Raw genomic sequence first — 72089 nt, 5'->3', positions numbered from 1 at the left:
GCTGCAAGAAAGAGGAGGACGAAGTGGGTTTTTCCGTTGGATGCTGGTCTGGCGCCATCTTACTCGTCGAGCTCTGTGCGCTGTAAATAGATTATTAAAGAAGTTACTCGTAACATTATTGGTGGAGGTGGACGACCCCTGTACCTCGATGGAGACGCGCAGCGGTCGCACCATCGGTGAGCTTTCGACTGCTTCGACTGCTGGTACTTCCTCTACGCCGCCCTCGTCAGTCCAAGCCACCACCTACGTCACACTCCCGCACCTCCGGGATCCCGGCACTTTCTCCAGTGATGGTACGATCGACCTCGACACTTGGCTGAAGCGGTACGAGCGCGTCAGTGCAACTCACCGCTGGGATCCCACGCTCATGCTCGCCAACGTGCTTTTCTACCTGGACGGCACTCCCCGAACATGGTTTGAAAGCCACGAAGCCGACATAACGAGCTGGGATCTCTTCAAAGAAAAGATACGTGACCTGTTTGGCGATTCATCTGGTCGTCAGCTCGCTGCGAAGAAGACTCTTGCCACACGGGCCCAGTCTTCTACCGAATCGTACGTCTCCTACATTCTTGACGTTTTGGCCCTTTGTTCCAAGGCCGACCAGTCCATGTCCGAAGACGAAAAGGTTAACCACGTCTTGAAAGGCATAGCCGATGATGCTTTCAACCTGCTGGTTTTTAACAACATCTCGAGCATCGACAACATCCTTAAAGAATGCCGACGTCTCGAACAAGCTAAAGCCCGCCGTGTAGCCCAAAACATCGTGCGCCTTCCGAACACAGCGGCCACCTCTTCGTGTGACGACGTCTTCCACCAGGCCCCTCCATGTGACAACCTCACACGCATCATTCGTCGAGAGGTCGAGGCAGCACAACCGGTAGCCACGCCACTACCGACGCCTACGCCTTCCCCGACCACGATTTCTTTGATACAAGCCGTCGTTCGTCAAGAGCTATCGAATGTCGGCCTACATCCTGTACCTGCCGTATACTCTGCTGCACCTTCTTTTCGTCCCCCTTCTGCTCCTCGCATACAACGCAATCCGTCCCAATGGCGTACCCTTGATGATAGGCCCATATGTTTCAACTGTCGACGCGTTGGTCATATCGCACGTCACTGCCGCAGCCGCTGGGCTCCACCGTCCCATTATGCACCTCAGTATCCCACCACTTCTGCTCGCCAACCGTCCCCATCACTTTCTTCATCAACGCCGACCACATTTTCCGCTCCTACAGCACCTCTCAGCAGACCTCGCTACGACCGGTCACCGTCTCCTGCTCGTCGTCAGTCCCGGTCGCCCCCACAACGCCGTGCTGCCTCCCCGACCTATTCGCAGCATCTCCGACCGGAAAACTAGGCCGTGCAGCTTCTGGAGGTGGAGCTGCGTTGACGACCTTCGTAAGAAATCCTCGATTAACGTTAACAACGAACCGGAACCTTTTGGACGTTACTGTCGACAATGTTCGTGTCAGTGCGTTGATAGATACTGGCGCGCATGTGTCCATTATGAGTGCTAACCTTCGCCGCCGACTTAGAAAAGTTGTCACGCCCGCCCTCAACCGAGCTGTACGAGTCGCCGATGGAGGAACTGCCGCAATTCTTGGCATGTGCTCTGCGCGAGTGTCTATTGGGGAGAGAAGCACTGTCGTTCTTTTCGCCGTTATCGAACATTGCCCTCATGAACTCATTCTCGGTATGGATTTTCTAGCCACGCACTCTGCCCTCATAGACTGTTCAGCTGGCTCTCTCCATCTCGATTTACCCCTCTTTTCCGACCCGCCTAGCCCACCGCAAACCAGCCTCTGCTGCATTGATTTCACGCGTCTCCCTCCTAACTCCGTCACACATGTCGACTTATCCTCCACGCCGCCAGTACCTGATGGTGATTACATGGTGGCCCCGATTCCTGCAGTGATGCTTACGCATGGGGTTGCTGTGCCGCATATGATTCTGACGATTAAGAAAAACCGCACCTTCCTTCCACTGGTCAACTTTTCAGTCACCACCCAAGTTCTGCCACAGGGTATCTCCCTGGCCAAAATTACTGCTCTCCAAGATGACCATGTCGAGCCCTTCAGAGTTGACGATTGCTGCAGCTCAGTCAGTGGTTCCACTCCATCACGTTCTTGGGGTGCCGACATTGAGCGAATGGTGTCATCGGACCTCACGTCTGAGCAAGCTTCAGCGCTTTGCCACGTTCTTGAGGGCTATCGTAGCATTTTCGACTTTGCCAGCAACTCTTTAGGCCAAACGACCATTGTCACCCATCGCATAAATACTGGCCATGCAACCCCCATTCACCGACGCCCCTACCGTGTGTCGGCGTCGGAGCGTGCAATATTACAACATGAAGTTGGCAAAATGCTTGCGAAAAACATTATCGAGCCTTCATGCAGCCCCTGGGCGTCTCCAGTCGTCCTTGTTAAAAAGAAAGATGGAACATGGCGCTTTTGTGTCGATTACCGTCACCTTAACAAAATTACCAAAAAAGACGTTTACCCTTTACCTCGCATCGACGACGCCCTCGACTGCCTGTACGGTGCCACCTATTTTTCAACTATTGACCTTCGGTCAGGGTACTGGCAGATAGCCGTCGACGAGATGGATCGCGAGAAGACCGCATTCATCACTCCTGATGGTCTTTATCAGTTTAAGGTGATGCCCTTTGGACTCTGCAATGCACCAGCCACATTTGAAAGAATGATGGACTCATTGCTTCAAGGGTTGAAATGGTCCACCTGCTTGTGTTATCTTGACGATGTTATTGTCTTTTCGCCCACATTCGACTCGCATCTCGATCGTTTGTCAGCTATTTTGGACGTTTTTCGCCGAGCCGGACTCCAGCTTAACGCCTCCAAGTGCCACTTCGCTCGTCGCCAAATTTCCGTGCTTGGTCACCTTGTCGATGCCCAAGGCGTGCGTCCAGACCCAGAGAAAATTCGTGCAGTCACGAACTTTCCCGTTCCGAGGACCACAAAGGATGTCCGCAGTTTTGTGGGGTTGTGCTCGTATTTCAGACGCTTTGTTAAGGACTTTGCGACCATTGCACGCCCACTCACAGACCTCTTGAAGAAAGACGCGTCGTTTACCTGGGGCCATGATCAAGCGTCATCGTTTTCGCAACTTACGACACTGCTTACAACGCCACCAATCTTGGCTCACTTTGATCCATTAGCCCCAACCGAGGTTCACACGGACGCCAGTGGACACGGCATAGGAGCTGTGCTATTGCAGCAACAACGCGGACACGACCGTGTTATAGCCTACGCAAGTCGACTACTATCTCCAGCCGAGCGCAACTATTCCATCACGGAGCGCGAGTGCCTCGCCCTTGTATGGGCAGTCGCCAAGTTTCGCCCATACCTGTACGGGCGCTCATTCCGTGTTGTCACGGATCATCACGCGCTCTGCTGGCTAGCCTCCCTGAAAGACCCCACGGGACGTCTCGCTCGTTGGGCTCTACGCCTTCAAGAGTACACGTTCTCTGTAATGTACAAAACAGGGCGATTACATCAGGATGCGGATTGTTTATCCCGCTACCCTGTTGACGAAGCAACCGATACCGACGCTATCACGGACGTTTTTTCCGTGTCGCAGCTGTTAAACATTGGCGAAGAGCAACGTCGGGATGCTTCTTTACGAGCCATCATTGACAAACTGGAGTCAACGCCACGCGACCCGTCCGTACGAATGTTTTTGGTGAAAGACGGGATCCTATATCGCCGAAACCTTGATTCCTTCGGATCAGACTTACTTCCTGTCATCCCAGCGCACCTGCGTTCCTCTGTCCTGCATCAACTCCATGACGCTCCCATAACGGGCCATTTGGGCGTTTCTCGCACGTACGATCGAGTACGACGTCGGGTTTTTTGGCCTGGACTTGCCCGCTCTGTTCGACGCTATGTCGCCGCTTGTGAGCCTTGTCAGCGTCGCAAAACGCCGTCTGCCCTCCCAGCCGGCTACCTTCAGCCGATCGACGTTCCCAACGAGCCTTTCTTCCGAGTTGGTCTCGACCTGTTGGGCCCTTTTCCACTCTCCACAGCCGGAAATAAATGGATTGCTGTTGCCACGGACTACGCTACGCGGTACGCAATCACACGAGCACTCCCGACCAGCTGTGCTACCGACGTTGCGGACTTTTTGCTGTACGACATAATATTAGTGCATGGTGCTCCCCGTCAACTTCTCACCGACCGTGGTCGCACGTTCTTATCAGCTGTCGTTCATGAAATCCTGAGGTCTTGTCATACCAAGCACAAATTTACTACGTCGTACCATCCCCAGTCAAATGGCCTCACGGAGCGCCTTAACAGGACCCTAACCGAAATGCTTGCCAAATACGTTGCGCCAGACCACCACGATTGGGACATTCATTTGCCGTATGTGACGTTCGCCTACAACTCATCTCGTCACAACACTGCCGGATATTCGCCCTTCTACCTACTATATGGCCGGGACCCAACTCTACCTTTAGACACGTTACTACCTGCGGCCACTGAATATGCTGGTGAAGCCATTGCCCGCGCCGACCACGCGCGCCAAGTCGCCCGTAACCGTCTACAGGCTTCACAGGCGCGCCAACAACAGCTCTACAATTCTCACCATAGGGACGTGCACTTTTCTCCGGGTTCTCTCGTGCTCCTCTGGTCACCTACTCGGCGTGTGGGACTGTCGGAAAAACTGTTGTCGCCCTACACTGGACCATTCCGTATCGTTCGCAAAGTGACAGACGTCACGTACGAGATTGTTCCAACTGATCCCACAAAGTCATCGTCAGCTCCGAGCGACACCGTTCACGTGGCTCGGCTAAAGCCCTATTACCCCCCTTCGACATCATCTGCGTAAATTTAGCACCGGGACGGTGCTTCTACCGCCGGGGGTTATGATACGAAAATGCGGCTAAACACGGCTGCAAGAAAGAGGAGGACGAAGTGGGTTTTTCCGTTGGATGCTGGTCTGGCGCCATCTTACTCGTCGAGCTCTGTGCGCTGTAAATAGATTATTAAAGAAGTTACTCGTAACATTATATTCCGTCCAGTAGAGGTTTTTCTTAATCGTTCCATCTGAGACATTTGTTTTGGTTCTATGAGTTCCTTCAGTGTGTTGTAGATTCTTAGCTTTAGAAAAAGGTCTGTGTGCGTACTGATGGGAATCCCTAGCGCTAGTTTTTACACCTTTTTTATGAGATTGTAATTTTCGTCTTTTCAGCTGCAAACTAATTATGTAAGGCTGCTTTGTATGTGATCTGACTGATTATAAAAGCTTGCATCAGCCATATCATACTTTCTTCCTTCATACCCCGGTGCTTGCTAGTAAGTCATTTTATTGTTCTTATGGTGTTTTTTACCTTCGCTTCTAACTTTTTTCAATGGTTTCCCGTTTTTACCATTTGTTCTCTATTACAAGACCCAGTACTATGATGTAGTTGACTATGGGGATATTTTGACCATTCACTGTGGGTATCTTAATTTCTGCATAAGCCTCGTTTCTGTCATATCCAGTAAGAGGCCTAACCCTAAGCGTGGGAGGGTACAGAAGAAGCTCCAATTTCTCTGCGGAGCGCGTGAGACCTGTTTTTATCAGGTGTTCCTCTACTGTCTTTATTGCAGTCTGCAGTCATTCAATAGAGCCGTCGCTCTCACCACAAACCCAGATAGTAATATCATCTGCGTAGGTTGATTGTTGTAGAGATTCAATTTCATTTAGTTTTCTGGGAAGCCCTACTAAGATGAAACTAAAGAGCATTGGAGATAGGACTGAGCCTTATGGCGTGCCTGCGCTGCCGATGTCGATCTCAGGTGATTTGTGTCCTCCGAAGGAGATGACTGCCTTTCTGTCTGACAGGAAGCTCTTAACGTAGTTTTACATCTACTGCCCCAGTCCTATCCGTTCAATGTTTTTTAACATGGCTGTATGGCTAGCATTATCAAAAGCCTCTTTAAGGTCAAGACCCAAGATAGTCTTTGTAGAGCGCGTTTTAGGGTCGATTATATGATGCTTGAGTTGAAGCTTCGCATCTTGTATCGAAAGATTTTTGCAAAACCCCAACATCGTATCTGGCATGAACTCTTTGTTCATCACATCTACATTGTTGTGGAAATGAATGCAGTTTGTAAAACATGATTGCTTTGCCTTTCGTTTCGCTATTTCGTTTCTCGCTGTTTTTGTTTTTTTTTCTGCTAACATGGTTGTGCTTTAGGCACAGTATTCATAACTCCCTATGCTCATGTGACTGGCAATGTGTTCTGAATACTGCAGCTGCAGTATGCGTTGGACATTACAGACAATTTAACGACGCTATATATATATGCATTCAACCTGCAGAGAAGAGCCTGCGCAGCAAAAAAGGAAGACAAAGTTTTTGCCCGGTGAGCTCTCCTGTATCTCACTTTTGTTGTGTCTGCGTCGTGACACTGGTTGAGGAGCTGGGTACATGTCCAGGATACCTTCCAACAGCCCGGGATCTATACAACAAAGACTTCCACTCGTCAAAACACCATTTCACCACGCCAGCTGCCGCCTGTTAGGCCTGATCGCAGAGTTTGGCACTTGGCCGAAAAACATGACAGCGCCTGGAAGCAGTAGCCCCACCATGACCAGCCCAAACACGACACAGTTGACTGTTTTCATTCCTAAAATTCCTGTGGACTTCCATGGCAACCCATATGAGGACGCAGATGACTGACTTGAAGAGTTCGAGCGCACAGCTAACGTTAACGGGTGGAACGCTGCACAGAAGTTGGGGTACGTGTATTTCCCTCTACAGGACGGGGCTCGCATATGTTCACGAATCACGTGTGGTTAACGTGGGACGAGTTCCGGCATAAGTTCCTGGACACCTTCGCAAACACCAAAAGGTTGGAGCAAATATAGAAGTTGGGGTACGTGTATTTTCCTCTATAGGACGGGGCTCATACATGTTCATGAATCACGTGTGGTCAACGTGGGACGAGTTCCGGCATAAGTTCTTGGACACCTTCGCAAACACCAAAAGGCTGGAGCATGCACATCGACTCCTCGAATCACGGATTCAAAAGCCAGACTAGTCTGTTGCTATGTTTGTTGAGCACATGGCTAGTCGCTTCTATCGAGCCGATCCCGATATGTCCGAGAGCAGAAAGATCAGCCACCTTATGCGTGGTGTTAAAGAGTAGCTCTTTGCTGGTCTCACGCGGAACCCACCTTTAAGCGTCGACGAATTTTTGAAAGAGGCTTCCATCATCGAACACGCACTACAGCCACGCTACCGCCAGTACGACTGCCCAAACAACAGCGGACAAATCAGCGCAACAGCTGTGACCACCGTGACACCTTACGAGCGTTTCTTGCATGACCTGATACGCGAAATTGTGCAAGGAAAGGTGAAGAAGCTCGCCACCACACCGAATGACTGCTCAATGGCGTCGGTCACAGAAGTTGTGCACCAAGAAATAAGGCAAGCGCTTTCACTCCCCGTGCCGAGCACTTGCACTGTTAGGCCAGCATATGCAGATATTCTCCGTCGACAGTCATCTGACGTGCCACCACCTCAGCAGTACCAACAGCAACAGCTGCCGACAGTGCCTTGGTATTACAGGGAAACGTCGACACCGATGTGACCTCGACTCCGCAAAACCGACATCTAGCGTACCCCTGACTACAGGCCCTTGTGCTTCCATTGTGGGGAAGCAGGCCACATTGTGCGGTATTGTCCTCATCGCATCGCCGGATACCAAGGATTTCCGTCAACTACCCCTCGGTGCTATTTGGACGGAAGACGCAATGTTAATACGAGCACGACGAACCTGTAGGACGTTTCGCCTGGGTTCCGGTCACGCTCGCCCTCTCCTGGTCATTTTCCCAATTCTAATAGAGGTAGCACCATGGACATAGCGAGATAAAGATCTCCAAGTCCACGTCGGGGAAACTAAAGGCAGCAACCTTAGAGGGAATGGTTGCAAATTGCGGAAGAGTTGAAAATCCCCCAATACCACAGCGCCAAGCACCGCACATTTCGAATGAATCGACGAAAGATGAGATTGTCACCACCGACATTACACTTTAAATTGACGTACACGAAGTAACGGCACTGGTCGACATTGGCGCGGACTTTTCAATAAAGAGTGCAACTCTGGCCGACAAACTCAAGAAAAGGAAAATAGAATGAACGGGACCACAAATTAGATGAGCTGGAGGCCAGCTGCTGCCACCTATCAGAAAGTGCACCGCAATAATCAAGATAGGAGATTCATCATTTGTCGCAACCTTCGTTATTCTTTCCGAGTGTGGTAGACAAGCCGTCTTGTGTATGGATTTCTTGTGGGAGTAAGGTGCCATCATAAATATACTGGACGGTGTACTGAACTTCTCACCGGACTATAGCGCAGCACTGCAGCGCAAGTCTATGCCCGTCATTGACGACGTGACCATACTACCATTGTCATGCCGCCTCGTCTCGGTCACGTGCAACACGCAACATATTGGAGAGGGTGTCGCGGAACAAAGATAGACGATTTTACTCTCTCGAGGAATCGCTATTTCCAGAAGTCTTGTCAGTCTAGTGTCTGGAGAAGCAGAGGTCCTGTTAACGAACTTCAGCAACGAGCGTCGACACATTACAGAGGGTACCACAGTGGCATACTTGGACAAAATTGTAGAATTCCGCGTGTGCTTTGGAGTGCGACAGGCAGAGACGGCAGCCGCTTGAGCACCACCACCTGTCCATGTGAGGACAAATTTATCGCCAGTGCAGAGGCAGAGCCTCTGGATGTTCTGACCTCGAGGGGAAATCAACTGAATAAACACCGAGTTAAAATGGAAGAGATGGCAAGACCAATTCGACAAAACCCACCACGTGGCACCAAAAGAACGAGAAGCAATCTAAGAACAAGTCCAGAAAATGCTTGAGGATGTCATCATCCAGCCTTCAAAAAGTCCTTGGGCATTACAGATAGGGCTGGTTAACAAGAAAGACAGACGCTTCTGTGTGGACTAACGCAAGCTTAACCACGTGGCAAAGAAAGACGTATACTCATTACCACGTGTTCACGATTCGCTTGACAGGCTGGGGCTTGCACGCCTCTTCTCGTCGATGGACCTGAAAATTTAATATTAGCAAATCAAGGGCAATCAGCAAGACAGAAAAAAAGAGTGCTTTTCTAACGCCTGACGTGTTTTAACAGTTTAAACTCTTGCCCTTAGGATTGTGCTCAGCTTCAGCAAACTTCAGAGACTGATGGATACCGTCTTATCAGGCCTTAAGTGGCACGACTTGTCTGGTATACCTCGATGACGTAATTGTTTTCTCAGCAACATTCTAGGAACATGTAAAACGGCTGGTATTAGCATTTCTAGCAATAGGGTCCACCGGCCTGACGCCGAAATCTGAGAAATGTCATTTCAGTTACAAGGAACTACGGTTTTTAGGACATACGGTGGGCCATGAAGGTGTTCGCCCAGACCCCGAAAAGATCGATGACATCCAAAAATTTCTGGTGCCAATGAATAAGAAGACCACTTGACGTTTTCTTGGTCTCTGTGCCTACTACCGCAGATTTATCCCCAATTTCTTGCACATAGCGTCACCCTTAACGCGTATAACCAAAGACCAAGTTCCATTATTATGGGGCGAAGAGGAACAAGCAGTATTTGACGATGTGCGACAGCACCTGCAGACACCACCTGTGCTTGCTCACTTTGACGAGGACGCTCCTACTATGATCCACACGGATGCTAGCAACGTATATTTAGGCGATGTACTCGTCCAGTGACAAGACTCAGCCAAGCGAGTGATTGTATATGCAAGTAGGACGCGTTTTCCAGTGCCGAGTGTCAATTTTCCACAATGGAAAAGGAATGTTTTGCTGTAGTATGGGCAGTTATGAAGTTTCGCCCATACCTCTACGGCCGTCCCTTCCACGTAGTCAGCGACCAACACTCCCTTTGCTGGCTGACCAACTTGAAGGACCGATCCGGTCAGCTAGCGCGCTGGAGCTTACGCCTTCAGGAATTCGATATGATGGTCGTCTATAAGTAGGGACAACAGCACTCCTATGATGATTGCTTAACCTGGTGACTTACAAAGCAAGAAAATGTTTCAGAAGAGAATGGCATGGCGTTTTTAGAAGTGGTTGACACGGTCACCATTTCGTCTAAGCAGAAAAAGACAGCGAGTTGCCTCCCCTTATTAATTTTATTAACGGCAGTCCACAAGCGCTCCCAAGACGTTTGCAGGGAGCCTGCAATGATTCTGCTTGAACAATGGTGTCCTGTATAAAAACTTTTCCTCCAGCGGAAGTGCTCCCTTACTTGTCATCTCAAAATTCATTCGCAATGAGATCCTGAGCGCTTGAAACGATGAGAAAACCTCCGGCCACTTCGGATACACGCGTAAATTGGCCAAAATCCAACATATGTTCTACTGGCCGAAGCTTCCAGGCACTGTGAAGCATTACGTACGCGCGTACCTCGATTGTCAACGACGAAAATTGCTTCCTTTACAATCAGCCGGATTGTTGAAGCCAGTGTAAGTACCAACCGTGCCTTTTGCACAAATCGGAATGGACCTCCTTCGACCATTTCCGACTTCGCATACTGGAAACAAGTAATTGTCGCTACCGACTATCTTACTTGCTACGCAAAAACAAAGACTTTATCAAGCGAAACCATCGTAGAAGCGGCCCGATTTTTATTGAAAATATTGTTCTGAGACACGGTGCTACTAGGACTATAATAACGGATAGAGGTACCACACTTACGGCCATGCTCCTTAAGTCAGTTCTTGAGCTCAGTAGAACAGCGCATCGATAAACTACCTCCTACCACTCACAAACCAACAGCTTAACAAAACGCCTCATCACGACAATTGCCGATATGCTTAGTATGTACATCGAAGATCATAAAAATTGGGACGACGTTCTACCATACATGACGTTTGCCTAAAACACGGCGCAGCAGGAAACTACCCGAAGCACACCATTTAGTCTTCTTCATGGCCGTGCATTGAAGATAAAGTTTGATGACATGTTCGATGACATGTTTGATGACTGCGACGATACAGACACGGATGTTTAGGCCTTTACCCAATGAGCTGAAAAGGCCCGGCAACTTGCACGCGTGCGAATCGCCCGGCAGCAGAGCTACGACGCACAACGTTATAACCTGCGACACCGATACATCACTTATCAACCAAGCGAGAAAGTGTGGATCTGGAGCCCTATTCGCCGACGTGGCCTTTCTGAAAAGTTACTGAAGAATTACTGTGGTCCCTGCAATGCCTAAGTGACGTGAACTATGAGGTCATTCCTGACAGTTCCTCGCCAACTCGCCAGCAGAAATCAGAAATCGTACACGTTGTGCAGATAAAGGCATGTTGAACTGAGTCAGTTGCATAATACGTGAACTAATAAACCGTGTATTTTCTGGCAGAGAATCGAGACGGTGCGCTTCCAGGACGGAGGCAAATGCCACATTCGACCTGTAGAGAAGAACTCGCGCAGCAAGAAAAGAAAATAAAGTTCCTGCCCGGTCTTCTGTACGAGCGCCTTGCATGTATCTAAAGTTAGCTCTCCTATACCCGACTTCTGCTGTGTCTGTGTCGTGACAATATATAACAAAACGTGAAGAAGGAAAGTGGCTTCGCACCCCACTGAAAGAGACATTGCCCCGATGCTTTATTAATTGATAAATGTGTGATAGTAAAGTTCGAACGTGAAGAAGAAGTACAAGCAATAAATACAGCAACAACAACAACAATAAAGTCTTAAGATGACGTGTCAAATGGCTTGAGACGCACGACATGGACGATTTCAGGTCACGCAGAGCGCTGTTGCGAGTTCATAATGCCATGAAGAGCGACCTCATATCCTAGTGGGTCGAGACGTTTAACTACACTGTATGGTTTGAAGTACCGCCACAAAATTTTTTCACTGAGTCTACGCCGGCGTATGGGCGTCCGCACTCATACTCGGTCACTGGGCTGGTATTGCGCAAAGCTTCGTCGAGGATTGTAACGGCGGCTGTCCGTCCTTTGCTGATTTTTATGTGCAGGCAGGCAATTTGACGAACTTCAGCGTGCTGCAGGTACACGGCGACACCGATGTTTTGTTCGTCAGCAACGTTTGGCAGCATGTCGTCAAGCGTCGTTGCAGAATTCTTTCCGCAGACCAACCTGTATGGAGACATCTGCGTTGTCTCTAGCACTGTCGCGTTGTATGCGAAGGTCATGTACGGAAGAATGGCGTCCCACTTTTCTTTTTGTTCGAGGTTGCCGTATAAGGCGAGCATGTCGCCGATAATCATGTCAGCCGCTCGATGAGGCCATTGGTTCGTAGGTAGTAGGCTTGTTTGGCTGTATGCCAAGATTGCCTCAGTTGCGTCAGCAATGAAATCCGTACCACTATCGGTGACCAATGGGGCACCATGGCGCAGGACAATGTTTTCGACAAAGAACTTTGCTACCTTGGTGGCACTGCCTTTGGCCAACGCTCTTGTCTCGGCGTAGCGGGTGAGGTAGTGAGTGGCTACGAATGTTCTTTTGTTTTCGGAAGTCGACGTCGGGAATGGCTCAAGTAGGTCCATGCCGATTTGCTGGAAGGGCCATTGAGGTGGCTCAATGCGCTACAGAAGTCCAGCTGGCCTAGTCGCGGTGTCTTTCAACGCTGAAAGTCTAGGCAGGTTTTACGTAGTCAGGGACGTTGGTGGTGAGAGGGGGGGGGGGAGGTATTTTATTTCCTGTATCACTGCTAACGAACGGGAAAATACAGTGTCCAGCCATTGGGTCATGATTCAGAGCATCCAGAACGTTTGGGCGTAACACAGATATCATGATGAGGTAGTTGGCATGATGTGGCGAGAATTTTTTAAATGCCATTCCGAAAGAAAAACGACGCCAGTACTCTCTTGAATCCCTTTTGAAAGAACAACACCTTTTCACTAGAGGTATTCCACTATTTCATGGTCGGCTCGCTGTCGTTTGGCGAAGTCGTCGACGGTTAAGGTTCCAAAAAAGTAGTCACATTCCTGGGCACCCAAGAGTGCTGTGTCAACGGGGGCTGAGACAGGCAGTTGGTGTCACAGTGCTTTTGTCCCGACTTTTAAACGAGAGTAACATCAAAGTACTGAAGTCTTAGACTTCATCGTGCAAGATGACCTGAAGGGTCCTTCATTTAGCTAGCCAGCACACGGAGTGGTGGTCGCTCGCAACATTGAGGGGCTTTCCATAAAGGTAGGGGCGAAACTATCACGTTGCCCCAAAAATACTTCCAGGGACTCGCTTTCTCTTGCGGAATAGTTGCCTTCTGCCTTCGATAGGTGCCGGCTAGCGTAACTAATAACCCTTTCTTGTTCGTTAGTCCAGTGCCGACACCTACACTGTTTGCGTCAATTCGATGTGATTATCTGTATGGGCAAGTTGTATTGAGAAATGTGCAAGTTTCAGAGGAGTCTTCAAGGGTGTGTGAGTTTCTGAAATACTAAACTTGCTCCTTTCTTCACCTTAATTCAACGTCGATGTTCGCGAGCAGCGTCAGTTGCTCAGCGATTTGTGAAAAATTCTTTACGGAGCACCTGTAATAGGCGCACAAGCTGAGAAACTGGCACTGGACGTTTTTGGCGGTGGTTGCAAGGAGCGCAGCTATGACAGCTGTTTTCTTCGGGTCTGAGTGCGCTGTGGTCTTGCTGATCACGTGGCCCAAAAGCAGAATCTTCTTGTACGCCAATGTGGACTTCTGTGGCTTCAGAGTCAGTCCGGGGCTCCTGTTTGCTTGAAGTACTGATTCAAGGTGCTGGATGTGTTCGTTGAAAATTGATGAAAACACACTGACAAATTACGAACTTCTGATACTCCCCTAGGCTCACTCTTACAAGCTCTTCTCACTTCCAGATGACAGGATGCGGATTATTACATCTAGATGTGCTCGCCTTCTTGGTTGGTCGAAATTGACTGCAACTTCCGTGTGCTGCACGAAACTACTGAAACAGAGTATAGAAGAGCGTTGGAGTTTCTTTTCGGTCACTGTTGCCACATGGCGCTAAATTATGTTGCGGATAAATAAAAACGTGCTTAACATCTTTCCTTGGTGGTTTTGCGGGAAGTCATCATTTGTGATGTAAACACTGTTACACGTCAGCCCAGTCAGTGGTATTTTTTTTCCTCATCGATAAATTTTCTTCTCCTCTCCCCTTCCCCAGCGCAGGGTAGCCTACCAGGGCCCAGCCCTGGTTAACCTTTCCGGCATTCTCCTTATTTTTTCTCTCTCTATCTCCCATGTCGAAAGCTACCAATTTATACGCTATCAAGATTTTACCCATTGACGAGCAAGTCTTTGAGAAATATGAATTTCCGGAATAATTGTGTCGGAATTGTTTTGTGTTCTGAGTAGCACCTTGTCTTCTGAAAACCAGTCGCTACAAGGTTACCGGTGTGATATGGCATGATGGTAGCAGGATAAATACAAAGAGTAGGGGTGTGCGAATAGAGAATATTTGAGCCGAAATGAATACGAATTGAAGAGAGCTGACATCAAATTTAATACGAAAAATATGTCTCAGTCTTTTCTAAGTCTCTTAGAATAGACTTAGGATATCAAGTAGACAACTTTCTGAACAGCCTTACAAAACCAGAACATTATACTTTAAACAAATATTTACAAACCTGCAGGGGATTCGTACTTTATTAGTAAGTTTTCATCGACTCAGAATACCAGAAGTACAGCAACTAAGGCAAGCTTGGATACTGCGGCAACTAGAGGCTTTACAAATGCAGCATTCCCCGGTGTTGTTTACAAGAGGAAATTCGGCTGGATTTTTGTAAAGTTTTGGCATAAAAACAAAACAATTTTTTCTCATACACCATGGATACAGCTCAACTTGTAATTAAGCAGATTAACACAGCATTACCGGCGCATCTGAAGCATGCAGCAATCGGCGTTTATATCTACATCTGCAACAGCAATTAGGCAAAACACAGCACTAAGACCGTTTTATAGTCATGAAACTGCAAGCAGTTATTCTAAAATAATACAGGTACTACCCTATAGTAAAAACAGCGTGATACCAGTATGTCTTTTGAAACTGGTACACACTGGAGACACTGGTACACGCTTGTGATCACTCGCACTTCGTTGGGCGCCCTAGGAAAAAGCTGTGTCGCACTTGTAGGGGAGCTGGCTCAACCGCTGTGATGCTAGTGCGTACTGCGAAGCGCTGGAAGTTTTACTGGCAAGCGCTGTTTCTACCAGCGCAGCTGCAGCGTGCATTTTACTGTAGCGTGTGCCGTGGTATGTTTCGGGGTCGTTGCATATAAAACGCTTGATTCGACGTCAGGGAAAGATGCTACCCTAAAAGATACCGAGCATACGTGATTTTTGCGGCACACGTACATATCGCAACAACTATAATGCACCTTTTTTGCGTATGCCACCGCGTAAACCGGCCATATTCGCATCATCCATGTGTTGCTGTAACGATTCCAAGTTACAGTGTTTGTAAGCCTGGAGCTGCACGCCACTCCTTAGAGAAACAGGAAATTTTTGTTACCACAAAGTTGAGGAAACGTAAATTAGCTCTCTCGATCGCTTCGCAAGGTTTGCCAGTGGAGGCGAGAAAAAAAGCTGTCGTTCGATTCCGCCACACCGCATAAATGAATGTCTCGTCATGCTTATCCTTCTACTTACTTCAGGTAAAAGTTAGAAATGTTCCGAAGACTAAATGCAGGACCTTCAACCATACCAACTCAGCGCGTCGAGAGCGGTCTTACCCTGTGCCCGGCCCAGCGAGCATTAAACCTGGCGTGCCAGCCGCGTTGGTATATATGTTACCTGTGCTTCTTGCTTCGTGTACACCCAACTTTCAAGTGTAACAATAACTGTAAAGTATAATTTGGACATCCAAGAATCCTAAATAAACTATTTTGTTTTGTATCAATGTTAGCACAAGAACCGCTGACGATCGAAATTGGCACTTTCAGCTACGCACGCTATCACCGAAAGCTGCCGGCCGCACTTAGCCGGTACTTTTGCGACTGATATCTAACAACACGCAATTTTCAGTTTGTAATTTGGTACGCCTTCATGAACTGACTCCTTGGGATACGTTTTCAGGGGATCGCAATTGTATTTCTATGGGTGTTTTTTTAATTGTTGGTATTGACATAACTGCATATATCTGTACACTGCACGCCTGTTGTATACTGCCAGTGGAGACCAGAAAAATGGCTGTCACTCACCATCGCCACTGCGTAAATGCATTTCTAGCATTGATTGACCTTACACTCACATCGGGTACAGTTTAAGTAACAGTTCGAAATATTTCGAAGCTCAAATGCAGAAACTTCATGCATCCCAACTCAGCTGCTTCGAGAGCAGCCTTACCCAGTGCCCCGTCCCAGCGAGGCCTATCATGCCCCCCGCGTTGGTGTACCTGCTGCCAGTGCTTTTTACTTTAAGTAGGCACGATTTTAAAGTGTAAGAGTGACTGTAAAGTACAGCTAGACATCGCTGAGCCTAAATCAACCCCTTATCCACGTGTGTAGTGCCCACACAAGGAGCAGCCACGATTGATCTGTCGTGCTTCAGCAACGTAGGCTGTCACCGAAAGCTTCCTTTTGAGCGCAAGAGCCGGTACTTCTCTGACTCGTACGTAAGAACGTGCAATTTTGAGTAGCTAAGTTGGTACGCGTTAGTGAACTAACAAACTGGTGTATTTTTCAGAGGATTGAATTAGTCATTTCTTCGGCGGTTTTTTAGTTGCAGGTATCGATATAACTGCAAATATGTAATCTGGCATGCCGGATGTGTACTGCTACATCGTCGCTTGCGAGAAAAAAAAAGTACTCAATATTCACTCATTTGCGTGGATATCTACCAAACAAGACATGTAAATCATCTGTGCTTGTTGACCAGTAGCAAGTGCTAGAAACGACTATCAAAGGAAAAAAAAGACTATCGGCAGCAACAGCTGACAATCTGTGGCTGCTCCTCCAGTCAATATGAGATTTTTCAGAGTTAAGATGTGGATGCTTCAAAAAACTTTGCGCTCTTGCTAATATCTGCACGTCATTCGGTGCCCGGAAGCCGTTCGTTAGTGCCGAGTCAAGACATAAGTGTTATTTGAAAAGGAATATTGTGTCAGTCTTGACTATGCGACTTGTAAACATGAAGTTGAACGGAGCGTTCTTCGGATAAATAGTCCTTTTACAACCCAGTGAGCGCGTTCTGGCATGGTGTGGTGGGATGGGTACTCGGTTAGAGCTTAGGAGGAAGCAAGTTCGAATCCCGTCACGCAGTGGTCTATTTTTTTATTTTTGTTGTCAATGCGCGTTATTATACGTGTATATTTATTTATTTATGGCGAATGGGCACCTCCGTTTTATTCTGGGAAGCCTTTTTGCGCAGAGTACTGGCACGCTGCCGCCCCAGCGTCCCAGTACCTGCGCTGGGAGGCGCTGGTACCAGCGCCATACTGAGCCTATAATCAGGCATGGCGCTGTACGCTGGTACCCTGTGGCGCTGGTTTTTGCATTAGGGTAATGATTGTGGTACAGCTTGAGTAAGGTTAAATACCGAAAGAAGTGCAGTTTTAGGGAAAAAACACCTTTATCCCACAATCAATATTGCGTCGCTAGTGTCGTAAACTTTTGGGCTCTGTGCCGTAGGGTTCAACGAAGAATGGCCTTCGGAGATTTAAAGAAGAATGCATGGCTTTTAGCTACTGCAAAGTTTTTTCTTTTGAAGTTCTAACGACGGGGCTAGTTATTGGAGAACGATTCATAATATTTGGTATTCTGAATATTTTTATTATATACTGTTCTATTTCAACACCGAGTTAATTACAGCGCTAGTCGAATCATTAGTAAAGCTTTTCGAATATTCACTCACCGATAACATAGATAAGTAAAATCGACAACGAATGATACGAAGTAGTCGTTATTTTTGGTTTTTGTACCATGTACGTAATTTTGTAGTTATTATACAAAATGCAGTTAATTATGATGTATTGGGAATATCTTAAGGGTAGTCGTCTCACTGCCTTATAGACACCGCTACAATTTTACGCAATACGACCACTTACTGAAGTGTGTTTGCAAAGAATAAGAAAAAAAATGCATTGCCAAATTTTTTTGGTGCTCTAAAAATGGTAGTCTCCCTAGATGGGCAGCCGCAATGTTTTGACCAGTGGTTCTCAAGAATGTTGCCTAAGATACTGAATCTCCTAAGTTTCAAAGATATTCTCCATTAATTTTTAATCCTAACTCTTTACAATTTAGGGCCCCAAAAACCTTTTCTAAACACGTGGTGAATAGCATTCCAGAGATCGAGTCTCCCTGCCTTACACCCTTTTTTATTTGGATTCTGCCACTTTCTCTATGGAGAATTATGGTGGCTGTGGATCCACTGTAGATTTCTTCTGGTATGTTTAGGTAAGGTTCTTCGATGCCCTGATTTCGCAGTGCCTGCATTACTGCTGATGTCTTGACTGAGTCAAATGCCTTCTCGTAATTTATGAAGGTAATGTATAGTGGTTGGTTGTATTCAGTGCATTTTTAAATTGCCCATTTGATAGTATCAATATGATATATTCTGGAGTAGCCTGTACGAAATCCTGCTTGGTCCTTTGGTTGATTGAACTATAGCGTCATGTTAATTCTATTAGCTATTATTACATTGAAACATATATATTTAGGTACACTGGTGTTCTGAAAACAGGGGTTTATTGAAATAATTCAAGCTGTATTCAATGCTGAATGTCTCTACACGCATAAAAAAGAAAAGATAAGATACAATGAAACAAAATAGGGCATTCGAGGCTTATGAACGTTGGGTAAGACAGTCACTAAGACTATCGCTGCCTGCTAGCCATTTTGGTTCATGGCCCGGTGTGGTAATACTTTAAGAAGTCTGCACAGAAATGACAATCATGTGTGCACAATGAACGCAGTTTTCCTGAGAAGGGAGTATTTGGGAATGACTCATAAAGGTTTATGTCATAAGTACAGCCTTTATCAAGACTAAAATTTTAATTTAAATAATTTTTGACGTCGGTACATACGTTAGAGAAGCGTTGTAGATTCTATCTAAGGTTTTTACCATTTATCATGAGTGTTGCATATTTTACCGCTATTTCTCAGCAATTTTTCGAAATTCCGGACTTAAATTACCCCAAGATAAGACACAGTTGTGTCTTGGGATGTTTAAGATATTGGCAGCAGGCCAGCCTAGTGGTGACGTCATGACGTCAAGTGCATTAGTTCGAAAAACACCCATGAGCACGTTTCTGTGCTCGAAAGCATTGTTAAAGCAAGCGAAAAGAAGCCGTTTTAGCAATTAAGTAATCTAGGGAACCACGCGTTTCTAGAAAAAGTAACAGCTTTGCGGCAAAGGCGAAGCAATGTAGGTGATGCAGCACTTTTGAAGGTCACACGCAGAATGGAGAGCAGATCAAAACGTGCCCCGAGTTTCTCACGCACAAATGACGCACTTAACGTACTCACAGGTACAGATGCACGCGAAGAAGCGTCTTAGCTGGTACTTCATTATGTCTGAAAACGTGCGTTTTTCGCAAATGGAGATTGCAATGATTTAAGTGACCTGTATGAGCCCAGTAACTACAGCAGAATCGTTCCAGATAAAGCCCAAGGCCAGGCAAGACGTAGTACTCTCCTCTTCTCCCTACCGTGAGATGAAGACGCGCGAAGGAGCGTCGCTCCCCTTCTCTAAGCGGAGCAAAGTACGCGTGGAAGTGCGCGCCGCCATGCGATGTGGCGACGCGTGCTCATTGCGCTATCTTGCTGGTAATGCTGAAAACACGATAGTTCCTATAAGATGTCGTGAGCAGCCGTAAGTAGTAGATATAAATAGTTTGCCGTTTGACCGGTGAAGGACGTGCTCCTCGGTGACTCAGTGGTTAATCCCTCGTACTCACGAATGAGAGGAGCCAACAGTTTGATTCCGTGCGTCAAAGCTTTTTTTTTCTTTTTTTCTTTCTTGCATTTTAATAAATATAGATACGTATACATATACGGTGAGTGACGCCGAAGCCATCGCTGGCGGCAAACTCCAGGCGAGAGTGCCGATATATTTACTACCGCAATAAAAATAGCACTCACTGCAGGTATCAAGATAAATAAATACTAATTCATGCCTATGAGCATTCTAAAGACATTCATGTTTATTTGCTGTATGAGTACTTATCATAGCGCGTAACGTATTGTTTGTAACTTATTATCGTAGAAAGAACGATGACGTAGAAACTGCAGTACTATTCCAAAACAAATATTTTGAAACGGTTTCTATAAGCATCATTTGGCATGAAGTTAAACGAGCAGCGATCGTTCGAACAACGTGCTGGCTATAAGGTAAGTGGACGATATCTTGCACTTGAATAAAGTGTGGCAGTTCGTGCCATCAACAACACTTCTACCATTTGTCGAATGTGTTGCATCATTTGCTGTAGTTCACAATCAACATGATTCATTGAAAAAAATTCCCGAGACAAAAGTCAATTGGGTGCATATATTTTTATTTTTGGCTGTCATTTTCGTCATCACCCTTTACACTTCACGTTTCCTTTGAGTGAAGTGGTCATTCGTTAGTAAACGAGAGCAGTACAGACGCTTTTCAGCAGTGGCGAACGGGCGCAGCCACGTTTTAAGACCTGATCTAACGGCCTTCTCCTTTCCATCTTCATCATCGCCGACGGCTGGCCGATTCACCTCTACCGCTCCTGGGTTGAAGGCCAGCTAAGCGAGCGCAGCGCTTAGTTCAGTGCAGTGGCGCCATCTAGATTTGCCTAGAAAAACTGGCTGCGAAAAACGGCCTATATTGGGATATAGGGGCACGTTTCTAATTATTTTTAACGAATAACATGGTTACTCTAGCAGAGTTTGTCTCACACTTTAACTATATTGATGAGGAGATAAACGCTGGAAATGGGGAAAAAACAATACTGTGGCTAAGTATTTTCCTCGTGAATTGTGGTATGCAAAGTGGCATCATCGCGGCCCACCTTTCAAACAAGTACACGTTGTGAATTCTGTTTCACAATCAGTTAGAACGGCAGCAGTCGTTCGATCAAGGCACATATGTTTCACTAAAGATAAACTTCTTCTTTGTATAGCTATATAAAAATATAGCCTTGACTCATACATTTAACATTCTTGTCACGTCCTGGCTGCGTTCTATCCTTCACTCTCATTTTTGATCACAGCCCAGAGCGATAATGAAAAATATAGAGAGACACTGTAAAGCAGCCACGTTCATTAACTTGCGCAACATTTCCCAGTACATCAAATATTTTCTTATGCATACTTATCAATCGAGAGGAAAACCACGTTGCAACATTTGTATTCATGATAGGCTTAAATGAGCAGCACACGTTCCTTTACTGCGAAAAATTCGATAGATATAAACTTTGCGTGTCTAGCTATGGGAACATGCAATATGAGTCATGCAATCGCAGCTGCTGTAAAATTTTAAATCTATTTTTTCCAAGGCTATCCTATGGGGGAAACGCTATCATTGATCGAATCATCGCACTTGAAATAGCGTGACAGAGAATGGCGAATTACTGAGCTATATTTTAACTTACCAAGAAGAAACTGTGGTAGAGTTACGCATACCAAAATAGCTTTTCTGAAAAATGACGGAGCATATTTTCCACCAAATATATGGCTTGCTTGTGGTGTAGGTTTGCGTTTGTGGCATTGACACTTTCACTTGTGGAAAAACAGGTATTCAAGAACAGCTTTTTAAGGGGGTCGAGCTTATATCATGGTAAAACAGTACCGTAATCTAGGAACACACAATTGGTGGCGCGCTGATTATGTTGCTTCAAAAGTCACATTCTACAGCCGTTATTTCTGCGTAATTCACGCAAATCGGCTTGCCTCTTTATTGTAAATGTACGTATAAAGTACAATACAAACATGGTACAATATAAGGCGTTGTAGGGTGGCCTCGGCACCATACTTTGTACAAGCAAAACTATTCTGGTATTTTCCACCCTGATCTGAAAGTGCGGCTATTGCAAGGTCACCCTAAGTATGAAAAAAGATCTGTGGTAAAACACGCTATTCTTTCTCATCACTCATATTGGCTTGAAGTACACTGTCGTCCTTTATGTAATGGAACGCGCGAGAACGTAGCCTACATGCACTCTGTGGCGGCTACCTACAGCGCCATGAACCGACAGCCATAAAAGCTTGTCGTACTTTGGCGTCATCTATTGGCAAACAAAATAACGAGTAATAGCAATTGGACAAGCGTTGATGGACAACGCTCCCACTCCGATTTACTATGGGCGGTGCTGTCAAAAGCGGAAGTTTTATCTTCGGCTGTCGGTTCATTGTGCAATAAGGTATCTGCATCAGAGCGCAGGGCACGCGCTGGCGTGTTCCCTTTAATTAAGGACAAGAGTGTATATACCCTTCAGCATAAGTACGAAGATTTAGAAGTGTATGGGTTGGTTTCTCGTTATTTCCGCTGGCTGGTTTCATTGTTCTGAGTTTGCTGTTCACAAGGAAAAAGTATTTAGTGCTTTTAAAAGGCAAAGCCGCTCATGATCGAGGCTTGTTCGTTGGTGTTGGCGTTGTGCGCCGCAGCCGCCACTGACGATGTTGATGATGCTCATAACGATGAACAAGCACGTTACTGAGCACAAATTAGCTCTCTTCCATCACGGCAGGGCACATGGAAAGTATTCCCTTTAAGCCATGAGTAAAACGATAAAATTGATGACAATCAAGATGATGACGATGATGATCACGGAAAACGACTGCCCTGGGCAGTAGATGGCGTCTCGATATGCTCTACGATGCATTTCTTATTATTGGAAACAACTAACAACCACCGGGGGAACCACCCCACACATCGTCTTTGCAACTTCAGGCTAGAAGTGATACCAAAAAGCAGTAATATTGAAGGCAAAACTAAATTCACAAATCTACACAACATACCGTTTATGACCAACAAACATGTATAATTGTACACCGATTGGCACTAATTTACATGCGCGAGTGGCAAATGTCACGGGTTATTTGCGTTAACACCAAACGATCCCAGTGTTTCTCCTTTCATCATAATTTAATTTGTGCACATGTCGTGATTTCTTTCGGATTTCATCGAAGTACTGGCGTCAAGGTGTCGCTCACTGTCTCCTACTGCCCGCATTAAAAAAAACATAACTTCAATGATGTAATAGCGCGATGCGTTACCGAAAATATTTCATTGACGCTTCTGTTATGAAATTCCAAGTACACCCCTGAATCTTCACGATACGTTTATGTTGTATGAAGAGCTTCCTATGGCTCCACGTTGGTGTCACTTAGGCTATTGCATGTGAGTGATAATTTCATTTGGTCCAGTCTCCTGTCAGAATATTCACCAGTAGTTATTCAGCCTACAGGGTGATGTGCAGCACAAAATATAGTTGTGGCGGGGTGCAGCTTCGCATGCCATTCGTGGTTTCTTTTAGTAGGAGATGGAGTCTTTTTTTAGTTTTTCCGTTGTATGCCACACTCTTGTGAAGTAAATTTGGGTGGTGTGGCTGCTCTAATTTTTGTAGCACCTACATGTACAACACGTCGCCTACTTATAGACATTCTTTTCACTTCTGCGGGTACAGGTCTTGTGTGATAATATTTTAAAGTAACAATATCAAAGAATATATGATGGCGTACACTGTTCACGCATACAATTTTATAAATTGAGGTATCGAAAACTGCTCGTTAATGCAAACGAAGACACTATCATTTAGCATTTGGTGCTCTTTTTATTTCCGAAATTTAAATAATTTGTGGCAGCAAGAGTTTAGCTGAACAACGGCATCTAATATTTCACGATGCACTTTTGAAAATTTTCTTAACAGCAGAAAAAAACAACATCCGCTTAGCAACAATGACCAAAATAATGGCGACTGCCAGCTCGTTTCTTGTAAATGAATGTTTCAAAGTAATTGCGTGCATATATCTGTCATTAAAAAACAAAGAACAAAATCTTTTACAGTAGAAGATTCAAATCACCCGATAAAGTATATCTTTGAAATGACATAATGTTTCAAGAGTCAGTATACAATACATCATTATGGGAGCTTATATACGGCAACTACGTGACATAATTCCTTTTGTGCTGGTCATATAACTGCCAAGGTCAAACATGACTCATGCAATGTTACATATCTGAAGACTTCAAACTGAACAAATGCATTCCAAAGAATCCTTTCATTAGCAGTTAAAACAAGGGCAAGATGTTAGAGGAGATGTTATAGCAAGATGACAATTACAATTAATATTAGCTTCTTTATAACTTCGTTACTATGCAGTCACGCCCTATATCATTGATATTCAAGTTCTTTATATTATGCACTGTGTTCTTTGTTCTCACTTGTGAAAAAGTTCTTCAATATTTTATCAAAAAACCCTAATAAACTTGAACTGTGTCCGACTTGTAGTGCTCTGTCTTCTACCGACTGATTTAGTTTTATTCGATGAGTAGCGTCCGCACAAAAATAGTCTCGTTGAATTCAGCCGTGGACGTCAAATAGCACTCTTGGTCCGAGCTGCACCAGAAGAATGAAACTCATTCTTTTTTTGCGCCGTGCACCGAACGCACCTCTGGGCACGCAAGCTTAGCATTTCCCCGCAAGGTGAATACAAGACATCGCTCATCAAGCCGCACAAGCCATTCAAGCACAGTGTATCCTCCACCAGCCCAAAGCACCGCACATCTTCGTTCCTTTTGTGTGACAACCGCACGAGACTGGAATCATCTGCCTTGCCCCACCGCGGTGGTCTAGTGGCTAAGGTACTCGGCTGCTGACCCGCAGGGCGCGGGTTCGAATCCCGGCTGCGGCGGCTGCATTTCCGATGGAGGCGGAAATGTTGTTGGCCCGTGTGCTCAGATTTGGGTGCACGTTAAAGAACCCCAGGTGGTCTAAATTTCCGGAGCCCTCCACTACGGCGTCTCTCATATTCATATAGTGGTTTTGGGACGTTAAACCCCACATATCAATCATGGAATCATCTGCCTTCAACTACCATGCACCACTCCAACCCGCATCAATTCAAAATTGCCCTCGAATCACTTTTTTTATTCAGTAATTAATACCCATCCCTCATGTAATACTTCAGCTGGGGCCTTTGAGGTATTCAAAATAAATAAATAAAAATAAAGACCATGCATGGGTTGACAGATGCTCTTTAGTTTGCACTCCTCAATCAGCCATTCAATATCGGATACTTAAGGCAATGCATTCAGGTACAATATCAGGAATGGAAATCTGCCTCTCGTGCACCTCACGATGACGCTTCCCCAAACACAAGAATCCAATAACAGTGGAGAAAACCAGTGGAGTCACGATTACAAGGTGCTCCCTCAGGTCGTCCTAGATTGCAAAATAGTACGCTCTTTCTCTGTAGCCGAAAGCCCTGACCAACTGAAATAACTGCCGGTCAGATCCAAACAAAAAAAATGCACCATCTCCCACTAAAGGGAGCCATGTGTAGGTGCAAAGCAGTGACCGCTAACGTATACATAGACGGCGGCGTTGACGCGGGCACTCATCGCGGCGTTGCGCAGGAAAAAAAAAACCAGGCGAGGCGCAAAGCGCGCAGTGAAAGACCGGTGTTTTTTTTTTTTTTTACTGAAAGATGCCAACCCTTGTTAACGGGCAATCAGTGACAGAATACTCCGAATGGACACCGAGACCTACAAACCACTTTTAGTTAGCGCTTACCCACCGAATTTTTGTTGTCCACAAACGCGACAGATAAATCTCTCTCCAGCACTAGCCCGGGAGTCAAGATCCAGTGCCTATATGCACGGGGTTTGATATTGTTGCTTATTCACTCAATATAAAACACATTTATTCAGCTGGTAGCCGGCGCCTTGAATGTAAAGCAGAAATCATGGAATGCATAGCAGGAATTGCAGGATTCATTTAGGATGGCTTCACTCTTGCTTTAACATTTACAGCATGAAAGGCTGAGCGTGCGGACATGGCGAATTTCCGAACCTAATCAAAGACAAATCTAAGGGTGATGAAATGTTTTCAACCAAAAATAAACATCGAATTCTCCTAAAAAAAGTCGAATAGCAATGTAACAACTTTTCGAGCAGTCTCAGTACCAATTACGAAAACATCCCAAAACTCCACATTTTTAAAAAAATATTCGCTCTTTCAACAATGCACATTACCATTCATTTTAGGATCACTAGAAATATTGCAACGTTGACGAGCTAGTATGCGGATGACATTACGGCGTTCAAAGTATTTCGTAACTGCAGCATGCTACACAGTCATCACTGCATGCCGTATTCAAGGCTCCGCTTTGTCAAAGGCTTTCGGATAAAGCTGATACACCACTATTAGGCAGCTTTCGTCAAATAGCCTCAACGCAAAGGTCATGGTGAAGAGAGTGGATCATTGACACTATGTCACCACCGAAAATACATTTGTGATGAGAACAACTTCTGGTCATACCTATAATTGGTATGCATATCTGTGTTCTCCTGGGAAAAAAATGAAAAAGTGATTTGTCATTGTTCTAACGTCTCGTTTTTTTCGAGCGTTATTTCATTCTTGCTGGTAATCAAAAAAGCATTTGAGAAATATTAAGTATTTTGTCTGTTCACTGTTCTAATGGAGCAGTGAATTGAATAGAACGTCATTTATTTCTTCACGCAAAAATTACCGAAATTAGCACACCCCTGTAAAATGCAAATCATAGTTGTTGCACTCTCGAGGCGCACTTGCACTAGACTAACGCGACACTGCCGCAAAAACGAGGCTGACGCAGATGGTCGGCCGATGAGTCGTCTGCCACCGATGTCGCCGGACCATGTGGTCAAACTAGTTCGACAATGACGCTGGCGCCTCCGAAGACAGCATGTTGTGTTGACGTAAAGTCATTTGTTGGAGGGCTCTCAAAGCCCACTTACACTAGACCAACGCGACACCGATGCAGAAACGAGGCCGACGCAGAGAGTCGGCCGATGAGACGTCTGCCGTCGATGTCACCAGACCATCTGGTTACACTACTTCGACAACGACGCTGGCGCCTCTGAAGACAGCATGTTGTCTTAGCGTGAAGTGCTGGCAGACCGAGAACACCAGCAAAACGTGTGTGTAGATTTGTCGGCAGCCTTTCAGCAGATCCGTGGCAAGGAGAAAATTTGCAGAAGTCATTGCTTTGAACGACGAATGGGGAGTACTTGGTGGCAGATGAGGAGGCTCCACACGATACCCTCGAAATGTCATATTGTGCGCCCCATGGATGTATTTTCTTCACTTCACCTTCATCTGTTCTCACCGCTGACGCCATGGGTGATGGCGGGGGCTGTCTTACTGGTGACTTTTGAAAAAGGAAAAGGAAGAAATAAGCGCAGTTCGGTTACTGCCTCTCCCTCAATAGAGGGCACCTCCACAGTTCTGCGCAGGAGATGGGGTAAGGAGGGCTTAAAAGGGGCAGAGAGGAATTGAAGGTATAAATATAGAGAGAGGAGCAGAAGGAGAGAGAAGCACAGGGACAGCCACATACAGAAGTAAGGAGAAAGGAAATATGGACACGGTCGCAGAAGTGCGAGGACGGGGCACCACTCAGCAACAGCTCTTGTCGGCGTCAGGAGATGGCGTAGGGCGAGCCAATTAGCCAGTGCGGTGCTATCGTCGGAGATCGCGGTGGAACAACCGGTCGGCACGAAATCCAGTGAGCGAGGGGGGGGAGGGGGCTGCCTTGCGTAGCCCGAGATAGGCAATGGCTGAGGAGAGGGGAAGGCCAGAATAAGAAACAGTCGGGGCTCTGTTTCGATTTCATTTTGCAAGTTCAGTTGGTATCGATGCGTGCGCCTCTAGTGTGAGCGAGATTTGGCTGACAAAAAGCTGTGGGCACAACAAGAAGGTCAGAAACTCTACCACATACCCACGGCGGGCTCTTGGTATTGTTGCAATCTAAATAGAACAATGACAAGACAAAAGACACTCCACTAAGAGCCGGCAGACCAAAATTTGTGTTGTCTCGCTCTGCTGTAAACACGTGTAAAATCGCGCTTTACCATAAACGCACGTATGCCCACGCAAATACCTAGATTACTCTGCAGAATCTCATAACGGAGAAAACAGGTTGGCGAATCAGAGAGCGGTAAAAGCAATACATTTATTATTGCTGCAACAATGATTCTTCCTAGGCAAGAAAAATGAGGAATTTCAATTTTTCAATTTACTTCTCTGAGTTTATTGAAGAAATGAGCATATTTTTCACATGGCTCAGTGGTCAAGCCAAAGCCTTCTCATTAGTACATGTAAGCAGGTGACATCATAGGTGGTCTCATACCACTAGTAGCCATGGCTATCTTCGCAGAGCTCATCGCTATATCTGTGAAAGACATCGTTTCATGAGCATTTACCGCAATTTTAAGAGAGCTCGCACACAAATATACAGCGTTAATTCATGTGGATCTTTTTGTATTCTTCAGTGATCTCTTACAGTTATGAATTCGTTTCGCACATGTAAACTACATAGGCTGTTGAAAATCCCTGAAATTGGATACGGGATTAGGACCACCTAAAGTCTTTTTTTAAATGGTAAGGCTACCCTTATATATTTTATATAATATTATCCTATATATAAATACACACACACACATACACACACACACGCACACACACACACACACACACACATATATATATACATATATATATATATATATATATATATATATATATATATATATATATATATATATATATATATATATATATATATATATATATATATATATATATATATGCAGGCATAGTGGTTGAGTGGATTGAGTGGCCGTAGCGTTGCAATTAGTGAAATGAGATCCTCCGTGAGCGGTCGCAACGTGCTTTCCAAATTTACTTTACCTCACTATTCAATCAATTGTGCCAAACATGACAAGCCCAACAGCAAACCTGTGCACAGTCGCGAGGCTCCTACTGCACGCGTAATCCAGAAGCGGGCAAGAATTGTCATTGCACCCACTTGCCAGCCTCTGCGACAAGATGTCGACTGGGCGCTGAGTATTTAAAGGCTTAAACTTCTTAAAAAAGCTCTTTTTCCCCCACACCCAACTGCCAGAGCCAGGAGGCGTCGTCTGGTTGGGAACAATGCGTTAGCGAAAGGAAGGACACACACACCGCAGACATTCTAAAGGTGAAAAGGAGAAAAGGGAGAGAGATGGAGCCCAAAGGGAAGGAAGAGGGAAAGAGGGCGCCCGGGGGAGTCCACGTTATATTCTCCTTTTTTTTTCTTTTTTCTTTTTCTTTTCTTCTTTTCCTCTTTCTGTCTTTCCCCCTCTGATTTAGGATTGTATAAAGCTGAGCACGAACAAACTGTACCCTCAATCCTGCCTGGTGAAGGCCAGACTCTAGGCCGAAACGTCGAAATAAACCACGTTGTGACCGCTCACGGAAAATCTTCCTGACTATATATGTATATATATATATATATATATATATATATATATATATATATATATATATATATATATATATATATATATATATATATATATATAACGCATTCGATGCTATGCGTTATTCGAAGGTCGTAGGTTCGATTCGTGCTCACGGCTGCTTATTTCAGCCACTTTTCTTTCTTCTTTCTTCTTATTTACATTCCATTGGTTCTAATAACTTCCCCTGTACATTTCTTGGCATTACTGTCTGTTAGATCTCAATAATATTGTGTTAAAACACGGAAAAACGAGCCCTTAGGTATACACTTATTTCCCTTATATATATATATATATATATATATATATATATATATATATATATATATATATATATATATATATATGTATATATGTATATATATATATATATGTGTATATATCACTTTTTAATAGGCTGATGTTATGAAAGTTCAAACTATAGCACCTAGAGATAAAAAAAAGAGGGAAAGACAGGGAGGTTAACCAGAAAATGAAGCATCCGGTTTGCTACCCTGCACTAGGGGAAGGGGGAATGGGGAAGAAAGTTTGGAAAGAAAGCGAAGAGGGAAATACACGCACGCAAAAAAAAGGGGCGGAGCAGCGGTGCTACAGTCTATACAATAGGCCGCTGCCACGCAAAAAGTTCAGTAAGGCTTTCACTGATTTTCTGTGAGCACACGAATCATGTCGTCTTTCCAGCACTGATTGTTCAGACAAAGGTCTGTCGTCAAGGCGAGCTAACGCAGCAGCTAGTTGCCGTCTTTGCACGCTGTAACGAGGGCAGTGACAGAGAACGTGCTCTATAGTTTCATCGCTGCCGCAATGACCGCAAGCAGCACAATCTTCCATGCCGATTCGGAAGGCGAAAGCTTTGGTGAAGGCGACACCAAGCCATAGTCGGCAAAGCAGCGTTGTCTCGAGTCGAGAGAGTCCAGACGAAGGCCGGAGTCGACGAGACGTGTCCAGTATATGCAGTCGCTTGTGTCGTAAGCAATCGGCGTTCCACAGGGATTTTAATTCTGCATTAGCGATTTTTCGGATGGTCATTGCAGCATCAGTCCTTGAAAATGGTATAGATTCTTCTTCACCATCTTCGTGTGCTGATCGGGCAGCTGCATCGGCATGTTCGTTGCCCAATATGCCGCAGTGACGTGGAAGCCACTGAAACGTAATTCTGTGTCCTTCGTCGAAGGGGTAGTGAAGCAGCTCTCTAATTTCCAGCACTAGTTGTTCATGAGGTCCCCGGCGTAAGGCGAATATCAAACACTGTAGTGCTGTCTTAGAGTCCGTGAACACGCTCCATTTCTTGGCTTCTTGGTGTTTAATGACTTGAATTGCGCTACGTAGAGCAGCAAGTTCCGCCGCTGTCGATGATGTCTGGTGGGACAAACGAAACTTCACCGTTGTCGATGTTGCACGAAAGATCACCGACCCTGCAAACCCATCCACTTTAGTTGAAGCGTCAGTATATAGATGACTATGCTCACTGTATTTCTCATATAACAAGAGAAGAGAAAGCTGCTTTAGCGCTGGAGACGAGAGCGGGGCTTTTGACCCTATGCCTGGAACCGTGAGTTCAACATGTGCATAGGTCATACTCCAAGGGGAAGTTGAAATCCTCGATGGAGTTGTATATCCCGTAGGAATGCGTATGCGATATGAGAAGACCGTCTGGCAAAATGAGGCACGAGTTCGGGCTTCTGGCAGTGAAGCTAGATGATGGGCAGGGGCACGAGCAAGATGCCTCCCTTGTGCTCTGAGCACTTCCATCCTGATATGCGTCTTTAGCGGGTAGTCATTAGCGATCTCGATTGTCTCAGCTGTTGATGAACATCGCGGTAGCCCCAGAAAAACTCGCAGAGCCGTAGCCTAGATGCTTTCGAGAGTCCGAATGTTGGTTCTACAGGGGTTAGTTAACACAGGCAAACTGTAGCGCAAATAGCCAAGAAAAAGCGTCTTTTACAATTGCATCAGTGCATGTACTGAAGTCCCCCAGGTTTTTCCTCCGAGATACTCTAATAAGTTAGCAATTTTTGTCAGCCTCTTCTTCAAGTGGGCCACATGTGGCCCCAGCAGAGGTCTCTATCAATGAATACGCCTAGAAATCTGTGCGTCCTGACATATGGTATGACTTGGCCATCGATTGATATAGCGTATGGTCTCATTGGCTTTCGACTAAAAGCAATCAATGGGCATTTCGCTGGCGAGATTTTCAGACCTTGGTCCTTGAGGTACACTGATACCAACCACACAGCTTTCTGAAGTCTTGCGCGTACCTGAGGTCTTGTCACGCCAGATGCCCAGACGCAGATGTCGTCAGCGTACATGAATAACTTGACCACACTTGGTAGTCGTTCTACAAGACCAATGAGAACAAGGTTGAAGAGGGTTGGACTCAAGACGCTACCTTGAGGGACTCCACGATGCGTCGGGTGTTGGGAGGTTGGACCATCTGCAGTGTTCACAAATAAGGTCCGCCCTTGTAAATAACTGCGTGTCCAACAATTCAGTTGCACGCCTAGGCCCACTGACTCAATGGCTTCGTGAATGGCGCCATGTAGAACGTTGTCGTATGGTCCTTTTACGTCAAGGAACATGGCAGCAGATAGTCGTTTGGATGCCTTTAGTTGCTGGACATACGTGACGAGATCTATAACATTGTCGATCGAACATTGGTGACGGCGAAAACCAGCCATGGCGTTCGGATATATCTCATAGTATTCCAGGTACCATTCAAGCCTGGCCAAGATCATTCTCTCCATTACCTTTCCTACGCAACTTGAGAGTGCGATCAGTCGGTAAGAGGCAATGTCCAGGGGAGATTTGCCAGGCTTAAGAATTGGTACCAAGCGGCTAATCTTCCAATCTTGCGGAACGACGCCAGCTAGCCAGGAATCGTTGAAGATGTTAAAGAGTGTTTCTCGTGCCCGTTTACCAAGGTTGCACAGCATCTTGTATGAGATGTCATCCGGGCCAGTTGACGAAGACTTATTACATAAGACGAGCGCCGTATCGAGCTCCTGTAATGTAAACGGTTGATCCATGCGCGGGTCCCGTAAGTGAGGAATATGATTCATTGTGTGTAGGCTTGTGTACGCTGTCAGGCCTACGGTCATAGCGCAAAAATCTTCTGCTACCTCCAATTCGTGCCGGCGATGAAAAAGGGAAAACGCTGTTCTGGAACAGAACGCAGGCCTCGCACAATTCTCCATATCTGAGACAGTGGTTTATGAGGATCTAGCGACGCACAAAATTTCCTCCATCGTTGGGTGTCTAATTTGTCAAGGCGCCGTTGTATCTCCTTTTTGATGCGCCGGGCTGTTTGTAGATCGTCTGTGGAATTGGTGCGTCGGTATCGTCTTTCGGCACGACGGCGGATCGCACGAGGTCGCTCCAGCTTGAGGTCAAATTCAGAGTACTTCGAACAGCATATTATTGTGCGCATAGCCGCATGTGCAGTTTCCTTAATAGCCTGCTGAAGACCATTGGACAGGCTTTCTTCACAAGCATCCTCAAGTTGAGTTTTGAACACACTCCTATCTATTCTTTGTGTTGTGGTAGAGGAGTACGTGTTCGAAATACCTTTAATCTTCAGGTAAGTGGGGATGTGGTCGCTTCCATGTGTTTCAATGTCCAAAAAACACTTTACCCGTGTAGCAAATTGGCGTGAAACAATGGACAAATCAAGGCAGCTGCTATATGTAGTGCCTCGCAAAAACGTAGGACTGGCGTCATTCAGAAGGACGAGACCATGGCTGGAAACACATGATGCTAGACGTTAGTCCTGTTGAATTAAGCCTTGAGCTTCCCCAGATGGGATTATGTGCATTGAAATCCCCGGTGATAACCCACGGACTCGGATGTGCCCTTAATATGCCGTCTAGTTTGTTGGCGTCAAATTGACTTGATGGGGATATATACACACCTAGAAGTGCGAATGTCACCTTTCCTTTTTTAACAGACAAGCACACATACTGATTGCCGTCGTGAGGTTGCACTGGCTGGACGACGTAAGTAAGCTCCCGGCGAATAAATACAACAACCTCGCTACTTTCGATGTCTTGAGGAGAAAAATGACTCGTAGCCGGATAATCTGATTAGGTGCGATAATTTTGGTTCACATATAATCATGATAGGAAATCGGTACAGATGGACGAACTGGCGAAAATCAGATATGCGAGATCTCAGACCGCTTGCGTTTCACTGAAAAATCGACGCTTCTCTGACCTCCTGTCGGGACGACTTGTGATTGTCGGCCATGGCTTTACTGGAGGCTTAGAAGGACCGGACTCAACGCGTCCAGCACCTGTAGGACGCTCCTAGCAGTTGGCGTATTGATGCTTGTCAGAAGACTTCTGATGACACTCACAATGGATCGCAGCATAGGAATAATTTGACGATCTGCTGTTGGAGCCTCGTCATCAGCAGCATTGGCTTTCACTGGCAGCAGAGAGCGGGAAGGCTGCTCGGAAGGCCGTGCGTTCGCAAGCACCGGCCAGTCTTCAGGGGAGAGAGGCTTCGCCGGTGGAGGTATTTTTGTACTCTCTGGCTTTCTACTGGATGTTGATGGTGATGTAGACCGAAGTGGTGCATGAATATCACCATGACTGGAGCGCTCCCGTCAGTGGCGACGTCGACGCCGGATTTTTTGTGAAGCTTCTCTATGGGTGGAGTTATCCTTGACCATTTCTTTCAGGATACCCATTTATTTCTTGAGTCTTGGGCATTTCTTAGACGTGGCTTCATGCGTACCTCGACAATTGCCACACCTATAAGTTGTTGCACAACAGGTGTCTACCGTGTGCGCCTCCGCGCACCGGGGGCATAAAGGTAGAGTTCGCACAGACACCCTTGACATGGCCGATCTTGAAACACTTGTGGCACTGAAGTGAGTTTAGGACAAAATGCCGTACCACATGCCGGAAATGTCCCACCTTGACGTGCGTAAGGATTGAATCGCCCTTAAAGACTACCTTAACGCAGCGGCTGTTCCCGAGGCGGCTTATATGCTTAATGATCACTCCTTCGTACGCCGGTTTTATCAGAAAGGGTATATCCGTGTTTGGGATTGCCAAGTCAATGTCGTAAATGACACCTGCAGTGCAGGTCCCACTAATCGGTACGACCGCTCGTACTTTGAGATCTCCAAACTCTGTCATCATTCGAAGCTTCTCCAGCGTGTCTGCATGTGTTGTGTCAACAGCTAAAACGTTCTTACGTGTGTTTAGCCGGACCTCTTTGATTTCATCCTGTGCTGTTCCCTCAAGAACAGTGGAAATAGCTTGCCTGTTCAATTTGCGAAGGCTGACGGAACGATCCACGAGCATAAAGAGAATGGTATGCGGCCAGCGTTCACCCCTTGCCTTCACGGTCGACGTGCTTGCTGGTGATGACGTCTTGATGAGCCTCTTTTGGCCTTGCGGCTCATCACAGACACGATGCTGCCATCTGATGAGTCGTCGTCATCGACTGAGTAGATGTCCGTGTCTTCACTGGAGCTGCACCAAAAGCCTCGTTTCCTTGTGGAGCTTACAAATGTTCAGCTGTAGCCAGACGGGCCAGCAGTTGGTTCTTCGTCCATGGGCACGAGAGCAGGAGCATCTCTTGAGCTGTCGCTGGTGATGGACCATGAGCCTTGAGCCACAGAAGAGCTTGAGGGCGCCGACATTTGACCACGTGGGCCTGTAGAAGTCGCCACTGCCATCGCCACAAGGCACCTAGTTTTCTAATCAGCCTGCCCTGAGGTAGCGCAATTTGCAGTATCGATAGTAGTAGCACAATTTATTTCCAATACAAACCTAACATTTCATGTGGATAAGATCTATGGCTCATGTGGTCTAGGTCCGGTGCTTGGCCATGTCTGAGGCCTGCTTGCATACTGCCTTAAGGGGTCTTTCTATGAACTGTTCACGATGCTTCTGTTTCAATATAACCCAAAGTTCTCCTCCATGCACCTGTATATCAATGTGTGGTAGAGTAGTTCTTTGACATGGATGTTTCGGCAACCCCATGTAAACGGGTATAAATGATGAGACTCCTTGCACAAAAAAAGAAAATGTGAGCGGGCACATATATTACCAAACCATGCATCACGAGGTAGACACTTTTCGTTTTCTCTGGCAAAGAATTGTGAAACTAACTCGAAATCGGTCTGAACTGCTTATCAAAGGTAGCTCTATCTGCAGCCACATCCAAGCCGTTTTTAGCTATGTTGGCTCAAGCTTTGAGATAGCAGGCTATGGTGCATATGTGCACCAAAAACAGGGAACTATCATGAGCTCCTCCTGAGTCAATTATTAGTATGTAGCCAAACATTCCTGAATTCAAAAGCGGGTGCGGTGTTGAGAGAAAATGTGCATACAGAAAGACGTGAACTTTTTACGCGATGCGCTGCTTTTTCACTAGTATGTGTAACGCTGTCACTCAGTATGAATGCACCGCGCGCCGTAGGTGATGGCGCGGTGCCAAGTAGGTCACGCCGCTGCAGTGCGTTCAAGTCACACTCTCCTTGCAGTGCACTTCATGTCACCATCTCCCTCGCATGCCACGCTTGCCGCAGCACCCGCGGCTGCCACCCCGTCCGTTCGCCCACAACACCTCGCTACACCGTCGACTCGTCGGTTCACGCGCAGTAAACCGGACGCGCGCCTAGTGTACGCGTTGAAACATGTCTATACGTGTCACCTACAACACACACGCCAGCCATCGCTTCAAGCGAATCTTCCCGCGCTCACCACAGCACCCGCCTTAGCACCTTCAAACTCGTGGCGCCACCCGTGCGAAACGCTTGCAGGGTTCCCTTCGGGGAAATGGTTCAATTTTTTTACCACTTTTTATTGAAGGTGCGTTTTCCAGACGCCCAAAATTGACTTCGCGGAGCCCACATGTGTTCTAGACTCTCACTTGAGAAGCCCCGCCACAGTGGTCATGTGGCTAAGGTACTCGGCTGTTGACCTGCAGGTCGCGAGATCGAATGCCGGCTGCGGTGGCTGCATTTTGATGGAGGTGAAAATGCTGTAGGCCCGTTCGCTCAGATTTGGGTGCACGTTAAAGAACCCAAGGTGGTTGAAATTTCCGGAGCTCTCCACTCCGGCGTCTCCCATAATCATATGATATATTCGGGACGTTAAACCCTACATATATATCATCAATCTCATTTGAGAATGGTGAGCAAGCTTTTGTCAGGAGCAATCTGTACCAACGACGGAAGCAGCAAAGCCTCCACGTGTAGCAAAAATCTTTATACTTTGATCGCTTAACCAATCGCTACTGAAGAATGACCAAATTAGCCCCGCCGTGGTGTTCTAGGGGCTAAGGTACTATCTATCTATCTATCTATCTATCTATCTATCTATCTATCTATCTATCTATCTATCTATCTATCTATCTATCTATCTATCTATCTATCTATCTATCTATCTATCTATCTATCTATCTATCTATCTATCTAAGCACGTACGTCTTGGTTCTCTTTGGTTACCCGGGCCCTAAACTGGGGTAAAGCAAAGCTAGTATGGGAGGGTAAGATGATTTGGCGAATATGACTCGCTGGTAGAGACATGAATAATGTCACAATCGCGTCGCGTGCGTCGTCAAAGACTTACCGCAAGAAAGTGGCACATACCCATTGGTAGGTATGTACCACTGGTATGCCCGTATGCGACACAGGTGATTAACACTTCCTTTCTACCAAGGAATGGCGAAATCAAACGGAAGTAATTTTAACGTGTGAGTGTTGAGAAAAATTTGACTTTCGTTGCGTTGACTCGACGAATGCAAAAAAAAAATGGCCCGTATCTGCATGTTTCACTGCAAAACTCGAAAGACGATAATCTTGCGTGTGGAGAGAGTGAACGAAACGTTTATTATATAATCTGCAGGAGAAAATTGCGGAATTGTATTCTTGAAGCGCTGCGTTAGAGAGTCTCAATCCATGCAGCAAAGGCAAACGAGCGCATCGAGGCACCTGAGACATGAGCGCCATCTGGCAGTTATTTTCAAAAACGATGGAAGGCGTGAGCGCTTGTGGAGAAAAATGCGCGCCTGTTTTGGAGGTGATAAGGAGTAGAACGCAAAGTGACGGGCAGGTGCCACCAATGTGTTGTCATAGCAAAGCGTTGGAAACACTTGCCTTTTTGAGCATCGCGTTGCACTGTCAGCACAGCGTGATAAAAGCTACGGGTTTTGGAATTACTTGTGTGTGGCTTCTCCAGTATAAAGGCACACATAAAAAACATTAACGTTTAGTTATGGTGCCTAAAATATGCGCAATAATTGTTTTTAATTGACACTCGCGTGACTATGAACAGTGAAACTCGAGCAATATTGGCGGGCGCTGCGGATCGAGTAGACCATTTGAGGTATCGTTCAGGGCATTTAGAGTGGTTGTTACCGCGTACAAACAGGCGATTCCACAGACAGAAAGACAGACAGACCAAATTTTTGGCGTGGAAGGTCCTCAAGAAAGACTATCATCTTTAAAAAAATGTCAGGGTCCCAGCAAGAGCTGAGCCCCAACATTCTGCGTGGCAACTAAGTATTCTACCACATAGCCACGCCAGATCTCACAACTGCGTTTCGAATTAACCTTATTGTTCTTGAAGCATTCATTGGGGATACAGTGATGGCTATCGAATTTGGCAAACATTACCTAAGCACTCCCACGATACAGCCGTCACGTCAAATTATTATCGAACACTTCATACCAACCATAGAATAGCGCGAACAGGCATCGATAATTCAAAGCCGAGGAAATTTAAAAAATCTGTGGATCTTCCCAAAGTGAGTGATGACAAGTGGGCAAAGCTGTAGCTCCTTACTTCCATTATGTATACGTTGGAGTAGCCGTTGATTATGATTATGAGGACAGATGCACGGACGGACAAACGGATGATGAATTAACGCGCGGACAGACGGTCGGACGGAAAGACGGAATGCGCGGGTGTTCATGTATTGTGCTGTCGTGTAGTTAATTGCACCTAAAGTTTCTTGTTTACACATGTTTTTGTTTTTTTTCTTCAGTTTCTGTCGGGGTTCTGTGAGGAGTGGCGGATGCCTTCTATATAGGACAGCCCTGCGGAGCTTCGCAGCTTATATCTGACGTCGGCAGCGTTGGCCCCCAGAATGCATAGCATAAATATCCAGGTCCCAGCAGGACTCTAATCCCAGCACTCTGCTTGGCATTCAAGTATTCTCCCACAGACCTACGCTAGTCTCGGAGCTGCTTTTTAGGGACACCAGAATATTCGGTGGCTATCAACGGAACATACGTTCTCCTACCATAGAGCCATCACGTCGGGTAAACGATAATTGTAGCGAAGCACCATTTTCTGAAGCTCAACTATCTAGCAGTGTCCATGGCCACCATTCTCACCAGCAGAAGCGTGACATATCAGCTTACCCCTAGTGGTGTTGCTAATACCCATATTGCTGTTGGAATCGTTACGCAACAGTATAACCATGCGACTGTTTAACATAAGACCGTACGTACATTGGTGCATATATATAGCGTCATTTAGTAAAGCTTCTCCTAATAAAATACAACAGAGTCACCTTCCTTCCGCATGCGTCGCATCACATCGATTTCAAGAGTACACAAAACCTGCCATTTTTTTCTTACAAATAAAGATTGCTATCATCCTAGCCATCCTATTCGAAGAATCTGAAACGTCAACGTGAAAAAAAAAACATCCATGCTACCGTCGAAGTTGACATTCTTTGGGTCCGCGTGGCATTGCGGCATCTCATCCGTTTACAACCTTCCCGGCACCTTTGAAAAATACAGAAATGCTAGGTTGACTGCATACGTTTTTCTGTCATATCACCTTTCCTTTGCTTACCTAAGCGGCATATTTTTATGCGATGCATTTAAAACCTAAATGAATTCGGTGTACTTTTTGCCACAACGTAGTGAACGAATTCATAGAAAACGACCACAAAGGACGTCACGCGCTTGTAAAATTTACCAGTAAATCCCATTGCATTTTGTACTAATAAGGATATGAAAGCTTTCTAACGAATTGAAAGCTTACATTCTTCATATTTTTTAGAAAATCTAACTATTAACCAGCCCAATGTGGCTGCGAAGTGGCACATCAAAAGGGCTTTGAAACTAAGCCGAAGTTAGCCATCTACAGTCATAAGTCAATGTTCACATTTGTGCACGTTTAGATTCCGTTGTACACTGTCATTTTTGTAATAAAAGGCAACATGCAAGCACGTAGCTTTCGCTCTGCGGCGCACACCTGCAGTACCATTAACCGAGAGCTAAAGAAAGCAAGTGCACTTTTGGCGGCATTTGTGAGCTTACAAAAATACGAGCCATGACCCTTTGGCTAGCGCTCTTAGATTGTGCTCCCACTCTGGTCTCACTACGGGTGATGCCACCACAAGCGGACGTGCTTTCTTTATCTGTCGGTAGATGGTGCTGTAGCAAGCCACGACAGTGCGCATATTCATTCGCTCATGCATTTTCTTTCATCAAAAAGGACAACGTGGATTTTCAGTTGGCTACAAAGGCATGCACGATCGTTGTTTCTAGATAGCACTTGAAGGACGAAAAATGGTTATGCCGTACCTGATAGAGAAGCTAATATTGAAGCTATATTTGGTTTTGGCATCCTCCTTAGTGTGTTGAACTTGGGAAGTTTAGGCCGCTTAAATCGTAACTTAGGTAAACGCAGACGTGCAGGCTCCTCATCTTCACAAAGCGCCATTTCCGGCATCATGGACAGAACAAAGGCAAGTAAGATCAAAACTACAGCAATACGGAGGCTTGAAACGATTGCCATTGTAAATGAAACTTTAAGGTGATATGTTCTCGCTAACAGCCACAACGTCTTATATTAACATTCCAGTAGGCTACAGAAGAACAAATGCAGCGCCATTCTCTTTGTGGTGTTATCAATCTATTTGTCACACCTCTTTTCATTGCACCTTTTTCATCGCGTGCTATTTTTATTGCTTCATTCATGCTAATGGAGCCTTTACACTTCTTTAAGTAACCGTGGAATGAATTTACTGGAAGACCTTATTGCCTGACAAATTCAACGCTGCAAAAATATTAAGAGCCCATCCAATGCGAGTTAAGTTACAAAGATTTGTCGCACGCTACAATCGCATTGTCCCTTCTCTCGTACGGATTAAAGCGCTAGAAGGTAAGCAGGGAGGGATGGCAGGGCCACAGAAAAAACGTCACGCTTGCCTCGTGACCTTGAGCACCTTATCCTTTTTTTTGTATGAATACGGGATTTTTGAATGCGATCGCACGCGCACACGTCGACAAGTAGCAACCTCTCGCAGTGGTCTGTGTAATGAGCGAGCGCGCCATGTTCAAATCAGCCAATGGTTGATAGATGAGCTTGCTACATGTAATTTTTAGGCACATTCCTTGATTTTTCGAGTTAAGAAAAAGCAATTTTTAGCTAATTTTGATCACTTATGGTAAATTTCATGCCACCTGCTGCGCTACAATATTTAGCTCGCGCGTTGTCGGAAGCCTCGACTACCGAACGGCAGAGCTTTCTGACCTTGCTCAAAAAGTGTTGCAGGGCCCCTTTAGGGCAAGAGAAAATTTCTATTCATTGTTAAGCTGCACCGATGTACATGTGTACATCGTGCTCAGTATACTTATGAATCCGCGAAAATATTAAGGAATTTGCTGGAGCATAAGTAGTCTATTAATCTGCCTGTTAGCCTGTAATGAGAACAATTCACCTGTGGAACCCATATGTCTTCAGATGTATGCATTTCGTACGAGATGAAATCCAGCCTCACTACTTTAGACACTCCACATAAGTTCTGCACTTGTAACAAAAAAAACACAGCACTCCTTTCGCGAACGAAAATTTTTGTTGCGTTCATATACATGCCAAAAATCGGAGCTCTTTCAAGAAAGTGATGGTAAGCAAAGCTTTGCGTCTGCGCGTATATGTACATTTTCTTTTCCTTTTTCTTCTTTTGTTTTTTACAAGCGCGTTGTGTAGTCCTCCATTCTGCATCCGCTTTACAATGATGACTTCGATACTTTGTCGCATCAAATAAAGATATTAATCGTTACTGTATGGGCAAGAACTCCACAGAAAGACACAGCACGCAGGATTGAATTTTCGCTCTACTTTTATTATTTGTTTCTGTTGTGTTAAGCAATCTGTTTTTTTGCAAACATAAGTTTTTAGCAAAAGTGTAGCTAGTGTTTTTAACTGTTGTATAATTTTCAACATTTGATTATTTATAGCATTCTAAGTCTTCAATTACTTTTATATTTGTTCAAAGCACTGCCGTGTACCAGAGATTCGGAACCTTTTTCAAGCCGCTTGTGCGGCTTTCAGTCCCGTCCACTCTTTTTTGATAAAGGAAATAAAGACGAACTTTGTTTCACCGCAACGGTAATGATACAAACAACCTAGTGCTCAGCAACGAGAAACTTCGACTGCTATAGGCACTGCACCAACAGACAGCACCTACGCGTGAAAAAGAAAAATAAATAAACGAAAGTGTATGATAAAACAAAATGCAAGCTTGCTTAACAAGACAACTGATCGCAAAGAGGCCGGAAATGGAGATTGTAACATTTGAGAGGAAAAAATGCATAAAAAGACGCATGTGAAGGGCGTGCCTTCTCAAGGCCAATTTGCAAACTCCCGCAACACTGAACACATGCCTGTGTCGGGGTGGGGAACAATTGCACGAGCGTCACCGCAGCATAAATCAACAAGTCATAGAAGCTTCGCCTAATGCTGTTGTGCTCCTACAGTAAACAGTAATGTTGGTCAAATTGTCAGGCGAGAAGTCCTTTTTAAAGGCTTCACTCTAAGGTTCAGGAAAAAAAGATAGATAAGAGAGACTCTGTACATTACCAATCCATTGACGTGTGGAAGAATTTACTATGTATCGTTGACTGTTCTTCAAATCAATTCTAAGCGGGGACTTATTTTACAACATACATCAGACGTAAATACCGATAAAGTTTGCGTAGCTTTAGTGAAAAACTGATCTTTACGTGCAGATGAAGAAAGGGGCATGGAAGGCAATAAGTACAAGGAGTTTATTATTTATGGACAACATACAACGTTTACCCCTGCATGGCTCTGTGCTTTTTGACCATCAAATAGTCCTTGTGCTACTAATCACCAAACATCATCATACCCTGAATGACCGCTTCAGTTCTACTGGTCACCCCAAAAAAATAGAATCGCAAAAGCTCCCCCCCCCCCCGCCAACCTTACCTTCCCGAACAAAATTTATTCCAAGGGTCCTTCCCACTAAACAGAATTAACCCAAATTCACAAACAAGGACCAACTCACAAGGAGAGGAAAGGAAAGGGGACGCGCATGCTTACTCAGGGTTTTAAAGCTGCACTGAGGGATGCCTAGAGGAGATAGAGGGGGCAGGGAGTGCAACCAGATGGTAGGAGAGATGTGGAGAGAGTAACGCAAAGCCGTTAAAGAAAAGGAGGAGGAGAGTTGGGCATGCGTAGTGTGAGTGTGGACGCCACAGACTAAAAGAACTTTCCGTGTATCAAAAGGCGTAATGAAATGCTGCTTGCTCGTTTCTGTTTTCATTATAGAAAAAGATTCGCCTAGCGTTAATATAGGGTGGGACGCAATAGGGATAAAAATTCAGTTTTCGGCTGGTTAGACTGTATAGGTGAGGCTATCTAGTGAGGCTCAGATGAACGAAACAAGCAGAACCATGGCCTCTGTGTTTGCATAAAATAGTTCACTGACCATTGTTTTTACCCTGGCTCACATCACTCTCACTCGCTGGAACTGGTGTTGGCAGCCACGTACCAAAGGCGACCAACTATGAGAACAGCCAACAAGCATTTGAAGTGGTGCTAAGATTTAAAAAAAAATAGGTTTACATGCTTTTAAGTTACAAATGCGACAGAAGGGGAATAGAAATTTGAGAGGCTAGATTCTTTGGTGAAACCAAACAAACCAACGGACCTTTGAGCAAAACATAACTGAAACTATTTATTTTTTGAAACAGTGGAGTAAACATAGCTGAAAGGATCTAAAGTGGCTTAAATGGGTATTTCCATCATTTAAATTATAGCCCAGCGACTTTGTAAATGCATGTTTGATGCTCCACAACCTATAAGCTAAGGCCCTCTCAATTCAGTGACATGGCAAATGCAGCAATATTTGCAGCCTAAAAATATTGGAAGCTGTTTTATAGCATGCAAAAAGACGAAGTGATCAATCATTCAAAGGTAATGGACAAATTCAGCTTCGTATGCAGTGGTACAAGCTTCGTATAGCTTGACATGCTATATGTACCCTGCTATAGTTAAGATAGTAGAGTAATACTGCGATGGAAATACTGTGCTTCTCCTTAAAACACCTGTAGATCGTTGGTGTAAATTGAACTGTGATTCTGTTGTAAATCACAACATTATACGATCAAGAATACACCTCTCATGAGCAGCAAGAGGAGTGAAGACACGGCCAGAATATTGTACCGTTTCCTGTAAGCAAAGATTTTAGCTACATGCCATTAAAATTTTATTGCGATGCCAATTATATGAACACGCTCGACTAGATTTTGCCTCCGGCGGCACCATCACGCACCGTATATATATACGTATCTCTATATATTAAAGTTCAAGAAAGAAAAAAATCGACAAAAGGCTACGGCGCGCGCAATCTAAGCTGGGACCATTCTGCGCGTGACCTTCCAATTTTTTGCTATCGCATTCATTGCTTCACCTTTGCGGCAAATCTGTGTTCTTTTTCTACATGTCAAACATCACCACGAAAATGGAGTGTGTATAAAAAAAAATGGGAATGCCTTGGCTTTGTTTTTTTAGGGATCACGCATATTTAACATCGTCAAAAGGATACAATGCTGTGCTTTTTGTGTCACCTTACTCTTACTTTAACGAAGAATCAGAGCACGTATACTCACCAAACTTGGAATCACGCTGCTCGCACGCTAGCTGCTGTCTCCTGGTCAGTAAAATGCTGTTGCTTTCTTTTCCCGCTGGTTTGAGATAACAGCTGTTTTTTGCCGGCTGTAATTTCTTTAGGTAAGCGTGCACCTACTCATAGGTCAGCGAACTCACTCATGAGTTGACACACCCGTACTCACTTCGATTCGGATCGAACCGTGAGTCTGAGTCGGCGTGAGTCTCAGTGAGCAATACGTTAGTGAGTTTGAGTACGTGTGAGTAAGGTTGAAGAAAAGTGTCGTGAGTTTGAGTTCTAGTGAGTATGGTTGAGGGAAATTTTGTTCAATAGATTTCAGAGTGAGTCCAAACCGCAAAATATATTTCTAGAGGTATTCTGAGTGTGTTCCATCCTTTTCGGTGATCTATGCACATGACCGTGTATTGGTTATATCATCTCCCAAAAGTGACCACATGCCATTATAGTTGCTGAGTCACTGTACTATATTGATACGAGCACCTACATATTTATATTCGAAGACCAAACTGTTTGTACAAAAAGACATGCCACCTTGCGAGTTTAATAAGGCGTAATAACGAACGGGAGTACCAGAAAGGTGCTACGAGAGCACCCACTGGCTTTAAATTGTTGCATCTGTGCGGTTTTTTTTAAACGTGTCATAGCGATGCTCGTCGGGACTTGTGTGGACAAAGCACACAGGTAGGTACGGTTCTTTCAAGTTTTCCCATGTCACAGATTACTATAAAATAATATTCACTCATCGACATGTCGTATCAATACGCCTTACGGTCGGACAACAAGTAGACGGACACAGCTGGCACCATAGCCATATCAAGCATACGTGCTTCATATAAGGAGAGATATTTATCCTACTACAAAGGTTGTCCAGTTACTTTTGACGAATCATTAGCTGCATGGTGTCCTCAATGGCGAACCCGCCAATGGTTCTAAATTGTTTCACAGATGAAGCTCGCAATGCACGTTTCTCGACACTCCAGGCTTCTATGGAAATATGGTTGTTTGAGGTCACTAATGTTTGTAAACTATTAAAAATTGGCCGACAGGCTATGTTGCTGCAAATCAGTTCTGCGGTAGCGCGCAGGGTGGTGGAAAGGCCAAAAAAGGGAAAGAACTTACTAGCTTTCGAACAATAAAGAATATGTGCCGAAAGAACTCTTGAATGATACGAGCTCCTTTTGTTCGCGTTTTTAGATGCGGAAGCATCTTATACTCGCGCCTTGTAGTGCGCCGTCCGCGCCGTCCGCGCCGTCCGCACCGCTTCTCGAACATTCGACAGCTGACGCGCGCGCATGCGCCGTCGCGCCGTCGCCCACCATCTGTGCCGCGCGCTCTTCTCCTTCGAGAACATTCGACAGCTGACAGCGCATGCGCCGTCGCTATCTGTGCCGCGCGCGCGCTTCTCCTTCGAGAACATTCAACAGCTGACAGTGCATGCGCCGTCGCACTGTATATATACTCAAGGTCGGCGCTCGCTCGCTCAGTTGCCGCTCGTCGGTTGGTTTGTACGGCGCGTCGACGTCCATGGTCGCGGTGAAATGAATTCCAACGAATCCACAAACACAATGATCAACGTCCCTTCGACCAGCGCCGTCCTTTCGCATACGTGTGTACGTGTTCACTCATTTAACACCCCCTCCTACAACCACGTTAACCAATTTAGCCATCGACCCAAGTAAGTCGCAACTTAACACCCCATTTCACAACCACGTTAACCAATTTAGCCATCGACCCAAGTAAGTCGCACTTTAACACCCCGTTAACCAATTATATGGTCCGCATCCTCCTCAGTGTCTCCCGAGGGAAGCTGCGGGCAATTTTTTTTTCGGCTATGGGCTTTATAGAAGAATTTGTGTCAACAATTGGCGACACTATGAATGAAGTGTTGACTCTTTTGCAGCACCTCCAAATTAAAACGCTCCCACAGAAGGTCACATCTGAGCTTAAAGACCTTGTGTTTTGCCGCGCATTATGGGCATGGTTAAATCTGCTTTTGCGGGGGCTTACGGATGTGTGCAAGTCTCGCCCTTCCGCAGGCCGTGTGAAAAACTGTATTAAAGACAATAGTCTTTCTTGGGCATCTTCGACGCAAAAATTTTGGTCTGTCTGTCTGTCTGTCTGTCTGTCTGTCTGTACATTTGTCTGTTTGCCCACTCTTAACAGCACCCGGTACTTGAAACGGCCGACTTCATTCGCAGCACCCAGCTGTGTTGTCCAAGATTCAGCGTTAGTACTTGTGTGATTGTCGATTAAAAAGCAATTATTGCGCATGTCTGGGGCACCATAATAGCACGTATATATTCTGCATGGGCGCCTTTTACTAGAAAAGGCATACATAAGTAATTTTAAGAACCATAGCGCTTATCACACTGCACTGACCATCCAATGCTTGCATGGAAGGGCAAGTGTTTCAAACGCTTTTCGAAAACAAGACGGTGGTGGCAGTTACCCGTTGCCTTGCATTGTACACTTTATCACCTCTGAGGCGGGCGCGCACACCCGTGTCAGAGCCACGCGCTTTCTTTTTGAAAAAAAAAACTGCCAGATGGCGCTCATGTCTCACGTGTGACGTCACTTCTTGCGCTCGTTCGCCTCCGCTGCACGCTCGAGGCACTCTAACGCAGTGCCTTCAGAATACATTCACCGATTTTCTTGAACAGAACATCGAATAAATGTTTTGTTCACTCTCTCCACACGCAAGACTATCGTCTTTCGACGACATTTGCAGATTAAATGCAGATACGGGGTCAATTTTTTTTCTAACATACTTTCTGTGCAAAAAAAAAAAAGAATCGATTCTCTCTTGGATCACTCGTCGGACTCTGATGATGATTTGGAGTTGGATAATTGAGAGCAGCTACTAACCGATACTGCAACTTCCACAAGCTCATGAAAAGACATTGATCACAGTGAGCCAGTGTGTGCTAATGGTGCCTCAACAAGCCCTGCGGCAGGGACATTCTCGAGAACATCTACAGCGATAAAAGACGACAGTGTGAATTGCTGACAAACACCTTGACTATAAATGAAATCCTCCAATTTTTCTGGGTGCGCATAAGTTCGGTGTGCACGCCACACATCCGATTGCATATTTTTTGTCCGTATTTCAAGGCTCATAACTGGAGCACAATATTTTTCAAACAAATTTGAATGCACCACAATATAGCAAAGAGAAAATACGGTTGGCTCTGCAACAGCTAACAGTCTTTTTTGCATTTGCTTGCTGATTACCTACATGAAATATCGCAGATTCGGGAAATACTGGTGAACACAATCCGGGCTTAGAGTGGACACTGTTGCCGATTCAATGCCTGTAAATCGTCTGCAGAAGCTTCAATAATTTTTTTTTGATTTCACATACAACAGTGACACTCTGAGCTTCCATAATGACCGTGCGGCTGGAGTGAGGGCAGTCACTGAGGCCATCAACGAAGCATTTTCTTCGGAAGTCAAATGTCAGAAATACGAATTTGTGTGTGAAGTGGTGATTCCATTGAAAGGATGCCCCTTCATGAAGCGAAATCTCCCAAGTTAGCCGAAGTACTTGGGATTCAAGGTATCCGTAAGAGCAGGAGTGTTGTACTGCATTTATCAATTTCAGATATACCAAGAAGCAACGGCTGGATTATCCAGGGTTTCTAAGAAATTTAGTATGGGAGATGTTGCGGTAGGTTGTTCGGGGAACTTAAAAGAAAAACTCATAAACATTATGCTGATAATTTTTCCCCATTCATGGCCCTCCTCAGGAAACTGAGAGAGAATGAAGTAGTATTTCTTGGGACGCGCCATGCAAACCGCCACAAAGGAACGGGAAGAAGCTGCAGTTTTTGAAAAAAGTTAAAGCGTAGGGAAGGAGAAACACACATATTTGCAGCTCAGCAGACGGCAACACATTGACAAGGTTGGTGGGCTACTCATTTGTTTCCGTTATGAGCTATGCAGGATGCCAGCCTGAAGGATCCACCAAACTGTACATCAGAAATGAGAAGAAAGTAGTCCATGTCACCCGCCCGTACTCTGTCAAAGTTTACCACAAGCACATGTTTACCGTATGCAGTCCTTGATGGCAAGACACGGAAATGACGTCCGGAACAAGAGGGGCTGCTTGATGATCTTCTTCCAGCTACTCAATGCAGCAGTTCTGAGAGCCTGGATTTTGTGGAGGGGGGACGAAGGCGTGCTCCTTTATATGAACCAACTCGAGTTCTGAAGTCGTGTTCACAAGGTGCTTCATGGTGGAGCAGCACATAGTTTGAAGTGACGAGGCCAGCCATTCAACGACTCGTCGGCAGCTCCCATGAAAGATTTCTTCACCACGTGCACTTGAAATACAAAGTTGACAGCGGGCCCATGTCCCAAAGAAGAGCAAACAGATGTATGCGAGCCACCGTTGAAGGCTAGAATGCCGCAGCAAGACAGCGTATCTTTGTGGTCACTGGAACATGCCTCTCCCTCCCGAGTGCTTCTAGTCCTTCCACAGCGCATATGTGATTATGATGTTGGCGGCATCGATCAATACGTTTTGGCCAAAAATCATTTCTTTTTATGCTTTGGATTTCATTGAGGCCTCATATAGCTGGGCTATACTTTTGCTTGAAGTCGTGCGGGTTCCTACTCTTTTACGGGTCTCGGTTGAGGTTCACGAAAGTACAAGCTGCATATTTTTGTCGGAAGCTTTTCATAGTTACAATATAATGAAGGTGAGGTAGAAAATGCTCCGAAATTGGCATAGATGAGTAATCGTTCTGGTTGGGTCGAGTGGCATAGTCTTCTGCCGTATATGCCACTGCCCCTCTTCCTAGTCAGATAAGACGTCGGACTATAAATCTTTAAATTATTCATCATCCTCTTTTCCTAAAACATCTTCGAGGTTTGCAGCTAATAGTTTTGTTTTTCGTGATATCGACAATAAATAATATACAGTTTTATAGTAACTAATGTATATTCTTACATTGTGCTCAAGGATCATACTATACTAACACGTGCCATATGTTGATTGGCTGTTGCATTACGTACAACACAGCTACGCAGATACTGCGACCGGTGCTCAATTGGTTGTCTCTCAAGGAAGGTTGCGTGTATCCTCCGCACCTATGATATTTTGTTGCGTAAAGCGTCTTTATCCTGCTTAGTCCCAGAGTACCCATAGGTATAGCTTTTTTTTCTAGGGCATTTTATAAGCATCACCCCAATTTGATATCCGCGTGTTGAAATTTGCTTTAAGTAAACCACGAAAATTAGGACCGTGTGTAGTCACATCCGGAAACGAAAGAGTGAGAATGTTGCGCACTGCATTAGTGCTTGACAACGTATTGCATGAGTGCTCGGCGCCACCCTCGTGATAATTGAAAGCTGTTTTTTTTTGTAGTTGTAGCTTGCCTGTAGACTTGTGCAGTACATTCCTTTAACTGTGCACCATGGACACCCCAGAAACACATACTGAAAGTCATTTCGGTCTGATATTTTGTTTTACTGAATCGTAAAGACTTCAAAATTTCAGGAGTACCCAAATGTGTACCATCGTGCACATTTTGATACAACCATTCAACTCTCAGTTTCGCAAAAGCTTTATTCGTTAGCGCATTGTTCGGACTGAGGAAGATATTCGGTTATGCTTTGTTTTGTACGATTGCATGTGCGGCTTTTATTTCTGTATATGCAACGTGAGATACACAAATTGTAAGTTACCGTGTCCACTCTTCGATTGTTGAAAACGCATGGCGACATTCTGTGTCCTCTATGTCAGAATCTTTATCAGCAATGCTAATTCTACCCTTCAAAAATGTTTGTGCAGGAACCAAGCGTAAAAAAAAAAACAGGCCGAGCGCCATAGTGGCCGTTCATTCAAGAGCTTACCAAGAACCCAAGGTGAAAAACCAAAACTCTTCTAAACAAGCTTTGATATAATGTGACATCATTCGAGATTCTTGTCCTACCAGGAAGACACAATTTTTGTTTCAATATTTTACAATATCGCGACGCCATGTTTTGCGGGGCTACAAAGTCTCTTTCAGAATTGTAGCAAATGAATTCTCAGAAATTCTCAATAAAAAACAACATTCCTGTGCTACACTTACAACAGTGACCTAGCCACCCTGATCACGTGTAAAGAAGTCGGACAATCGTTTGTACACTGCGTACTCTTCCGTTTTTATTTTTATGCAGAAAATTATGGACAGAAAGTTTAAAGCTCACTTAAAAAACGACTGCATGTGAGTTTGTTTGCAGATGAATTCGCATTCATTTGTTGCTGACGATGCACCTTTAACAAACTACTTACTTGAGGGAACCGCAGTGTTTGTGAGGAAACAATCAAAAAATAAATAAATACCAAAAATGAGAAAAACTATACGGCACGTCAAATCTAGCAGACATTATAGGGCCGAGAGATTTTTTTTAATGTTCCCTAGTTTTAGACAATTAGGCTTTTTTCCCATTCCATTGACACGGAAAATGAGCTTTCTAGTAACGAACAAACGCAACAGGAACTGCTGCTGCAGCGACTACATGGAAGCATGCAAGTAACTTACGGCATAGTTAATGCACCTCGATTGCTTCATGTGGTGGAGCTAACAGTGAGACGGCCGTATAAACACAGCATGATCAATTGCAGAAGAGCAAAAACAAGGCTGTAACTCATCGTCGCGCTATCGGTGATATTTCTTGCGCCACTATCATTCAGAAGAACATGACATGCATAACATCTACTTTTAGTAGCCTCACGAAGTAAGGTGCGACAACACATTGTTTTACAGTGTTGTTAGCCGTAGATAACACCACTTGAAGCACCAGCGTGGATATGTGTAAGTCGTGAGTGCCGTAATGATTTGCATATTATTATTCAAGTCACGCAGCTATTTAAATTCAGCGCGCACGTTCAAGTAATTGTGGGATGTCTGCGTTCATTCGAAGGTACCAGCATTCATCGTAAAGCAAGAGAGATGGATACATTATATTCGCCACATCTTTTTTCTTTTCTGAAGCCGTCTACGCCATACCCATGCTGACAATGGTACCTTGTATAAGAAACTGATTGGTGTGGCATAGGTTGTCCATTGGTACTACGCTCGATCAGTGTGAACAATAGAGGTCCAAACTCAAAAGTATGCATTAACTGTAAGATGAAACTTGATGCCGCTATTTCAGCATGTCTTCAAGATTCTCATTTTTAAATTAAATATTGCAATTTATATAGTATATCTATGAATAAATGAGTTTCAGGGCCTCTGCATGTTGAGACTGTTAATACCTGAGCATACATGATAGAAAAACAAGGCACTTTCATGCGAAATGCAATTTTTCTTTTAATCTGACCTAAACTCAGGCCGTGAAAAGAAACCGCTATAGGGCTCTTGGAGAGGCTCCTGCTGAAAATTGGGTTGGTCAGGATGCCAGGACATGGCCTTTGCCCATCTGGCCTAGTGTGGCTGAGAGGGCCAGCCATCCGTACTACAAGCACCTGCAACACCTCTGCATATTATTGTTATGGGGATTACAAATACACGGAAAAGAGAAACGAGTGTATTTGCAATATTTAGAGGTAGGTGTGACACCCCAGGGCTGCTAGAATCTCGCGTGCTGAATCCGCTTCTTCCTCATCGATGCGTCTATGCCCCTAAAATGTGATCGTTAGTGCACAATTTACTCTGTTCAATGCAACTTTTTTATCACACGTCAAGCCAAGGTAGCATACCAGCATTGTTCCCCGACAATTTCCAGTGTGTCTTCACGGCTGCTCAAAACGTCGAGATTACGAACCGTGTCATATTTTACATGGAATGTGCTTGGAAAATTTACAAAACAGGAATTGCTCCAAACTATTTGAGTGACATTTCAAACGCTGGTTACCAAAACAAAACTATAAAGTTAAACATCATATACAGTCATTTAGTAGAAGAACAGCTGCACTTGTGTTGCAAACGAGCCATTATTTTTTTTATTTCTCACTTATCGTTTCTTGCAAAGACCAGATGCAGCAAGTTGTTTTTAGAAATATTCCTTTGGGAAACTCGCAGCTGTTATTATCACTGTTCATAATATGGATATTGGTGAGCAGCTTGATTCTGACTCTGGGTGATCATATGTATAGTCGCAGCACTCGATGCTATTTCTGAAAAGACATCATTTTATCAGTCATTTGTGGGCAACATTTAAGGAGACTTTATGAGAATACCACAATGGTACCACACTATAAAATATCTGAGGTATTGCCAGCAAAGACAATGATATGAATATGAGGCATGCTATTGCGGTATATTTTCGGACATTAGCCTATCTGGCGTTCCTTAACGTCCGCTGATATCACACAGCACATGAGTCTGTGTACAATTTCGATTGCTGTAAAAATGATTCCACTTCTGTGATATTGTTGTAAGACATTAGTTTCTGTGTTTCCAGAAGTGCCTTTATATTTTAGTTAGCAGCTCAATGTAACATTCTTTATTATAATAAATTTATGCCTTACTTGAGGCCAAAGCTTTGAAGGAGACCAGTGCATACTAGCATTTTCATTAGGAAACACTTCTGACTCTTTGTTGCGCGCTCCATTCGAAACAGGACGTGCGGTAGCACAAGCATTAGTCTTAATTTCATGCTATGCTAAAAACATCATTCTCTTGACAACATCACAGGTGTTATCAAAAGTGCGCTTCAAAAAAAGTTCGCAGTTCTAAATAATAAAAGCAAAAATAGCTTCACATTATGCAGGAAGCCCGCCTTTGTATTGTTCAATTCCAACGAATCGCCAAGCACTGGAAACGTATTGAAGGATAACATTAAAAAGCCATTTGTTCAGTTCGATCGGTTCCTCACTAATCTTCGCTACTAACTTCAAATAATAAACTGGTCTGACCTCTTGAACAAATACATTTTTATGTGTTTTTTACACACTTGCATATCTTCGTTTAAGACATATGACAATGTTAGAATAGCATCTTGATCACAAATCAAGAGGCCAGAGTGACTTATAAACAGTTGTTTCTCTAAAAGATTGATTTTTCATTTTTTCGTAGAATATTCAACTTCAGGCAATTTAAACGCATTTGATAGGCTACAGCTTTGAACGTCTCTGAAAAAAAGGTGTTCGGCGTGCGCACGGCTGGAGAGAAACATGTACTGGTTTGTTGCTAACCATGTGTTTTTACATATACGCTTGCTTACACCTACAACCTTTAACAAAGTCAATCGCGATGCCTTATGAGAGTGCTGGCCCGGAGGTCACGGGATCGAATGCCGGCTGCGGTGGCTGCAATTCCAATGGAGGCGGAAATGCTGTAGGCTTGTGTGCTCAGGTTTAGGTGCACGTTAAATAACACTAGAGGCCGAAATTTCTGGAGCCCTTCACTACCACGTCTCTCGTAATCATATGGTAGTTTTGACGTTAAACACAACATATCAATCTATCAATCAATCAACCAATCAATCGAATAATTATTCTATCTATCAATGCTTTATGACAGAGCACAAACAATAACAAAAATTTCGACATACCTGAACCAGCGGATACCGCAGTGGCAATACCCGCCCCCGGTAATTTCTTGAAGAAGGCCAAATTGGGTCTTGTTAATTCTACTTTAGGTACCGTTAGTTTGGGCGCCGTCACTTTAGGTAGCGTTACTTTAGGTACCGTTAATTTAGGTGCCGTTAGTTTAAGTCCGTTTTTTAATGAAGGTAGCTTAATTTTAGGTAGCCTGAATTTCAATTTCGGGAATCGTACAGCTTCGACCTCCTCACAATGGGCGCTTTCCAGCAAAGTGGACAACACCAAAGCAAGTGTCCCCACCAGGACAACCGCGCGTATGTACGAAACTTTCGCCATGATTATTCCACCTCAATGGTGTGTGTTCTAGCTAACAGGCAGGACACGTTCTTATATACACGTTTGACGCAATTGCAGCCGAACAAAAAGAATGCCATGCCTCACTGTCTTGTCTCCATCATTTCTCAAACCTCCTAGTTAAGAGCGGAGTATGACGTGTCATCGCATTGTATTTTTGCACCGCGATAAATTTATATTATATGAAGAGAACACTCAGCATGGTTAGAGCCGATTTTCTAAAATGTGCAAATATAATGATTTGGCTATTTTATTATTTTATCAAAAATAATTCAGTACTGAAGAGTTACTTAATGCTACCGCAAAGTTTGAGGTGGTTGTTAATCGCGTGCTTTTTTTAAGTTAGCCATTTACATTGCAGCATTGCGTTGATAAGTACTAGGGCTTGTTCATGACAATATGTTTTTTATGAAATAGCTTGGAACTCAATAGACATCTTCGCAACAGCTTCCAGCGCAAAAAAAAAAAGTTATGTGGTGCGTAATCGATTCAGTGTATCTAAGTTACGTAAGCCATTCGTCTTCAAGCTCAATGCAATGCTAATATTGGGAGTTCAAAGTGGAAATCATTATTTAGGCGTGAATATATGAAGTCCTGATGATCACCCTATATTATTAGTTTTTCTGTGTATATTTAAATAAAATAGAAAGTCTAAACGTGGTTCGAAATTGGAAGTTAGTGGTACATACGCGATATAGAGCTTTGTACTTGGCACATGAATGCTTCCATAACATCGCTCTTCCAAGAGACAGGTTAAATTTTTGTTTCATTATCGGTTTCATTTGGCGTTCATGCCGTACACCTGGCTAAGTCTATACTTTTTCAATGATTGGCGAGAACTGAGCTTGTTTCATGAAGCGATATTCCACATAGAGTTTATTGTGCATATTGAGAGAGCAATGTGGCCAACCTAATTAAAGAAGCGGACATAATTCTTCACGTTCCGTAAGTAGCTAGGCAGTTTGATGCTAAAGGGTGCGATGAAAAAATTCAAGAATGATTCAAAGAGATCTACGTCAAAGTAGGCCAAGTAAAAGGTATGTAACGCTTCTATGTTTAAAATTATGCCACAGAGAACAATAAAGCAATCTATTTAGATTCATATTTTGTGTGCGTGTACTGCCGAACTGTGCCCAGTTAAGCCTTCAAAGAATTCGCTAAGCTATGAAAAATATGAGACGTAACTACGCCTTCACCGTATTTGATTAGATCCTAGATCCTCAATTTCTTTGCACAGTCACAAGGGTATACCGGGAAATAGCTGAATGTGCAAAACTCTAAACTGTTCTAGAACAAAATTGTCATTAATAAATAGCAGTAGCTATAACATAGATGGGTCTGTTCTTTTTATTTGAATAAAATATTAGTATTGCTGTGGTTATTCAGTAAATGTAACAGTTCATTAGGCGTTGATATAGAAGCGCCCAATATTGTCACAAGCGTTCGACACATCAGGTTCGCAGTGCTAATACCTACGTGTTTACACAATCGAAACTTTATTCCTGTGAAGTGTTTGCTTTGTACTTGCATGATTTCTCTGTCATTGGTATTATGTACTTCTGAGCTACCTGTATCACGTCACGTCAACCTATTTTCGCAGTTCCAATAACTTAAATTGCAACGAGAGGTTATGTTAGATAACTCACGTTCACTTGGCTCAAGCTTTATATTGATTATCGGTAGATGCACTTGTACACTCAGATAGTCATTTGGCGATATCGATTCACTGCGCAGGCTAAAGTACCTGTGTGATGTAGGCTATAGCGTTTTGATGCCATATGCAATCATGGACAAGTCATCTTACAAGCTGGTTTCGTTTTCAGCAGCGGACTACGCAGTATTCCTGATCGCATATAAAGAAGAGCAGCTTTTCTCAGTGACGCATGGTTGCAACCAATAGAGGAGCTAGTGTTTGACGTAACCTTTTCTAAGCTCTTACAAGTGATGAGAAAGTTTTGTTTGTGACAGTTAAATTTTGCTACATGTAGTGATCAATTTCGGACTTGGCTATCCTCCAGTTCTGTTTGGTTTTTTGTACAAGGCGCGTGTCACGTGGTTATTGCGAGCACATGCAATGTGGCAAGTTTGAGGGTTTTGACCCCCGTATTCTGAACGTCCCTTCACTCGACGCTTCACCTGCACTTGAGAACGCCGGTGCAAGCGCCCTCTCTAGGCACGGCAAGTCACGGCATGTCATCGATAACGTGGTGCTATTCTCGAGTAGAGCAGCGTCATTTTCAGCCGAGCAGCGGCGCAGTGCTCAATTTTGTCAAGTTAAGGGTGAAAGTCAAGTTGAGGAGCGTTTGTGAATACGGAGGTAAGTCACGGGACTAGGTTCTACGTGATGTTATGGTATTTCAATCACGCGAGTAGTCTTTACTTGATGCTTAGTCATGTAAAACACCTTAGTGATTGCTTTAATATGGCGAATAGTTATTGCGTAATATAATGTGATTTTGTCATGGGACAAGATTTTACGCAATTTTAGCTGCGTACTTGTTTTTATGGGATGGTACATAATTTAAGTACGCTTAGAAGTTATTACATGATTTTAGTCTGTAGACTAGGTTCAGTGGGTTGCTATTTTATTTATTGGGAATGCACATATATCGCACAATGTTGGCTGATTTTCGGTGTTGCTGTCACTTTCGTGTCAATAATATGCATATGCGAATATGTATAACAATCCCTAATGAAAATTGATAGTGCACTAGAAAAAAATTCCACGGCAACATACCACGGAATCAAACCGGTGACTCCTCACTCCACAACCAACACAGCTACGTATCATGCCTGTGCCGATGACGCAATGGTGAGCTTTCATATGTACAATTTACTGTTGGTGGAGGAGGAAAGAAGAAAAGGTGGACGAAAGCAAAATACATTATGTTTTCTACCCTAAATGAGAGCACACCTCAGCGTCTTTGGGACAAAGAAAAGAGGTAAATAAAGATGAAAAGAATACGGTGAAAGTGCTGGCGGATGGCTTCGGCAGTCACTAGTCACGTTCAACGTGCCCAAAGAACTTAACTGCCTTGAAGACATCGGCGAGGGAGAGGGAAGGGATAGGATGTGTCGTAGCGTTGCAGCAGGTACGTTGAAATCAGGAAGAGAAAGTCAACATGGGCCGGGCATGTAGCGCGCAGACAGGATAACCGCTGGTCATTAAAGGTAAGTAACTGGATTCCCAGAGAAGGCAAGCGAGTTAGGGGGAGACAGAAGGTTAGGTGGGCAGATGAGATTAAGAAGTTTGCGGGTATAAATTGGCAGCTGCAAGCGCAGGACCGGGTTAACTGGCGGAACATGGGAGAGGCCTTTGTCCTGCAGTGGACGTAGTCAGGCTGATGGTGATGATGATGATGAGGTGCGTGAAGAACACGTGGGTGGCGGCTGCAGGCCCTTGTCAGCTAACTCTTGATCCCTTCTATCTATCTATCTATCTATCTATCTATCTATCTATCTATCTATCTATCTATCTATCTATCTATCTATCTATCTATCTATCTATCTATCTATCTATCTATCTATCTATCTATCTTTCTTTCTATCTATCTATCTATCTATCTATCTATCTATCTATCTATCTATCTATCTATATGTATGTATGTATGTATGTATGTATGTATGTATGTATGTATGTATGTATGTATGTATGTATGTATGTATGTATGTATGTATGTATGTATGTATGTATGTATGTATGTATGTATGTATGTATGTATGTATGTATGTCTATCTATCTATCTATCTATCTGTCTATCTGTCTGTCTGTCTGTCTGTCTGTCTGTCTGTCTGTCTGTCTGTCTGTCTGTCTGTCTGTCTGTCTGTCTGTCTGTCTAGCCGCTTACATCTGGGTGCTCTCCTGATCAACGGCTTGCTTTGGGGAAAACCGAGAGCAGTATGGGAGGGCAGCATGGTTTGACGAATACGACTCGCTGGTCATGACATGTATAATGGCACAATTCCGGTGTGTACGCCGACAAACCCTTTCAGGCAGATTTGTGACACATTACTGCAGGCGGGTATGTGCCACAGGCGGGGGGGGGGGTATATGCCACAGGTGATCCAGAATTTATATCTACCCGGGAACGGTGAGAACAATTATGAGCAATTTTAAAAAGTGCGCGTTAAGAAAGAAGCTGACATCGGTGCCGTTGACCCTACGAGTTCAAATAATAAATGTGATGGTCCTAGCTCGAATCAAACCCAAGAAGTCTGGGTGGCAGTCAGGTATTCTGCCACAAAGCCACGCAAGTTTTAGAAGCTCTTTCTAAAAGAGACCCCATAGGTCGTGAAACGTGAATAGTGGTAATGAGGGTGGCGATTTGGGCTTGTTGGTATGGTTGCATGATGATGGATGGTAGCGCAGACAACGAACACGGACAAGAGAAGGCACATAGACACAACACAGCGCTAACTTTCAACAACAGTTTATTACACGCAGATCTCCGTGGTGTATGCGATCCACCACGCCAACGTCGCACGTGCGTAGCTCTAAAAACCATCAAATATAACCAACGCGCGTGTTCCAATACTTTACAATTTTATATTTTTCAATCTTTTTTTACTTTTTCTTTCTTCCTTTTATCCCATGTTACCACAAACCCTATCGCGAATACATGTAATCAAGTTCCTTATCTGTCAACACCACTGATGGGCTGCTCACACACGTGTCACCTAGCTCTGCAATTCTGCCGGCCTCCAATACCAACCGCGTCATCTCGTGCCTACTTCTATTGATTATAACCGTTTCCTTGAATTTCGGTGTGCACTTACATCTCTGGCAATGAAGGGAAAGAAAACCATCAGGAACAACACTATTTACTTTGTTATTGTGCTCGCGCAAGCGATCGTTTATGCATCTACTGGTCTGACCGATATAACACTTTCCACAAGTAAGTGGAATGAGGTATACAACACACATGATGCACTCCACAAATAGGTTTCTATGTTTCTTTTGGCATACATTTGATTTTCCCTTGTCCGGTCTTGTGCTTCTGCAAAGACTCACCAACTTATTGGGTGCCGAGAAAACTACGTTAGTGCCACATTTTTCCGCAATCTTTTTTATCCTGTGAGAAACCTTATGCATGTATGGAATTACGGCAAAACTTTCCTTTCTTGAGCTCACCCTATCCATCCCTTCACATCTTTTCTCCAGCACTTTTCTGTGCAATCCTTCAGCAACGGACACGACGAGGCTCTTGGGGTACCCGGCATTGCTTAGCCTCGAGACCTGTTGTCTGAAGCTTTCATTCATGAGGCACCGGCAGGACTTCTTTAGTGCCTCACTCAAGCACATCTTCGCAATGCCTCGTTTTACCAGTTTAGTATGCGCTGAGTGAAACTGTAGTAAAGGCTTACTTGCTCTGGGCTCGTAACACCAGCATGTCTTTTCATCTGAGAATTGAAAGTTAATGTCAAGAAATCTGAGCCTTCCGTCACATGGCATTTCAAAAGTCACTTCAAGTGGGTTAAGCCCCTCACGAAAAACGCTACACACGCTATTACATTGAGTAGCAAAATCTGCAGTTCTGTCATTGATAAACACTAAAAAGTCATCGACGTACCTAAATACGTGCACAACATTGTATTCATTTAGGCGTCCTGATAGCCTCCTGTCCATTTCAGCCAAAAACAAATTACTTAAAACTGGTGCTAAGCACGAGCCAATGCATACTCCTTGTTTTTGCAGATACAGGGTACCATTGTTTTCAATAAACGTTGACGACAAGTAAAACCTAAGTAATTCTAAGAAATTGTCGACGGACGTACCTGCTTGTGAGCTAAATCTAACGGCACCGTACTCATCGATGCATTCGCCAACACTTGTTAATACAGCAGTATTAACAAGTGTTGGCGAATGCATCGATGAGTACGGTGCCGTTAGATTTAGCTCACAAGCAGGTACGTCCGTCGACAATTTCTTAGAATTACTTAGGTTTTACTTGTCGTCAACGTTTATTGAAAACAATGGTACCCTGTATCTGCAAAAACAAGGAGTATGCATTGGCTCGTGCTTAGCACCAGTTTTAAGTAATTTGTTTTTGGCTGAAATGGACAGGAGGCTATCAGGACGCCTAAATGAATACAATGTTGTGCACGTATTTAGGTACGTCGATGACTTTTTAGTGTTTATCAATGACAGAACTGCAGATTTTGCTACTCAATGTAATAGCGTGTGTAGCGTTTTTCGTGAGGGGCTTAACCCACTTGAAGTGACTTTTGAAATGCCATGTGACGGAAGGCTCAGATTTCTTGACATTAACTTTCAATTCTCAGATGAAAAGACATGCTGGTGTTACGAGCCCAGAGCAAGTAAGCCTTTACTACAGTTTCACTCAGCGCATACTAAACTGGTAAAACGAGGCATTGCGAAGATGTGCTTGAGTGAGGCACTAAAGAAGTCCTGCCGGTGCCTCATGAATGAAAGCTTCAGACAACAGGTCTCGAGGCTAAGCAATGCCGGGTACCCCAAGAGCCTCGTCGTGTCCGTTGCTGAAGGATTGCACAGAAAAGTGCTGGAGAAAAGATGTGAAGGGATGGATAGGGTGAGCTCAAGAAAGGAAAGTTTTGCCGTAATTCCATACATGCATAAGGTTTCTCACAGGATAAAAAAGATTGCGGAAAAATGTGGCACTAACGTAGTTTTCTCGGCACCCAATAAGTTGGTGAGTCTTTGCAGAAGCACAAGACCGGACAAGGGAAAATCAAATGTATGCCAAAAGAAACATAGAAACCTATTTGTGGAGTGCATCATGTGTGTTGTATACCTCATTCCACTTACTTGTGGAAAGTGTTATATCGGTCAGACCAGTAGATGCATAAACGATCGCTTGCGCGAGCACAATAACAAAGTAAATAGTGTTGTTCCTGATGGTTTTCTTTCCCTTCATTGCCAGAGATGTAAGTGCACACCGAAATTCAAGGAAACGGTTATAATCAATAGAAGTAGGCACGAGATGACGCGGTTGGTATTGGAGGCCGGCAGAATTGCAGAGCTAGGTGACACGTGTGTGAGCAGCCCATCAGTGGTGTTGACAGATAAGGAACTTGATTACATGTATTCGCGATAGGGTTTGTGGTAACATGGGATAAAAGGAAGAAAGAAAAAGTAAAAAAAGATTGAAAAATATAAAATTGTAAAGTATTGGAACACGCGCGTTGGTTATATTTGATGGTTTTTAGAGCTACGCACGTGCGACGTTGGCGTGGTGGATCGCATACACCACGGAGATCTGCGTGTAATAAACTGTTGTTGAAAGTTAGCGCTGTGTTGTGTCTATGTGCCTTCTCTTGTCCGTGTTCGTTGTCTGCGCTACCATCCATCATCGTGAATAGTGGTAGCCAGTTCTGGCTATTCAATTTCAAGTAAGCATTGCATATGTACTCTAATGATACAGCCACCGCGTTGCTTTAATGTCAATTGCACTTAGGCGCCGTACGTGGAAGTTCATTTATGTAGTGGAGTCCAGGGATACACATATCTCGAGCAACAGCGCTTACTATCACCTTACTTCTTCTGGTATTTCTAATATTCATGTGGCCATGCGCACTTTCATGCAACTTGAAATAACTGGGCATATAAAACGTGTGCTGTTGTTTACTGCTCTCGTGAGGAGCTTATGTCAAAGCGAACATAGCAGGAGGAATACACGCTTCCCAGTCGAATTGGTGCTCGTAGCAAAGAGCTCTCAGTATTCATTTCGAAACGGAATGCATAGCAAGTGTTGTCTTGTCGTGACACAATACATTTATATTTGAATTGGACAAAGTGTATATGTGAGATATTGTGTGATTGGTCGAGGCACATAGAGATTGTGCAACAGCCCTTTTCAAATTATAGGTCACCTTGTTTTACCTCCAAGTTGGCACGACTTTTCATAAAGCAGCTTGTTGATTGTGCGTGGGTATAAGAGAAAACGGCCATGATTATTTCACTCTAAAGTGTTTTTTATATTTTGTTCTGTAGCCAGTGGAAAGGTGAACCTTTCTCGTTGGCTGCAACGGGTTGGTTATTAGATCCAGATCATGAGTTTGCACGTCATCCCACAATTTCCTGTCCTTAATTGAAGCTTGCTTGTATCCCCATGCCGTATGTCATTGCGAGTGTTCTTATACATTTAGCGCACTTCGAACGTAACGATTTGATCAACAAAAAATACCAATAGTCGCCTTCCATCTGCATGTTTCGCATAACATCAATTCCTAAGATACGTAGTATGTTCCAGTTTGTGTGTGTGTGTGTGTGTGTGTGTGTGTGTGTGTGTGTGTGTGTGTGTGTGTGTGTGTATGTGTGTGTGTGTGTGTGTGTGTGTGTGTGTGTGTGTGTGTGTGTAAGCGACGATTCGCGCAAGGTCGCCAGTTTTAAAGGGGCTGTAGTACCGTCGGGTCGTATATGGGCCCAGAATGGCGAAGACACCTGTAGATGCAACAGGCCTCGTCTACCCAGATCCACGACAGAGGCAGACTTTGCGTGAAGAGCCCTATAGCGTTGCAACTCCTCAAAGCTGGTGCGCAGCAAGGACGCGGCTGACGTACTAGCTCGGCGGTGATGACCCTCGGGAGAGGCGTTGAAAGCGAGGCCTGATATGAATCCAATGAGTGAGTTCATCTGTCGCTGGATAAATTCATTCCACACGACGAACGACTGATGGTCGTTGCGCAGTCACCAAAGAGGGACTCACCGGGTGACGCGCACTGACGTTAAAAAATACATACAAGTAGAACAAAACGAGCAGTGTTGCAAGTCACGCGACAGAGGCTCTCAAAGACTCATGCCGCTCATGGTAGGCAGATCTTGGAACATCTTGAGTGTATTTTTTAACACCGACACGTTTACATTTTGTTTGAAATTAAAGAAAAAACTGCCCTTCATATGCGGGAAAAAGGGCCCTCTTCATCACTGGCATAGTGTATAACAGAAAAAACTCACGGCATATCCACGAGTGAATGATGACGAGTGGGCGAAGCTTCGGAGAGAATCATCGGTAAAACCGTGAATCTTTTGTGTGTGATTCTCCCAGGCGATCATCGTGTAAAGACATCATGAGAAACACTATGGTTGTATATATAGAAAACAACTTTTATTTGTTTTTAGAGACGATGGATGGCTTGCGATGCCCCTTCATTATGATGGCTTTATGGTCCGTGAAATGAAGGGTGAGCTGTTCCTGTATAGGTTGCAGTGAAAATTTACAAATACTGGGTCAATGCATGTTCCTCGGATCGTGGTTGGTTTCACATGGTCTTGCGCAACGTTACTAGATACTTTTTTCAGTTTGCAAACTGCGGCGCCGCGAGTGTCACCCAACGTGTCACCCTTCCCTGTACCGGTCAAAAAGCCGCAAGCGCGCCCCCTCTCGGCAGTGCCGTCTGACAACGGCACCGACGCTGTCAGCGTTGGCGTGATCTGCATGGTGCCGGGTGTTTTTTAATGTCTTCAACTCAGTCATCGCTTTCCCTGTGAGCTACACAGCTCACATGTGTCATGTGACGGTTCTTGAATGTGAGAAAACATGCCTCGCTGCTTTGTGACTGGTTGCCGAAGTGGGTACGATTCGACGAAATCCGCGGCCGAAAAGAGACATTTTTTCAAGCCTCCCGCTGACGAGGTGCGCCTTCAGAGATTTCAATCATAAGTTAGAAAGCAAGGAAAAGGTGGCTGTAGCAAACAAAAAAGCACGTCTCCTGTAACTCTGGCTCTTGCCTTTGAAAAAAAGTGGCTTCCAGTTTGTTTCAGTGTTCAGTAAATTATGTTTAATTTGACTTTGTTCAGTGTTCAATAAATTGTGTTTAATTTGACTTTGTGTTCTCGTCATCTCGCGCATTTTATAGCCTTAAAAAGGCCAAATTTTTATTGAAGTAGTTCGGTATCTTTCTGCGAAAATAATGCGAATCATACGATTCAGTTATCTGGAACGAACAAGTCGTTCTGGGCTTTACACTTTAACATATCCGGCGTCATTAGATGGCTGTAGTGCGTGGCTCATCGTACAATAATATCGAAGGTTCTACGGGCCAAAACCACGATATGATTATGAGGCACGTCGTAGTGAAGGGCTTTGGAAATTTTAACCACCTGGGGTTTCTCTAACGTGCACCTGAATCGAAGTGCATAGCATAGAAAAATGCATAGGCATATGCCCTTTATTCGAGCGTCCTTCTTTGTGCTGCAACGGTGTGGGTAAACGGCTGAGCTGCTTGTGACTTCTCGTGTGATAATCCAAATTCTTGCTGTTGTTTTCATTGATTCTCTCTGTTGGCAAAACTGTGACTTTTTGTCACGTATCATACGGGACTGAAGTAGCTATTAGCTGTACCATTCGTCACTACCACGGTTACATAATCCTAGGGCAGACAAATATGCCTGCGTGTTGTTGAAGCAAATCATATTTTCTGCACTCACATTTATATACTTGTAGCTCGAAGTGTACGTTACAGCAGCTAAAAATTCTTCATTCTTGAATAACAATTACAATGTATCTCACTGTTTGATACTCTCTGTACTTCGCACTTTCAAAATAAAGTTATGGAGTGCAATGCATTAGTAATGTTTGAATATAAATTTTAGTTCTTTTGTCCATGTTGCATTTTTATAATAGAGTAATCTTAACTCCGCTGATATTCTAGAGTTGATCCTAGCTGTCCACAGATGTCATGTTACTTGATTCTGGATACAATGTTTCACCTGGAGTCTCTGCAATTTTCGCAGCTGCACGAGGCAGCAACCTTCCCCGGTGCATTACCATTTTTTTCTTTTATTTTCTGCACTAACGTTTGCTTGCGCAGGTTGAACAAGAAAGGCTATTTGTGCATGTGCCTGTTGAATAAATTGTTCTTTTGACTTGTTACAATGCGCAATCAGAGCCTATGCAGTGTGCTTCAAGTTACTGATATAGAGAGCCACCTTTGGCACAGTAATAGATAAGCTCTGCTAGATATACATGAAGGTTTACGCGTATGCCAGCTCTAAACCATGAACTGCGCGTTAAAAATTTTTTGTCTCTTTCCCTTCTAAAGCCTCCTTTAATGCTTTCGGTGCCAGTGCAAACGCGTGCTTCTCAACGTGAGCTGTCGGTCTATCTTAGTTGAGGGAGTGGTCTTGATGCCACTTCCCATGATGGATGCATAGCGCTGTTTACGTCAAACGTACCCCCATGTGCTTTCTCGCAGACGTGCGATAGACGTGTTTCCCGCTGCAATATATCATGCGTGTGTCAGTTTTGTACCTTCGCGCTCCTTTTTTGTGGCTCGCAGCAATGCCGCCGCCGCCTCACAGTGCAGCGCATGAAGTGGCATTGCAGTGACGCTTCTCTATTGGTTGCCCGCATAGCGCCATGAACGGTGAAACCGGTATCTCAAAACATCGTATTTTTAATAGAGCAAGCGTGAGCACGAATGTTTCAAACACGAGGAATGCAAAACGCTCCTCCCCTGCTCCCCGCCACCCTCCGTATCTCTACACAACTGAAACAAAAAATTACTTCATGCAATTTCCGTCCTGAGACACTGCATAAGGGGATCTCTTCCCTATAACCGCAAAGCACACGGTAAGGCTAGGTGAAAGGATAGAGCAGGCAAGGGCTAGAGAGAGGGTGGTAAATGGCGGGGTCAGGTGAATCTTGGTGGCATTGATAAAATGTAGGTGGCGTCGTTTCGTTCAGACCACCCCCGTGAACATCACTTCACTAACACGCTTCTTCATGGACCAATGCAGAGCGTGAAGATGTGGATGGTGGGGACTGGAAGATTAAGAAGAAATACTAACTCCAAAGCTACCGAACGTGTCGGGAGCTGTCGGCATTGATGCAGTCAAGTTCGCAAACACAATTTATTCACGCGGCCAGACGTCGCCAACACTTGGAGATGTACTGCAAAAGCAGATGCACTGTATTACTTTGGCCTGTTTTGTTACTTCGGGTGGAGGAGAAGGGTCACGTGTCACAGGCCACGTAACTTATTCTTCCCTTGAAGGCTCTTTAGAATTCGAGCTATCTGCCCTTGTGGTGAACTTACTAAATATTGACACTGTGACACATGCATACCTTGAACAATATCTGGCACTACATCTTTCGTCGATGAAGTGAATTGTCGAGCGATCACCATTGTGCGGTATATGCTTCTTGGAAACGTAATCCTCCGTGCGTAGGTGTCATAGACATCACTGTGATTTGCGTAGTGAACTGCATAGCCTTTCATCAAGACAGCAGTAGCTTTTGTGAACGTCTTGAGTTTGATATCTCAAAAGACAACAGCGGAAACTTCTCAACAGCATGCAGTGGCAACTATTACTTGAGCGCCGCGAAATAGTGTATCGTACAACTTAATTGCCACTAAACAACTACATTATTACCAAAACAAGGTGCGGTGTATATCTGCCACGTGACATCGATTCGCATGACGTCTACGTGCCCACTGTCATTTGAAACATTGCTCCGTCAATGCTTTCTAGCAGACTGGAACCAAGCTATTGTACAATACGAAGCTGTAAATCTTTTTCTCGTGGGCAAGATGAGTGGAAAGAGATTTATTTATGGTCCTGTACCAAGTGTTGCCACTTGCCAGGTTAAGTCAATGTAGTGATAAAACGGTCAAACCTGTAAACCATGTTACTGAACCACTGCGCTGCCATGACTTGCAAGACATGATCGCATGACCCGATCCTTCGTGGAAACATTTCGCCGGGAATTTCAGGGCTTAGCAATACAACAGTAATATTGCCGAACCGTTTGTGCGTTACATAATCTTTTGCTGAATATGTCTTACGCTTTGATCTCAAGGTGGTGCCGGTGGAAGATTTCTCATGTGTGATGTTGAACAATAAAAAAATTTGCAGCGTGCGCGTTAACTAAAAGCCGAACTCTCCTGTCTCTCGTTCCACCTTAGCAGCCATTGGCATGTACATAGGAAACTATCTGACAATAACGGGTCGCTAGGTTATACTCACTGGGCGTAAACTCCTTGATTTTAGAAAGGTTTAGCGAGCGTTGAACCGAAGTGACATGAATACAGTGAAATATTGTATACCATGAACTTGAGGTGGTTAAAGGTGGGAAGTAGACCCGAAGCGCAAGCCGTAAGAAAGTGTGCGTGTGTCACCTCTCGTTTAGTCCTAGAAATGCCCGTTAGACGGCGGTGCTTCTATACTCAGAATATATAATGAAAAGATGCGAGATGGTGGTACTTGGAGTGGGGACTAGATGAACGAACGGACACACAGACAGATGCATGGACGGACGCATGAATGGCTGCACGGACGGATGGATGCTTGGACAGACGTAGGGGCGGATACATGCACGAACGCAGGGATGGACGCAAAGATGGACGTGCGGACGCACGAACAGACGCACGCACGGACGGGTGGATGGACGCACGGACGATCACGCAGACGGACGCATGGACAGATGGAAGCAAGAAAGAATGGGCGGGTGGATGCTTCGCCCCACTCTCCTTCATTCACCCCGTAGATATGCTGCCAATTTTTTTTCTTTTCCTTCTTTTCCCTCTTTCTCGTCTTTCACTTCCTCTTTCCTAATCCCCCAGTGTTGGGTATACTGACCGAACGTCTTTCTGGTTAATCTCCCGGCCTTCTCCCTTTTGTTGCTTCCTTCCTTCCATATCCGCATACCACGGGCTGTGGTATGTGGTTGTGTGCCAAAGGTGTTCGGCAGTTTATATCTAGCAGTGAATGGCGAGAACAGAGATTGAAAAAATAAACTGCCACGATGCTCACAGAGTGGCTATTTCTGAAGGTCGTGTAGGCCGGGCTCATAAGATTTCCTGTTTGACCAAACGTTTGCCGAGTTGGTCTTGTGGGGCTGACAGGGCCAGCTAAGTTCGAACTACAGGAGCCCCGCAACGCCCTTAATTATTACCATGCATATAGTTTGTTTATACGCTGTCAAATGAAACTGAATTTTCGAGATAAGCCGGCGATTGTATTAATAAGTTGCCGAGAAAGCTATAACACCAAAACAGAGAAAACGAGATATTGCATAAGCGCAAAAAAAGCGACAAAGTTTAAGATCACTGCGCAATGTGGTTTTCGCCATTCTCCTCATTTGGTTTGGTTTGGTTTGCTTTATTCAAGACAAAATGGAAAATTCTTTTCCGTGATCCCACCGGTCGCGTCTTACGTTTATTTAGTGCTCTAGATCAGCTTGTGACGACACCCTGAGCAGCTGCGGTGTACACCTAGCGTTGGGTGCAGTTTCGCAAAACTTGCACCTCCTTACACTCGGTTGAAACGTCGTTCGCTCAACGTTGTCAAGTAGAGAGGAACTAAGCTCTTGTACGATATCAAGTCGTAAGTGTTTCATGGATATGCATGAGTGGACGGAAAGACCTTTATTCATGTGATGTACGGACACATGACATCCACCTGAATTATTCCACGTCGGCACCAGATGATGAAGCCTCCCAACTCGGACGGGCGTATTGGACAGCCCGGACTTGCGTGAAATGATCTTGTGACCATCCATGAAAACTTTTTCCCGAGGCATGCCCGAGGTACTTGACAAATGCTCACATAGAAAGAGCTGATAGTTCTCTATTCAGAGACTACAGACTAAATGGAGCACACGTTGTCAAAATGTGGCTTAATATTCAGCGGCAAAGACGAAAGCAGTGGTACAAACCAGCAGAGAGCAATCATGTTTTCAAACTATCAAAGATAATAATGTCCTCATTGATGCGTCATCTATTTCATGTAATGTACCTATGTTTAGTTAAGACGCGAGCCTAGATTTCACATCGTCATTTTTTTCCCATTTCCGCACTTTTTTCTGGCTCAGACGTGGAATGAATGAAGCGTTCAGGGCAGTCTAACGATTCAGACTATGAACCTTGTCATGTATTCGTAGAATGCGCTTATAATTGACACAACGTTCTTTGCATCATAGGTAAATACAAAGTGCCAGAAATAAGGAAAGGCACGTTTAACATGTCAGTTGTGAAGGTAAAACCATAGGAATAACCGCTGAAACCTCAGGTACTAGTCATTTATTGTTGAAACCGCTGTAAGTATGTTGTGAATCGGCCCTTTTCCTTGGAGCGAAGCCCCTGAAGACCTCACAAGGTCCCTTCGTTTTCGAAACCAGCCGCCTAAAGCATATGCAAAAACCAACACAACTGGGAAAAAAATGTTACGAAAAGGCTGTCAAGCCGAATAAAGAAAATGAAAGACCAGTTAAAGTATAAGACAGAACGAGAGGTTAACTATAACAAAATAAAAAAAACAGTTAACCATAACAAACTGGACAGCCCCGATTCATAATTTGCTGCACATCGTTCCACCGGATGGTCAAAATTCACTTCGTGGATATACGTAGATTTTTTTTTATTTTACATTTTATCTCGGAGAAAGCTATTGCAGCAAGTCGTTTCCCTCCAAATGGCATCTTCGCAGCTCTTATTATCCCTTTTATTTGTCTAGTCCTGTGGAGCGGCTTGTTTCGCCATGTGTATTCGCGTCGCACTCGCTGCTATGTCTGCAAAATACATATATGATCAATCGTTGGGGGGGGGGGGGGGAGGGTAAGATTTCAGGAGACTTCGTGAGCAAATTTAGCGCCTAGCAGAGTAGAGAACTAATGCCAGAGTTTTCACGTAGCAATATTACGTTATGGTATATTGGCATGTTTCGAAATATTTTTTTTTGTTTTTTTTTGCGCGTTCTATGCAAAGTGGCTTCTGTGACAACACAAGTATTCATCTTGATTTTATATGATGCAAAATATCAGCATGCACCCGTCACCTTCAACAACACGATCAAAAAAGCATTTCAAAACATTTGACAGCGCACAATAATACGAAAAAAAAACTAATCTCTAAGCAATGTGCAGAGGTTAGGCTAAGTGATTTATATTACTTATGAATTATTGACCACTGCAAATAATTTCTCGAGAATATAAATGTTATTTCGCTCTCACCTGTTTAACAATTATCTTCATTTATTTGTGCTTTAAATGCAAGCCCACTTGCATTTTAAACATTGACAAACATCAGAATCCCCACCACAAATCAAGAGGCCGCAATGACTCCTACATAGTCATTACTCTTCTACTCACATTTTCTAAAAAAAATTCAACTTCAAAGAAAATTCAACGATGGATGCTATGCATCGGCTTTAGCTTTGAACGTCTCTCAAAGTAGTGCTGGACATGCACTTGCTAGAAGAGAAAACTGTACAGTTATCATAACCGTGCACATTGATACCATTGCCTACATTTACCAGTGGCAACAAAAAGAAAGCATGGATATATTAGAAAGAACATTTGCGAGTTTTGAAAAAAAAATAACTTGCGCCATACCAGATAGAGAAGACACCGCACGGTTTACATGTTGCATGGGCAATCTCCTGAGAGGAGAAAGACTGGGTTTTACCAGTGAAACTTTGGGAAAAGCCGATCTGGGTATTTTTAGTGGTGGTAATTTAAATCGAGGCAGTTTGAATTTAAACATCGGAAAACGTAAAGCTTCCACTTCCTCACAAAGGACACCTTCTGGCAACGTGGACAAAAGGAAAGCAATCGTAAGCACCGTAAAAACCACGGGGACGTATGACACCTTGGTCATGTTTATACAATGTCAAGAGTGTGTCTTCTCGCTTAATAGGCAGCGTATCTTATATACACCACAAAGGTGAGTGTCAAAGAAAAAAAAATAACGTCATGCCTTATTGTCACGCTCTCATCGTTTCTCGCGCCGCTATTTTTGAGACGACTATGACGTGTCGTCACGTCTCAGTTTTCATTTGCGGTGGGTCTAAAAGGCGAAACGACTACTCAACATTGTTAGGCTGCGATAGCGTAAGAGCACTAACGTAAAGAAAGGATGTCATTGTTAAAAGTGCTACAGTTTCGCCTGGGCCTAAGTATTCAATGCGACAACGAGAAATTGGAATGTCAAATGACGCACGATGGTGACATTTGATACTTACAGCTGCCTGCTGAGGCACGAAAGAGGATGAAAGAAAAAAACGCACAAAAATACATTGCGCAATTGTGAACTAAAAACTGCCGCAGTTTTCAAGTCTTTGTGTTTCAGAAACGCGCTTCAAGTGTAAATGATGCACAACCCAAACGTTGTCTGCGCGTGATGTCACACACACGCACACACACACACACACACACACACACACACACACATATATATATATATATATATATATATATATATATATATATATATATATATATATATATATATATATATATAGAGAGAGAGAGAGAGAGAGAGAGAGAGAGAAAGAGAGAGAGAGAAAGAGAGAGAGAGAGAGTAGGAGGAACAGATGGCCTTATGCGGGCACCCGTCACAGTAGACGAGGTTCAGGCCAATATGGTGGCACCGCCCACTCTCTTTCTCAGTTAGCAGACATCATAATCATCAACCTGACTACATTCACTGCAGAAGAAAGGCCTCTCCTATGATCCACCAGTCAACTCGGTCCTGTGCTTGCTGCTGCTATTTTATATTCGCAAACTTCCTAACCTCATCTGCCACCCCCCCCCCGCATCTTCCTGTCTCCCCCTAACTCGCCTGGCTTCTCTAGGAATCCAGTCAGTTATTCTCAATGACCATCGCTTATCCTGCCTATGCGTACATGCGCGGTACATATCCATTTCTTCCTTCTAATCTCCATTATGATATATTTAACCCCGGTTTGTTCCCTGATCCAATTAGGGAACATACTATGTCGTAAGTGAAGCGCAGACATAGTATATCGTAAGTGAAACAATAAGGGCACAAAATACAAGACAGTACAACATACGTTGTGAAAGTACAGCGCAGCCAAAAATTCATTGGCAGTTTATACAAGGCTAATAGGTGCATATGTAGACAAGCTCCCCACACAAGGTCAGCTCACACCTACCCAAATGATTACA

The 72089-nt window shown here is 44.5% G+C and overlaps 3 long non-coding RNA genes across 3 annotated transcripts; all 3 read right to left on the bottom strand.

Moving 5' to 3' along the window:
• Positions 1-28108: 28108 nt before the first annotated feature.
• Positions 28109-40263, bottom strand: LOC142766860 (uncharacterized). The gene is made up of 2 exons (XR_012884625.1): positions 40012-40263; positions 28109-28345 (listed from the first exon to the last, which is right to left on the bottom strand). It is a non-coding gene; the product is annotated as an uncharacterized LOC142766860 (long non-coding RNA).
• Positions 40264-52274: 12011 nt separating this feature from the next.
• Positions 52275-54184, bottom strand: LOC142766858 (uncharacterized). Its single transcript, XR_012884624.1, has 2 exons — positions 53856-54184; positions 52275-52476 (listed from the first exon to the last, which is right to left on the bottom strand). It is a non-coding gene; the product is annotated as an uncharacterized LOC142766858 (long non-coding RNA).
• A 15340-nt stretch (positions 54185-69524) lies between these two features.
• LOC119179886 (uncharacterized) lies at positions 69525-70803 on the bottom strand. The gene is made up of 2 exons (XR_005110899.2): positions 70515-70803; positions 69525-69692 (listed from the first exon to the last, which is right to left on the bottom strand). It is a non-coding gene; the product is annotated as an uncharacterized LOC119179886 (long non-coding RNA).
• Between the last annotated feature and the right edge of the window lie 1286 nt (positions 70804-72089).

This window comes from Rhipicephalus microplus, chromosome 7 (assembly GCF_043290135.1).
Source record: "Rhipicephalus microplus isolate Deutch F79 chromosome 7, USDA_Rmic, whole genome shotgun sequence".
Lineage (NCBI taxonomy): Eukaryota > Metazoa > Arthropoda > Arachnida > Ixodida > Ixodidae > Rhipicephalus > Rhipicephalus microplus.
The sequence above is the reverse complement of the archived record's forward strand: the minus strand, read 5'-3'. Positions and strand labels throughout refer to the sequence as shown.